The 64,842-nt window shown below is 39.1% G+C and overlaps 6 protein-coding genes across 6 annotated transcripts; 4 read left to right on the top strand and 2 right to left on the bottom strand.

The window, feature by feature from the left end:
* Positions 1-5,176: 5,176 nt before the first annotated feature.
* LOC140951707 (14-3-3 protein beta/alpha-B-like) lies at positions 5,177-19,776 on the bottom strand. Its single transcript, XM_073401021.1, has 4 exons — positions 19,614-19,776; positions 15,070-15,376; positions 8,836-9,194; positions 5,177-5,558 (listed from the first exon to the last, which is right to left on the bottom strand). The coding sequence occupies exons 1-4, from the start codon at positions 19,687-19,689 to the stop codon at positions 5,515-5,517; spliced, it is 786 nt and encodes a 261-aa protein (XP_073257122.1). The 5' UTR covers positions 19,690-19,776; the 3' UTR covers positions 5,177-5,514.
* Positions 19,777-21,676: 1,900 nt separating this feature from the next.
* LOC140952174 (large ribosomal subunit protein eL6-like) lies at positions 21,677-26,144 on the bottom strand. Its single transcript, XM_073401596.1, has 6 exons — positions 26,054-26,144; positions 25,444-25,650; positions 24,132-24,263; positions 23,482-23,530; positions 22,441-22,619; positions 21,677-21,876 (listed from the first exon to the last, which is right to left on the bottom strand). The coding sequence occupies exons 2-6, from the start codon at positions 25,648-25,650 to the stop codon at positions 21,724-21,726; spliced, it is 720 nt and encodes a 239-aa protein (XP_073257697.1). The 5' UTR covers positions 26,054-26,144; the 3' UTR covers positions 21,677-21,723.
* Positions 26,145-26,213: 69 nt separating this feature from the next.
* Positions 26,214-32,769, top strand: LOC140951866 (oxygen-dependent coproporphyrinogen-III oxidase, mitochondrial-like). Its single transcript, XM_073401231.1, has 5 exons — positions 26,214-26,639; positions 27,132-27,409; positions 28,663-28,774; positions 31,253-31,439; positions 32,149-32,769. Exons 1-5 carry the CDS (start codon positions 26,273-26,275, stop codon positions 32,339-32,341), a joined length of 1,137 nt encoding a protein of 378 aa, XP_073257332.1. The 5' UTR covers positions 26,214-26,272; the 3' UTR covers positions 32,342-32,769.
* A 9,321-nt stretch (positions 32,770-42,090) lies between these two features.
* On the top strand, positions 42,091-46,056 carry LOC140951869 (potassium voltage-gated channel subfamily A member 1-like). Its single transcript, XM_073401236.1, has 3 exons — positions 42,091-42,820; positions 43,180-44,869; positions 45,389-46,056. Exons 2-3 carry the CDS (start codon positions 43,780-43,782, stop codon positions 45,832-45,834), a joined length of 1,536 nt encoding a protein of 511 aa, XP_073257337.1. The 5' UTR covers positions 42,091-42,820; positions 43,180-43,779; the 3' UTR covers positions 45,835-46,056.
* Positions 46,057-53,266: 7,210 nt separating this feature from the next.
* LOC140951398 (adenosine receptor A1-like) lies at positions 53,267-54,511 on the top strand. The gene has a single exon (XM_073400638.1). It carries the CDS (start codon positions 53,323-53,325, stop codon positions 54,403-54,405), a length of 1,083 nt encoding a protein of 360 aa, XP_073256739.1. The 5' UTR covers positions 53,267-53,322; the 3' UTR covers positions 54,406-54,511.
* A 6,330-nt stretch (positions 54,512-60,841) lies between these two features.
* On the top strand, positions 60,842-62,243 carry LOC140952932 (histamine H2 receptor-like). The gene has a single exon (XM_073402386.1). The coding sequence runs from the start codon at positions 60,992-60,994 to the stop codon at positions 62,027-62,029; it is 1,038 nt and encodes a 345-aa protein (XP_073258487.1). The 5' UTR covers positions 60,842-60,991; the 3' UTR covers positions 62,030-62,243.
* The last annotated feature ends 2,599 nt before the right edge of the window (positions 62,244-64,842 follow it).

The raw sequence follows: 64,842 nt of genomic DNA, 5'->3' as shown, positions 1-64,842 counted from the left end.
TCGCGCCTATTAAATGTTGGCGCTTCATGAAATTAGTATCGGTAATAGCATGATTTGTAGTGATATTTGGCATAAATACCATGAGTGATATTTCGAAATTGTTATACGTAATTTCACAAGCCGTTAGGCGAGTGAAATTTGAGACAATTTTGAAATATCACGAGTGGTATTTATGCGAAATACCACGTACAAATCATGCTATTATTTGTTTATATTACTACCCACAAAAGGTTTGTAATTTTCACATGTAGGTATTTCAAATTAAGCCGAAATACCACTGCTCTAAGCCAATCAAATTGCAGAAATTTCTCATGTAGTAGTATAAACGCCATTATACTACTGCATGAGAAATTTCTGCAATTTGATTGGCTTAGAGCAGTGGTATTTCAGCTTAATTTGAAATACCTACATGAGAAAATGACAAACCTTTTGAGGGTAGTAGTATAAACAAATGATAGCTTGATTTGTACGTGATATTTGGCGTAAATAACACTTGTGATATTTCAAAATTGTCTCAAATTTCACTCGCCTAACGGCTCGTGAAATTACGTATAACAATTTCGAAATATCACTCGTGGTATTCATGCCAAATATCACTACAAATCATGCTATTACCTATACATATCAACAATTTAAGAAGCTTCAGTCGCGTTAATCTCTTGAAACGTTTATTTCCGCGCTGTTTCCATTATTTTGGATACGCTTCTGATATTCTATTATTTTAAGAGAAGTATCTAATATGTTTTATCGGGGCAAAGATCCGCCGTAATCAGTGAAACTGTGAAGAACCGTCGAACTGGCCTTTCGTACGTTTAGGGAAAGTACACGGGGGGGGGGGGGGTACTTGGGTTTATGTTTGCTGGGTATGTGCTGCTGACCTCGCAAAACGAAACTGCTTATAACGACTTTTAGACACTGGAGAAGTGTAAAAAAACAGCGCGATTTTTAATTACCCAAAATTTTGACCAGAGTCTTTGTTCTCTACCGTAACTCCCCCTGATGTAGAAAACCAAGACTCCCCCTTCAAAATCACTTGGAAACGACTCGAAACTGCTAAAAACGACTTCTAGACACTAGAGGATTGTGAAAACGAAGACCCTGTCAAGTGTCTAGAAGTCGTTATATTACAGCAGTCCAGCATCAGCATCATCATCGTCGCAGTCATCATCATTATTTCAAAAGTTGGCAAATTTCAAACGTTGCCTCAACATGACTGGTAACTGTACCAAGATAGTAAATAGACCATGGAGAATAGAATGAACATTTCAAAAGCATTTGGCAAAGTTCCTCATCGCCGACTTATAACAAAACTTGATTATTACGGAATTCGTGGCTCACCACTTTACTGGTTCGAATCGCTTCCAACACAGCGTACCCAATCAGTAGTAACTGAGGGGGCATCATCTTCTCCTGTAGTCACGACATCCGGCGTTCCCCAGAGAACGGTCTTAGGATCGTTATTGTTCTTAATGTATATAAATGACTTAACTGATGGTCTTAACTACCGACTTTTTTCTGATGATGCACTGTTATATGGAACAATCTGTTGTGATAAAGATACAGCCGATCTACAGGATTATCTATATAGATTAGCAGCTTGGCAGCGAAAGTGGAAACGGAATTTAATCCTTCAAAGTGCAAGATCATATGCTTTGCAGGCAAGAGAGATCCACCAAAGCAGGAATACGTATTCTGTGGAAAAATTTTAGAAGAAGTGGAATCTCACCCTTATCTCGGAGTAGCGCTTGATGATAAAATGAGGTGATCCCTACACATCTGAGGCAAATAATGCGGAACTGTCCAAAGTCAGTGAAAGAAACCACGTACACCGCACTTATGAGACCAAACCTCCAGTGTGCCTGTAGTGCATGGGACCCGCACAACCAGAAAGATAAAGCTGCTTTAGAAAGGGTGCAGTGAAAAGTAGCCCGCTTTGTCCCCCGGAGGGGGGGGGGGGAGGGGGAAATTTAGGAATTTCTGGGTGGGGATGTGCCGCTGGGACCTTGGAACCCTTAACCTATACCAGAGCTAGTTCAGCTGAATTTTGCTACCATATACTAAAGTAAACTCTCCAAATCCCCCCTATCCTAGAGTAGCTGTTTCCCTAGTCTAGATAAAATCTGCAACCATCTGGTCAGTTTCCTGAAAAATGATACCTTATTCTAGACCCAAACGCTCTGATTTATATACCCTATCCTAGAGTAAACTGCTTGAAAACCATACCCTTCACAGCGACACATACCTATACAGCCCATATATGGCAGTACCCCCCGGGGCTTTGTCACGGGAAATGACGATGGAACAGCGAGCGTGACGGTATAATGCTGCAAGATTTAAGGTGGGACACACTTGAAACAATGAGAAAACACGCAAGCTGTCAGTTATGTATAACATGTGCTATGGCTTTCTAGATGAGAAATGGGAGGACTGTTTGATTCCAAATAGAGAAAGGAGAACATGAGGAAGCCATGATTTTAAATTCATTGTACCGAAAGGATAGGTGGATATTTTTAGATTTTCTTTCTTTCCTAGGACAATAACTGAATGGTACAAACTCCCGAAAGAAACTGTTATCTCTATTCTTAAAAGGAAACTGTTCAAGGTTATCTTTTACTGACAGGTCAAGTTAATTTTTATTTGCAACTCTAGCTTTTATTATCATCTATATTTTTAGTGTTTTAGAGCTGGCGTGATGTCCCTCTTGGATGTTGCCGACAAAACCATATTTAGATCTAGAATTGCGTTCTTCTCCTTTGTCAAACACAATAGGGCCATTTATACGAGGAAAAATAAGACGCGTCTTACATAAGACGCAAACTGTACCATTTATACGAGCATGTCTTATCTAATAAGACGCGTCTTAGCTAAGCCGCGTCTTATTTTAGACGAAATGTGCCGTTTATACGGAAAGTTCGCGTCTTATTTAAGACGCGTCTTATTTTTCCTCGTATAAATGGCCCTAATGACACGATCCTCTGGTTCAAAACCATTACAAAGTAAATATATCCAAAAAAATAACACAAAGACCAACACACAGTAACCACTGTGTTTATTATCATTGTATATGGTATTTACAGTGATCTTTTCACTTGCTGTTTTTGACTGCATCTTCTTAAAACTACGATGAACTTAACTACTTTCAGACTGTTTACAATTCACTAAAACTTGGACAAGCATAAAGGACTGCCCGGAAATGACACCTCTCCAATACAGCCATTCTTAACCCCCTTGCACAGCTATTCCTTCTCAGATGGATACTGTTGGAAATGTACTAGTAGCATATGCTCAGCTAAGAGAGGCATTGTGCAGAAAGAGTTGAAATTCACTGCATTGGGAGGGACCAACTTTAGCTACCATAAATCCTCAATAAAGACTCCAGGGACGGCTCATTTATTTTAAACACGTTTGGGGGAGAACTTAATGCACAGGGAGGACTTATTTAATTTAGCAAATCGGGAGGGAGGGGGGGGGTCTATAATTGTTTTTAAAATAACTAGAAGACGGTGTCACATTTTCAAAAAGAACCAGAACAGTGACTGGACAAGCTCTAGAAAATGACATTGGAGGTCATAGAGCCCGATATCCAAAACAACATAGTTTGAACTTCCACCAAGTGGATAAACCATACCAGATCATCCAACTTGAAGTGTCAGTCTTGATTGATTATTACAGTCTAGCATTTATTAATTTGGTTTTGAAGAATAAAGGGGGAGGGAAGGTTGGCTTAACAACTTCCTTCCCCTGAAAAAAGGGGTCTTATCAGAGGGGGGCTTTTTTGAAAGAGTCGGAGGAGGGCTTAAGAGAGGAGTTACGTTACATGTTTTAAATAGAAAGCTGTATGTTGAGGTTTACTTTTATCGTTAGTTAAAATTTTGTTTTCCTTTGTTTTTGGACATGTTAACGAATGACAAGAGCTTGTAGCAAAGGAAAAGAAAATTAGAACCATAAGGATAAAATTGAACCATAACATCTGCCCCTCAGGTGATGTATGATGGAAATTGGACTGAATCTCCAGGAGAATCAAGTCAACTGACTGCCAGCAGTAGGCCAATATTTCATGCGAAGTAAATGAGACTGTTATATATCTAAAAACACATAGCCAAATGTCGGTTTACATCAGTGGTTCATTAGCAAATGTTTCTCATAAAAAATAATCAACTCTGAATGCTGAAAGGACAAAGCAAGAGAAGCTATTCAAGAAAATAGGAACCCACTTGAAAAAAAACACCTTGTGTGGAATAGTGTTTCAAATGAAATAAAATTTATAAAACAGGGTGTCTTTTTGGAGCAGAGGACTTAAAAATAGTGTCAAGGTTGGCCATGAGCAGTCTACATATCTGGTACCAACAATTTTTTTTTTACAAAAAAAAACTAACTTCATCGTGATGTCAGTTTAAAAATTACTCTATTCTAAATGTGAAACAAAATTAATCAGGGTCATAAAATAGGGTCTCTGTTTGTAAACAGAGTAGCAAAATGACCGATTTTTGTCTTAATTCGGGTTAGGGTTTGATGGCCTTGGTGGCTCACCTCTACCCAGGTTTGTGATTGGCTGAAAAAACAATAGGGATGGTAGCATAACAATGCTCCTATCCCTGAAAACAATAGGTAGAGCAGGTTAAAGGGACCAATGAAATAAGAGGTTTGGAAGGGTGCAAGTCAATAGCTTCCTTGGCTACCCCCTCCCCCCCCACCCCCCGGATTCAAATGAGTCACCATCTTCCTTTTAGTTGAAAATAGGGGGCAAGTACATTAAGTTATGGTCCATATAAGAAGGAAAGCAACAACACAAACGAACATGCCGAAATGCAACATGGTGCTGTAACTTCTCTTTTGTCTGTACTATGCATGACTGGTTCAAACAACAAAAATTATCAAAACTTTGTAAAGGAGCGTGTACATTACTCCTTAGTTTTCTAAACACCCCCCTTCAGACAAAATCTCAACTGAGTCTAAAAAGCACAAAATCCTATGTGAGGAACTCGTGAAATAATATTGTGAACTTTTCTTGGCTACTGTCTGCATCTCTTATGATTAGTCAAAATCTTTTTAAAACAAAGAAAAACCCGTTCAAAATGGCATTAAAAAAACATTTTATTTTAAAACTAACCTTCTGTAGGTTTTTGCATTCCCTGTTTAAAAACATTCACACGTAAGAATCCGTATTTTCCCCTCAAATAAACTAAAATTGCTTTCCACCTTACTGGGATCATTACTTAAAGGCAGCACTAGTCTTAATTTAGACATTATCGTGATGGGTCCCGTCTAAGTACAGTGGTTTTGACCGCTTTCTAAAAATGTAAACTATGACACCAGCAAGGAATTGTCTACACAGACATTATTCAACTGTCATTAGAAAAAGGCAAGAAGTTAGATTTTTTTCAGCAAAAAAAGAGTTTTTTGGCATGGCCTTACCAGGTTACTGGGTCCCTGCTGGGTAATAACTGCACAAGAACTTAACCAAAAAAGTTTAATCTCCTACACATAACGAATTTCTAACTTCTCTTGACTTCTCTATTTAGCATCTTCCAAATCTTCGACTTTGGTATCTCCTGCATCTGCAAGTATTGTCAAAGAAAATAAATGAAATATTACTGACACCAAAAAAAGGTTCTTGAAGTTAACCATTTAACTCCCAATATCTACCAGGGTTCGCAAATACGCCAAATTTGGCGTATTTTACGCCAAAATTGTTCAGATGACTCCACTGAGGTTACGGAGGGAGTCACTTCGACTCCAGAAATTTTCGGTAACAAACAGGGAGCCACTTCGACTCCGGAAATTTTCGGTAACAAACACAGTTTTGTCCTTACCTTTTTCGCAACAAATACAATTTATGTTAATTGTAAATGTTGTAAACCTTAATAAAATCATCGAAAGTAAAGTAAAACAGGAAGAGGGTAAATTACTCAATGACAGCCATCATGGATTTGAGCTTTCCAGGTCAGCGGACTGCCACAGCTACTTCGTGTATCCCTCACGATAGTGTATACATGCCAGGACCACGTGCTGGAAAGTCTGAAAATGGCTTTTTTCGTTGTGATACTTGACTCCAAATATTCCAAAATGACTCCAAAATTTGTGAAGCGGAAGTCACACTGACTCCACTCATCAATAAAATTTGCAAACCCTGATCTACCCACAATGTATCCAGACTGATCTCCAAACATTTCCTTTAAAAATTAATTGAGAGAATTTGATAAAAAATGAAAGCATTTTCCCTTAAGTGATCATTTTATTAATTCTTGAAATCTCTCCTTTTGATCCTTTACTGATACTGTTAAGGTTAGGTGGTTTATTTCTCATGACTATGGCAAGCGACTAGTATATGTCATGACTTCACGACACATTGTGTTGTGTAAATTAGACCCAGGACATCCACACAACAGATCTTCACCACTCGAAAAATGTTGTAGCAACTCGAAACATGTTTTAAAATTTGTGCGACAATGGTAACCACAAACAATAAAGAAAAGACATGTTATGAGCTTTTAGTGACAAATTTTGAGATGAGAATGGGAGGGTGTAAGAAGTCGCTTACACATATTTAGCTTTTCATGTTTGAACTGGAAATTACATGATCTGCATGTACAAAAATGGCAGACTCAGAAAAAGTCACTGTTTCCTGTCATAAATCAACCTCAGCCAGCAAGATGTCTTGGACTGAAGAAGAAAAGGAACACCTGAAATCACTGTGGAGTGGGGAAGACCTTTTATTTTATCTGCCAAAACACTATTTCAGAAAGGAAACAAGACACAGCCATGGCCGACACGAATCTGATGTCAGCCACTCTTGTGACATTGCTTGCGTTATTCCAGGCTGTCCTACGTGACAATCGTGCGTGTGTGGATGGTCGTAAGTCATGTCATAAACAAAGTCATCTGCGATAGTCATAATCAAAAATTGCACTGTCTAAATCAGCTTTTAGGGTGTTCTTAAGGACAGTATCCAAGTTACAAAGGGACACTAGGAAGTTTCACATCATAAACGTGCAGTGGAATTCAAAGAAATGTACCAAAAAGTGTGATGTACACGAACAGCTGTTGTTTTGCCCATAAAAACCATTGCTTTTTTGAAATGCTCATTGTTACCATTGTAGTGGTTGTTTTATAAGCTTCCTATTATTGACTATATGTATGTTATGAACTGGTTATTATCAGTATTATTGGGGACCTTAAGCAACCAGAATCTTGATGTCGCGAATGCCAAAAATGGCAACCAGAAGTTGATATTTTCTCTCTTTCAGTGATCTGACTTGACAATTTGTACGGTGGGATTTAAACCAAAAGAATTCAGATTCGATGCATGGGACAGAATCAGTGAGACATCAAACTCCCGGTTGCTATTAATGACGTCCAGGATATCAGCACTTTCATTGCTTAAGTGACGTACATTGATACACAAGTTATGGTCCCTAGACTTTATTTTTTGACCGAAAACGTTGCTGTAATAACCAACTAACTGAACTTGAAAAGCCAGCTTCAAGAGGCCTTGACTTTACACATGCTTAGGGATCGATGGGATAAAAGCAATGCCAGGTGGCATTTCAGGGGGTAAACAAGTGATAAAATTTGCCAATGAGTAATCACGGTCTAGTTTGTTTATTCTATTATAATGAGACGATGATTGATAATCATGCAAAATGTACAGTTTGAGTATTGATGAGATTTCTATCATTTTGTTTGCTGTGAGGACATCTATTGTCAAGGAACTGAGAAGAGTTGAAAACCTACACCAAAAGCTACACTAAAGCTACACCAACTGTTGAGAATTACGCTGTGTCTTTGTGTGTGATTCATAGACCACAGTCACTGACACTTCGATGTAGTGCACTGTTTTCTTTTATGCCTTTTCTAACACCAAGGGATAGGGAAAATTGAGGGGGACTTTCTCCAAGCAAACTTACTGTTTCCGTCGTAAGCTCCATTGCTGTATAGCTAAGCGACAACATTTCCGAAACTGAGTCGTCTATAATACTTTTTAGAGCCAAAATTACGATCTCACATGTTTTCGATGAGGGCATTTCTTCTTTGGCCAGTGCAAAGACAGTAAAGATCATGCTCTTACCAAAACATGCTGACAAAATTCAATGCCATAACCTCTTCCATGACTTTGAATGTTTATTGGCCATTTCCTGTTCAGGCTTAATACAATAGCTCTGTTTTCCCGGTCAAATATTCAAGATCGACAACACTCCAGTCAATGCTTCTTTGATATTTTGATTTTGTTTTGGGGAGAAGATTGTTCAGTCAGTTGGAAACCTCCCATGGGAAATTTCCAAATATTTGATTGAGGGGCATACATTCTGATCCAATCGGCATGATCTGTACGCTGGCATACGGACTACTCAAGAAGGCCGCCAGTCTGAGCAGGCAGTTTCTCGTTGCTTCTTAGTACCCCAATCTCCTCAAAGTTTCAGTGGCTTTGCCGGTCTTAGCTTATTTGCACGCCTCATCAAAACCATCATGCTGTGCAGGCTATGCACAAAATTGCAAAGGCGCTCACTGGTAGCCATGCTTTCCTCCAAGGCAATGCTCCCCTTTTAGGCCATAGGCCCTTCCACCTTCAGGCCCTTTCGCTCCAAATTAATCATCCAAAGAAGTAACAATGATCACTTTTAATTTGCCATGACCGTCTTTTAGATGAAAAGTTCTTCATTTTCTGTTGTTTAGAATAAACAAACTCGACAGGGATTTTTTGCACCGACAAGGTTTTTTTCACTTGTTTGCCCACTGAGAAAACCATGTCTGACATTGCATTTTAACACATCAGTACCTTAGGCAGGTGGATAGAGGGCAGGTATAGTGAAAACAGGGTCTATTGACATTGCATACCTTGGTCTGATGTCCACAGTGTCAAATTGTCCCTCAAAAGCTGCATAATCAAAGTGCTGTCCTTGTATGAGTCTTCACTCAAGGTGTCTAGCTCAGCAATGGCTGTGTCAAAGGCAGTTTTGGCTAGTTCGCAGGCTTTCGTCGGGTTATTGCAGAGCTCATAAAAGAATACAGAGTAGTTTAAGTACAAACCCAAGCGAATAGGACTTGTTGTAGGAAGATGATTAGCTTCTTCGACTGCAGCTTTGTAGGCATCTAGAGCATGATCAGATGCTGATTTTTGAGCTGGATCTTTTTCATTTTCCTCGGACTTTTCTTCTTTACCAATTTCAGCTAAATATCGATAGTAGTCACCCTTCCTGTTTGAAAAAAAAAACACAAGAATCGCCGAATGTCAATTTTAACTGGGCTGCCAAGGGGCAATTTTTTGTGAGGGGAGGGGGTGGCTGTACGCGCTCAGGCTCCCATAAAACCTTGTCGCCTACCACTGTGTGACACAGAATTTCCTGAGAGTGAAACATAAACTCATTTGAACATTGTAACCTTTTTGAAAGACTTTTGTAACAAGAAAAATGAGTACCATTTTTAAGTTGGGGCTGTATAGTAACTTTTAAATTCCACCATTATGAATAAAAATAAGCAAGTTAGCCATTCTAAGCAGGAAACAATTAGCACTATTTTCATGCAATTCTGGTTCTTAAAACTGACCAAGCAAATTACATTTCAGTTTTGTTTTTGTCTCATATTGCATTTAAAGCCTTTCCTGTAAGGAATGACTTTTCACACACAGAGCAAAAATCGCAATACGATAAAAAGAGAACCTTGAAACAAAGAAACACAAAACGGATTGAAATCCACAAATCACAAACCATGACCTTTTGAACCCGTTGAGTAAAGTTTTGTTTCCTAAGAGGTCCGTTAAGATAAGATGATTGACAGCAGCGAAAACGGAATCGTCGGTTGGCTTCTGAACTTCAGAATTCGCATGTTTGTGAAAAGTGCAGTAAATAGAGGATCCTAATTTGCGGTCTACAGTCTACATGAAAACGCAATTCTCAAATTCAATAAAGCTGAAATCGATAGTCCGTTCGGTTGAACAGTTCCTAGCTGGATAATCCCTCACTTATCAAAGGAAGTAGAAGAAGGATTCGCTTTGCATCTTACACGTTCGCTCTCATACTAAAGCTTACGCTTGTCAAAGTTATATGCATTTGTGCTTGCTACCTTCACAAGTTTACAATTTGAAGAGCAGAGGACATTGCTCTCGTTCGGTCTGTGTTTGGCAAGCTGTTTTAAAAAAACGAGGAATTCGAAATTCAAGGAAGAACTCAAACGCAGGATTAAATAAACGGACAACAAGTCGAGACATTCCATTCTGTTCGTTGATTCATTGATCGATGTTGTACTGGATATTGACAACTAGAATCGTATTGGTGAGCTAATAGAAAGCCTTACAGCTTACGACGTAGTGCTTGTACAAATCGAAAGCAACTTTAACTTCAAAAAGCGACCTATACGTTTGACACAATGATCGTGTTATACCGTGCAAAGTTGCAAGCAAGATCTTAACACGTTCCTTTGTCTCTACCGCGCAAAGGAAGACAATGGCTGCGATGTTAATGTGGCAAGTACCTAACACGCAGCTAACGTGTTTAAAGCTAGTTCTTTTGTTTTAGCGTGTGAGCGTGCCGTGTGCGTGCGTTCACCTCATTCCCTGAAATCCCGTGGGGGGTCACAGAATCACTATTCACAGTCCTTGGATATTAAAATGACTGAACGTGACGCACTATTGTGACTTTGTTTACTTCTGATCACATCTTCAAGCGAAGTCTCTATTATCAAGCGATTCATCTCAATGCACAATAATTGACCCTTATATTAGTTAAAACCCTATGGTTCATTTACTGAGTATATTACTGCTGTTTTTTTTTCCCCTCACATTGACTGTGTTCGTTCGTATTCAAAACACCATTAGGAAAATAAAGGTCATATACACCGAATGCAAATATGGCGGATCTCTCGGTCGGCCCGGGTCTAGTTGCGCGAAAGCAAGGCTACTGAGGCCTCGAGAGTTTTGTTTTGACTGCGCGTCTTAGCGATTCAGTCGATCAATATGGTTTCCTTCGAGCTGTTTCGTGCTTAAGAGCCATCAAAGAGGAGATTTAACTCCAGCAGAGAAGAAAATTGGTTATCTTCGCTTTGCCAAGGTTTTTTACGAAGAAAGAAATGGATTCAAGCAATTTGGCGCGGCGAATGGAGGCACTTTTCTATCACGGAGTTAAAAGAACGAAAGTGTGCTCGCTTCACTTCAGAAGAGAAGACTCACGAAACTATTGGAATGGAAGAATAACTGAAAGATTCATGGTTCTGTTTTAAGTTTGCTTTGTCCGTTCTCTTACCAAGGAAAAGTAAATATCCTCGAGAACTAGTGAATCCGCCGTCGCGACTTACCAATCTTTAGGCGCTCTCACGGACACAACGACAGACAACAAGGCCGAATGTTTTCAGTCTTCACGATCCTGTGTTCAAGAGTTTGAGCAGTGCCATAAAAGAAGCAATTTTTGGAAAATCACTGTTAGTTTATCTCTAAACCATTCGATAAGTTGCTAAAGTAGATCACGCGCAAGGTCAAATACAAAGCTCGAATACTTGCGCGCTCTTTCTCTGCCAGAACCTTTTTCCTTCTTCTTACTTTCTTACTTGGTAACGGTTCCTCTGTTAGTTTTTTCAGTGCACTTTGGTCAAGGACTGTTCTTGAAATATGTCGCTTTCTTCTGGTTCTTACCTAGTTTCACAGGCCACGCTTGTAAGATTAACAGCGATTGTTATTTGTTGTTGTTATACATTTTAATGCAGCTGGGTTTCAGCGTGAAATCTAAAAGATCTTACAGTCCACAGCGGATGCTCCCGTTCTCGAAAATGTTAACCTTTTGTTGGATAAATAACAGACCATGCAAACATCTTGGAACAGCACCATCTCTTGTGAAAATTATTTCATTCAAATACTTTCGTGAGTCCTCTCATCTAAAGCAAGTGAAGCGAGCACACTTTCACTGTAAGGTGCTTCCCATCGCTGCGCCGAATCGCATGAATCCTTAACTTTCTTTGTGAAAAGATCTCGGGAAAGTAAAGGCTATTCCAGCTAGAGTAAAACCTTCTTTTTGGTGACCCTCAGGCATGCAACAACTCGAATCAAACACTATCGATCGACTCAATCGCTAAGACGCGCAGTCAAAACAAAACTCTTGAGGCCTCACTAGCCTCGCTTTCGCGCAACTAGACCCGGGCCGGCCGAGAGGTCCGCCATATTTGCATTCGGTGTATAAGTCATGTGTATTATGTTTCGAGATAAATGGATTATACGCTTTTTTAAGTTTCCATTTTGCGGCGACTTCAGTTTACATCTCCATAAAATGGTAGAAGAAATATCAAGAAACATCATGACAGCTGAAAATTTTCAAAGGCATGTTTATGGAACTCGCTAATGCTGACATCAATATAGCGTGCTTGCTGAATGGGCGAAAACACAGAATTGTGATCACAAGATCATGTACAAATTTAATGATAAAAGTTTAGCAAGATACAGATACAAACAAAAGCAAACTCCCTGAAACCTCGACATGGGCTACACTTGTATGCTCTACTCAGTCACCAAACCTTGTCAGTAATAGCTCCTATTTCCCCCAAGTCAAGCCTTGAACTTGTGTGCGAAATTCTCAGAGTTCCTATTTTTGTCTGTGTCTTCTTTATCCTCAGTATCCGAAATTTAGACCTCCAAATTAAATAGAAGGAAATATTTAAAGGAAAAGCCAGTCTTCTAACATGGGAAAGTTGTCACGTCCCTTGCTCATGGTTGGCGTAACATCAGGATTCATCTCACATTCATCCGCAACTGAGTTGTTCGCTTCACTGACTACGACAGCTTACAAAAGTCTTCAGCCATAGTGTCGTCAACTGGTGAAATACTTTGCTCATAAATTGTGCTTCTTAAAGCTGCTTGCTCAAGTACTACATCGATCGATAATTCTCTCTTTGAGTTCACAAAGCGGCCCCGGCGTTCCAGACCTGACGCTCACAGTCATCTTTTGGTGTGAACCTACCGTGAACGGCGTGTCGGTTTGTATGCAACGTGAGCATTTCTCTGAGTTTCCCAGCGCCAACATCATCTAACTGACTTAAACTCGAACAATAAAAAAATTATAATTAAAAACTATGATCGAATCGCTTCGAACAACGTAAATAGCCTTCATCAGGTTCGCAACGCCTTGTGGGTTTTTCAGGGGGAGCGGAGACGAGGTACAAAAAGTATCCGTGCAAGGCTCGGTGCAAGGAAAAATCATATGAAACCATTTTTGAGAACATCGTTTCTTGGTACCAGACCCTCGTGTCTTCCCTCCCCCGGGAGGCCGTTTTTCGCCACAGATGACCGAAAACCGAATTTATGACTGGGCTTGCCGGGCAGCCCAGTAATTAGTCAAAAGAGCATTTAGTTCCTTTATAGAGGAAGGAGACAATGAAAAAGTGCAGTATGCTAGCTTCAAAAACACATCTTCATCTAATGGTTGCCTTTGCTTAACATGCTTTATTGTTTCTAAGTTAATAATTGATAGTGTTCATTGTGACAACATAAATCTGGTGGGGGGAAGGGGGGGGGATTACTCCTTTACATTAATTAACCTAAACACGCTTATGGATATTGTTCTGATATAGGAGAGCCGGAAGGCACACCTCCACCCCTTCCACGAAGAAAATGGAACATATTTTATAAACTGGGCTGGCCAACTGGGTTGGCCACAGGCAGCCCAGTTAAAAATTCTAACATTGAAGTACAAAGAACTGTTTCAGTATTTTTTCATTAGAACCAATAAACCTAAACACCTGCGATGAGTGTCACTAAAGGGCTCGAAATTGTGACTCCTATAGTTGCAATTATGAATTTTTTCTTTTACATTTGCAATTTGCTCAAAAATAAAATTTTAGCCGCTAAGGGCTAAAATTTGATTTAGGGCTGAAACCATTGTGACACACATGTCAGATGATACGACCGCTGAAAAAAATAATATCATAATAAAGTTAAATATATGTTAGCCTGCATAGCAAGCGTTTCCGCGCAAGTTTGTCGAGAAAGTTAGAACAAGAGCAAAAAAAGAAGGAATGAGGGGAGAGGGGGAGGGAGTGAAGGAAAGGCTTGCCCACAAACCCCATGATTTTGAAAAACTGCGTTCGCCCACAAAGGCAGCTTTTGATTGGTGCGGTGCTGGTAGTGTTGATTAAATAGCAATCAATACATCAATCAAACCAGGTATGTTTTGTTTACGTACGCCACAGATCTGGTCTGATCTGATTTGTGGTCGCAGATTACAAATGCTTTAGTCTGATATTTATTTGAATCATGTTTGTGCGAAGGTTTATCAGATCTAAGTCCCTTGAATCAAAAGTACAATTGGAGATCGAGCAGTGGAGACCAGTGAAGGCCAATTTATTTCAAATGACGGGGTGCGTATCTGAGTGGAAAAAATGGACTGTTGGTTGGAGATAACATCAATGTAAATCAGAACATCGAGTACTAGACACTAGCTAGAGCACCCATGGACAAGTGATTGAAAATTGAGCGGCATGTACTGTAGTGAACTTTTCGACACTGGCTGGCCTAAAGAGAGCAGCTGCTCTGCAAAACTCATAGCCGGCAGATTAAATAATTGTTCCGGACAAATCATTTCTTTGTGACGTTTTAACAAGGTTTCAGATGAGATAAAGCCACATAACGTTAAAATTTTAACTCAACTATAAAGAATAAGAAATTCCGCAGCAATCACTTAGAGTTTCAACCTTCTTTTATAGTAAAGCTTCTTTTTATTACAGTTTTGCAATCGCGTGGAGCGTGTTTTAGGGAACAAAGTAATTTTTTCAAATCTGGTAATCTATTCGTTATCTATCTTGACGAGCTGTCAATTTACAAATGAACCGAACCGTGAAATATCAAGGGGCGTTTTCCAGAATCGTGGGGTTTGCGGGCAAGCGTTTCCTCTTCTCCCCTCCCCCTCCCCCTCCCATTTTTTTTTTCTCCCGCTTTAACAACTCGACTGTAAATGCTTACTACGCAGGCTAAATATATGTGTAATACATGTGTTATAATATTGTTTTACAATAAAGATCAAATTGTTAAAGTATAAGAGATTTTAAGATGGAAGGTCTTGCAGAATATGCAATCTTCAGTATTTACAGAATACTTACATTTTCAGAAAGAAAACTTTTGCTTCAGCTGCTTTTTTTGGATCTGCTGTGCCAGACGATTCTTTGGCAATGAGATAATCTTCAAGGAGACCGAGGATTTCTTTGCAAATGTCCCTCAATTCTTGTTCAATTTCTTCCTTGTAACCCCTGTTTACTTCTTTTAATTTACCTTGACAGGCATCTACGATGCGCCATGATGCTCGCCGAGCACCAATTTTATTCTTGTAGGCCACAGACAAAAGGTTACGTTCTTCAACAGTAAGTTCCACGCCAGTCTTCACCAGCCTCTTCATATGTTCTGCCATATCTATAGAAAGTAGGCAAAAATACAAAAATTATATTTTTCTTAAAAACAATGCTGTGGTACCTTAGCACATGCAGAATCTCTGTAAGATTTCAAAACAAGTTGTATATTCTTGAGGAAAACACAAGACTAGAGAGTTTGTCCCCTGAGAGGACATAATTATGTGCTTACTGGTGCAATGAATTATAATGAATAGTCCGTACTTGGTTCATAAGCTACAATAATTGTAGCTTATGAACCAAGCTAAAAAAGCTACAATTATTGTAGTTCTGTTGCAAGGACAATAATGGACAGTTCACAGACACCATGTTGATTGTGAAAGTGGCTATTTTTCAATCGAGTAATGTTCATTTTTACTGAAATCCTAAAGTTCAATTCATCACTTTAGAGAACATAATTCTCTAAACATGGCACGTTAATCACAAAGAGCAACTTAAGAAAGAAATCAAGAAAACCCCGACCCATTTCAGATTCTGTCGGTCTTATTTCACGCTTCAGGGAGTAGGGCTTACCTATGGACTACAGAAGATGGCATAATGCATTACTGGCACCAGTAATTAACCACAAAAAGAAAAGAAAAAAAAGAATCTGCTGAATAAAGGGGGATGCCAGGTACCGAACCTGTACTTCTGCTCTGGATGTTAAACGTTAATGCCATGTTTTATAGAGACGTTTACTTTCAAACGGGCAAATTTAAAATATCTGATACAGTGGAACCCCGCCTAACAGCCACCTTGGTAATACAGCCACTTGAAGGCTGTGCTCTAAGGAAAATTTCAGGGAGCCCTTCGGGCTCAAAAGCATTTGAGCTATAGGCGCCAGACCTCAAAGTTATTCGCCTGAGGACATCTGATGAAGAAGTATTTTGTACGCACACAAATCTTACTGGCCTGCTTATCACCAAACTTGGTAATTTTAGCTTTTGGGTGCGACAAAAACCCGCACGTTGTCTTATGAAACCTATCAAAGTTTTCGTGCCGTTCAGATTTAAAACCAAAAATGTTAGCAATGCCGCCGAATTGTTCAGGTTTTAATGAGGGAAAAACAAAAATTGCAGCAGGTTTACGTAAACTTCATTAAGATGTTTGGGTCAAACATAGGAAAACTGTGCTTTTTTACCAGTAATATTAAACTTGAAAATAAATTTTCGAAAGGTGAATCAATGTGGCATGAAATATAAAGTGACAGAGTTTACGCGGCAGATAGAACTCAAGTTCCCGTGAAAAATTCCGCGAAACAGTGAAACCGCCGCAGCCCCAAACCTATCGTTTTAATAAAAAATAAGTCATCTTTAATTTTCTTTTCTATATTATCAGTGAATCTTTTAGGATAATTGAGCTTTTTGTGGATACGGTCGAAGTGTAAACCAGCTCTTCTCTTCTCTTTTTTTGGCCGCTAAATTTAGCCTATATATGTAAAATGCCAAGACAACGTGGAACTGCCCTGTTAAGTTTCAGTTTTCAATCAGAACAATCATATCTTTTCTTTTGATATTTCGTTATCTTATGTAAAGGGAAGAAAACAATCATAAGTTATGTTTTAGCCAAGCAGACACAACAGCCAAAAACCGTAAAAATATTAAATTTGCATACTGGTCAATACAGCAACTTCCGTTTTATGCAAAAATAAATTACTCCTCGTTGCCAGGCACGTTCTATGCCTGTCAGAAAAGTATTAACAGTTTCTCCTAAAAACTGTACCTAATAAACCATTCTATCTGAAAGAAAAAATTTTAAAGCTATTTTAAGAAGCGGTACAATAAATTGATCCATGCCGCTTTTCACGTTCACAGTGATGTATTATGTTACGTGTGAAATCACGCAGAACGACCTTTGAACATCGACGCGCGCCTGTTTCTTTTGTTCAATATTCTTAAAAACATTTTCTGTAGGGTTTAGTAAACTCTGACTCAACAAGCCAACAATGGTATGTTAAATTTTTCTGCCCACTTAACTGAACACTGCACTAGAAGCAAGAGTGCCCGGCCAGGCGACCGGGAATTTTTTTTCAGTCGCCCGAAGCTAATTGTTAGTCGCCTCAGGCGACCGGGCGCCGTTAGAGCACAGCCTTGCACTTCGTCATCACAGCCACTTTTTTTGACCTGGCAAAACAGCCATACATTTATAAAAACCCTCATTAATACGGTTAGCCATTAACATATTGGCCAATGGCCACATTTAAAAATCTCAAACAGTAGAATCTTTTACAATTTCACCCCAATAATAGAGCCACACATCAGAAATGTTGAAAATTAAAATGCCTGTGACATATCAATTTCATTGACCTAAAACACTGAGCTTGTTTTTGTACTGCTTTTAGACTATAGTCACTTACTATGTATTTGCGGAAGTCAAATAGCCGATTTTTTACAGTGTTTTACGAACTAAAGGAAAGTTTCAAGTAGTTTTTATGATTACGGTAGAGAGATATCTACATCATAGTAACTGATTTATTGTTATAGTTACAACAAAAGTTTACATAGCAGAACCAGGCATAAAATCATAATATCCATGTATCAATTCTAGTTTTGATTCATATGATTTTAGTCTCCATGCTGTTCCAAATTCTTTACAAACCACACACCAAATCTTGTTAACAACTCCGTCGTCATTGTGTTCTTTCCCCAACTCGATTTCAAGCTCCTCCCACTTCCGAACCGTTTTTAATGAAGCCGTTTGCGGAACACCTGAGGCTTTTGCCTTTTTAGGCAGTGGCTCACTACTTTCTCCATTATTATTGCTTGTAGCAGCACCAAAAAACTTTGTAATGTCTGAAATTTTTCACCATTTTTGTGATTTCCTGCGAATTACGCGAAAGCAAGGAACACCTGGGGATTCTGAAAGCTAGTTCCTAGTCCCACGCAATATTTGATGTAAACAACATGGCAGCCAGCCGAACGTTTTTTCTACTCTTTGCTGCCTTTTTAAAAACCCATTTACCAACAGAGATCAGGTTGAGACATTTTGCTATTTTGAAATTAATTTTTCTACACAGTATACGAGGCAGTTGGCTAGAAAATGCAAGTGATTTTTTTCCACACTCGATAATCGCAAATTTGGCTCACATCTAGCGAGTTAGCTTGTGGGAATTTCGAACCCTGGTCAATGGCACATCCTACAAATATTGCACAGCTTCTTCGCCTTTTCACTTTCTTCCTCACTTACTATGAGGAAACCTCTTTTTTGGCATTTTCCAGATAGCAATACCTCCCAGATAAAAGCAGAACTTACCGTATTTCTTCACCTATAAGCCGAGCGATTTTTTCAGTTTTCGACCCAAAATTCCAGGAGATTTTTCACGAAGAACGGGGTTCGGCTTGTAGCCGAGGGTTTTAGATTTTAAAAATATACAGAACCAAACAGCAGCGAACAAACAAGCTGTTTGTTTACAGGAAGTAGCATACCAAATGCTATGGCGTCAATATTGTCAGAAAGAAAAAAACTGGCAATAAAGGAGACAATTAAGCGGCACATCACAAGATCAATGATCCCATCTCAGTCTCTTATTTTTTCTTCACTCAGGCTTCCACCCTTGTACGTCCTGGTTTCACCGCTAACCTCTCACAAATGCTCTCAATCTACAGTGACTCAAAAGAAAACTTAATAGATTGCTTGCAGTTCTCATTTCCAAAACGCTCTAGTGGAGCATGCCCCCAGATCCTGCGAGATACCCTCAATTAACTTGGCAGTCATTGCTTCAAAACCCCTTACTTTATGTCCTAGCTATTAGTTCACTCCACAACATGATGATTTTTTCATGTAAGAATATTTCTCAACAACTAACTGAATTATGCGGAAGATCCGAACTAAACCGAGCAAGTCATGGAGTTTGAGCTATTTTGAAAAGGGGCAATGTCATGCAGCTAGCTATTAAGTGGAAACCGGCAGGAAAAAAGGGGGCGTTTTATTGACTCGAATCCAGCGAGCTTAAGCTTACAGTTATGCCGTGATGCGATCAATCGCAGTCACCCAACCTTGTGACGTACTGTACAAAGGCTTCTAAAAGCTGTCACTGAATTTCTGACAAAACACGAGGGCTTTTGCTTACACCCTCTCGTGTTTGCAAAATAAATAACTAAGGCGAAATACTATGTCTAAGATTTCATTTATGTGTGAAGGGCGCAAAGACATTCAGAGCGTCGTGCTGTTTAAAATGGCGTTGCTTCTCGAAATAACTTCTTGCTGTATCTCAATTTTTAACACCGACACGGCCCGATTATAACTATGAACATTTCACCTACCTTCATATCGCTCAGCTTGTTCAGTAAGTTTCGCCATAAACACCTCGCTCTCCCTATCTAGGACTTCGTCTGCCATTTTGGTACCTGAAGAAACAACGTTACGACAAAAATCTACAGCTCGTAAGCGCCGGCCGCTCTTCGAAGAAAGGGCGTCGACTTGGCTGATCACCAGACCCCGAGCAACCCCGAGCTCAGTTTTGTTAATTACCAGTCTCTTCCACCAAACTCGCTATCGCCAAAGCCGAAGTTTTCACAATTGCTCTTGCAAATGGAAAAACTTAAACAGTTTTCCTTGATAAGTATCCTTCTGGTAACAGTGCGAACAAGGAGACAGCGACAAGGCGTACGATATTTGAAACCTAAACGCAGAGGTGCACTCGAACGCGTAAACAATTAAACCGGCTCGACTGGTTCTTTCTTGTAGTGGGAATATTAAATACGGTGCCCGAACAAGCATTGTATTCAATTTTTCTTGGGACGGCTGTAATACCCAGGAGAAACGAAAAACAAAAGATGTGCAAAATTTGTAGCCTGCGTAGCAGGCGCTTCGAAGTAGTGGGCGAAGAGAGAACGGGCGCGCGCGAGGGAGACACGCGAGGGGTGTCTCCTTCTCGCGCGCCCGTTTTCTGTTGTGCTCACTACTTTTAAAGGATACAACGACTTACTGCCACTTGCTCTGGTTGATCAAGTGACACAACGAAGTTGTAGATCTGCTACGAGATTGAAACATGGACTCATTGTTTGGGTAACCGGTTAATTGCTTTAACCGCGGCAGGGTTAGCTCAGTTGGTAGAGCGCTTGACAGCAGAGCGGGAGGTCGCGGGTTCGATTCCCGGGGCCGGACCAATACTCTGAGAAATAAAGGTACTTCCTTTGCCCTGCAGGCGGCTGGACCTTCGCGTGGCTCGGATGACCACGTAAAATGGCGGTCCCGTCTCCATTAGGAGACGTAAAATATGTTGTTCCCAATTAGCACTTTCGTGCTTAATACACTGACACTCAAATAAAGTACCTTTTTTTGGGAGGGGGGGGGGGGGGGGGGTCAGAATATATGCAAAACACAGAGGGGCCGTACCTTGGAAGGGCTTGGAATGCAATGGGAAGATCTTATGAATCAGTCTTGGAGTGTGTCGACATTAAGTCCTTCACTTAAACCGTTGAAGAGTTACGCTTTTATGGATTTTAACTTTAATGTTTTAGCCCTGCAGACAATCAATTATAGAAGTAAGAGTTTCAAATACTTTTAACCTTGTCATGTGCCATAATTTCTATGTTTAACAAGAATTTTAGATGTGAGGTTTTTGATGTTTCAACTTTGTCAAGTACACATTATTGAATATTCTTATTGTTTTTTTTTTCAATTATTTGTTCATTTTCTTTACTACACGACCCTACAAGCTGTAAGCTTTGACTTTCATCGTGTATAAATAAAGGTTGTGTGTATGCATGTATCTGTCCCGGTTGTTTATAAAGGGTGGGATAGCGGTATCCACAAGGTAAGTTTCTGCTGAGCGGATAACGTAATTGTGCGTAGCAAAAACACGGCTCTACACGGTGAGCAGTCTCTTATTTTTGTTTTTAGCCACAGTAAATCAAGAGCACGCGTAATGGGAGAGCGGCGAAGCATAATTTTACTTTCTTTTCAACTTGCCGAGCGTGGCTCTGGGAAAGAAAAAAGACCACTCGCGGTCTAACAGGGCTCAATGCAACTTCGCGTTCAGTTTGTTCTATGGTTCGTTGCTATGATTTACTCACTTATAACTTAAGAGAGAATGAATGTCACCCCGCTATAAGTATTCCACAGCCTCGCAAGGAATTTTAGAAAAGAAGTCTTTGTTATAGCGGTCATTAGCAGAGGTAGCCTCCCCGCAGACGTCCTTTGGGGTTCGTTTGTCACGCATTCATATGCGTGACAAACGAACCTCAAAGGACGTCTGCGGGGAGGCTATAGCAGAGGTGCACTTCTGGATACTCAAATACATATCGCAAATGTTATTGAATCTATGGGAAAAGTCCAAGGAAGAGCTTCACGGGGAGAAAAAAATGACGGGAGACATAAAACATTACCATGTATTGAAAGGCTTTATTTTTGTAATTTACACCAACAAGCTCAGAATTTCATCAAGTGAGGGTACTGCCCCTTTCTTAGTGAAAACAAAGTCTTCATGTACTTCTTGAGGTGTGGCACCTTGGAGATCTCAGGAAGTATTTGCTCATCCACTGTCTTTTGGTCTTCTACACGCTCCTCACTTGGTTTCCTCTCCTGAAACAGAACCAGTTATGTGGCTATATATGAAGGCTTTAATATGCAATTTAGTCTAAGTTCTACATTGTTGTCAGTCCCAGTCACAGGTGAGCTACATGATAAGCATGCACATGTGAGCTAGTCAACTGCAGGAGGGGAGTGTTTTTGTCTCGATCGCCACACTATTTTAAGACCCGCCACAATTTTTTCTATCCAGGGTGATCATTTTATTAATTCTCATATGTTATCTCTTGAGAGTGTATGGATAATGTTAGGAGATAATTGATGCTGGTCACTATTGGGACCTAAAGGGTTAAATAACACAACAAATACAAAAGATGACATTTATGATCTTTAACAAGATTACAGTTGGGGTTTTTGAAACTTGTTCGCCTTTGAAGTTTTTCTCAGTTGATTGCAACTTTTATCACAAGGCTAAGGACACATATTTGTTTGTCATGAAGCTATGATTTTGGTATTTTACAACATGTATTTTATTTTCTTATGATAAATTCTGTAGTGAATAAGGGTAAGTAATTGGTAATACTAAACAAAATGGACTGGACTGACAAGTTAAAGTACCTCCTGAACATCTTCAAACATGTCCTCTGAGCGTTTCTTCTTCCTGGCCTCGCGTTTGAAGAAATCGTCAGTCAGGCGTTCAGGAAGCTTGAAGTTACCCAAATCTATTTTAGTGTTCGTAGCAATTACATAAGCTTGGGAAATTCGCCTAAGAGGGACACCGTTCACCTTGTAGGGTCCTAAAAGATCAATGCACAGTTCATTAAAATGGAATACAAATGGATTAAATGTCAAACTTCACTTTACATAATAAATAGAATATTACATGGCCGGTTGGAGATACGAAATTTCTCTTCTCGCGTTGAAAAAATATTTCACTCATTCGCTGCGCTCACTCGTGAAATATTTTTCAACACTCAAAGATAAATTTCGTATCTCCGTGCAGCCATGTAATACCCTCTATATACCCTAAGCCTAATGCTGACTAGAAATACATATGTTCTGTTGTCTTGTTTTACTAACATCGGCTTTGCATGCAAGTTCAACTTAGGACCAAAGTACAGAGCTAAAAGAAACCAGTCTTTCATCCGGGGTTAGCATCAAGCTATATGTGGGTTTGCCTTGGTGTACCATGAATTGCATGGCAGATTTCAGGAAAAGCATATCCTGTAGCAAACATTTCCAATAGAGTTACATGTCCCAGCTTTCTCAACGAACTCACACGGAAATGCTTGCAATGCAGGCTAGAGAAAGCAAGGATTTGATGGTAAAAGCCCAACTGAAACACTCTTCCAGTTCTAACAAACATATCCCTCGACCAATGTTCGTCTACCATGATTTTATGCAACTCAGCCAAAAAGCTACTCTAGGATAGTGGGGGGGGGGGGGGGGGGATTGGGGAGTTTAGTCCAGCATAGTGTAGCAAAATTCAGCTGCACTAGCTCTGGTAGAGGTTAAGGGTTCCAGGGTTCCAGCGGCACATCCCCACCCAAAAATTCTTAAATCAAAGGTACCTGCCCCCCACCGGGCTAACTGCTAGTTTGGCAAAGGGAGAAAATGCTTATTAGAGAAACAAAACAGTGTAAAACATGCTAATGTTACCTGTAACAAGAAGAAGGCCAGAAGCAAGTTGTTTGAGAAAGACAACCCTCTGCAAAAGAAATAATTACAATTTTTCTCATTTTTGAATGACCCTGCTAAAGTGCTATGACCCAACCCTGCTACATTGTATGAAAGAGAGTGATCATCAGAAATAATCAGATTGACCCAACCGATCAATTGAAAAATATCTTTATAAGCATTGCATACATTTTTCTCCTGTGTGTAAGTCAAAGTAATAGCAACTTTCGAGTTTTTTTTACCATGGACCACCTTTATATTACGCCCAACTGTCATGCTGTGTTTTAGAAAAGGACAGAAGCAAATGAAATGTATCAGAAGAGGGGAGTCCATTGAAGCAACATGCAATTTGTTAACTTGCTAAAGTGTTCCCCATTAGTGGGTCTCTTATTGCATGATTGAAGATTAGACTTTTAAACAAAGTTTATGATGAAGACAATGTGCGTATTTTTATTATTCCGCGATAATCACTCTAGGGATTTTCAATAATACAAACACCTAAGTAAATGACACTGACCCTCAAAATAATATTTTCCAGATTGCACATCATTCACAAACAAGAATGTCACAATAATTAACGACTCAACAGCTCCTTGATGATGTGAATGGTGTGGCCTTGCTTATATACTAACCTTGCCTCTGTGACGACCAGCCAATAGCACAAGAATGGTCCCAGGGGTGATAGAAGACCTCAATTTAGTGAGCTTGGCCTTTCGGCGGTTCTTCAGGGGTTGTTTTACATCTTCTGTTGGGTAATAGCGAGACTACAGAAGAAATAAACAATACACACTGAAAAAATGGTTTTCCCCAGGTAAGCAACCTCTGCCTATTAAATGGGAGGTTGTTTACCAGGAAAAATTCTCAACAATTCAAAGCCACAAGTTAGGAACAATGGTTATCTAACCCTTCCTGTATTTACATGCAAAGATACAATGAAAATGGTAATGTGTCACATGACAGTGCTCAACATGACATGACAGTTAAGTACACTCTGTTAGATGTTCTTGTGTATTTATCATAAGAATTCATTTGAAAATTTCAAAACAAATGTCAAATTGGGGATTTTCCCTATTCCGATCACATGTTAGTCTGGATTCAGGAGTTTCAAGCAAAATTGGGAGAATCCCAACAAGATTGTGATGGTTGGTCTCACTTTACACCGGCGCTTTATGAGCTGCACTGGCTGCCAGTTTCTTTGCGTATTGACTATAAGATTTTACTTTTGACTTTCAAATGTATTTATGACCTAGCGCCAACTTATCTTAGCGATCTTATTAGTATAAAATCGAATTCATTATATAATCTTAGGTCTACTGGTAAGCTCTTATTGGACCATCCCAAGGTAAAAGATGCTTACAACATTGGGAGCAAGATCATTCTCAGCAGCAGCTCCGAAACTCTGGAATGAGCTACCTGTGGAGCTTTGTCAAGCAACATCACCTAACAGTTTTAAATCTTGACTTAAAACCTATCTTTTTAAGAAGTATTTTTATAGTTTGTAACTTAGTTTATTTTATTCTCACGGTAATGTATTTTCGTTTTCTTTTAAACATATGATTGTAAAGTGCTATTGATCAGCACATGTAAATACGCGCTATATAAATTGGTAAATTATTATTATTATTATTATTATTATTATTATTATTATTATTATTATTATTATTATTATGGGAGATGCTGGGTCATAATAATGGCATGTCAAGGTTATTTTGAACATTTTTGATACATTGAATTTGTTAACTTTGATTGCTCTGTGCCCCTCTTAAGGAGGGGGAATTTAAGCACTTTCTCTGGGTCCTTCACAAAGTCCCCTCCCTTGCCTGGGGTCACCCCCCAGGGGGATGGCCAATGAGTATCAAGACATCACATACAACTGGTGAGATATCTGTCTATACTATCTGTTAAATCATTAAAAAAGGTGCATTGATAACTTCAATAGCATACCTCTCTCTTAACAGGGACAACTCTTGTACCACCATTTTTATCTCCTCCAACCTCTTTGACTCGAGTTTTCGCTTCCTCGGTCACTTCCTTCTTTACTCCAGTCTTTTTCCTCTTGTAGAGAGCCCTCTTTTTGTATATGGCCGATCTGCTGTACCTTCCGATACCCGGTGCAAGATCCTTGTTTCGTGGCGTGTGGACTTTTGCCATCTATATTAAATGACACACGTGAAATTTCATTTGTGAGAGATTCACGTACAGCACCATGCATGTGTGCTATAATTTATTATAAACACTGTAAACTACAACAATTTTAGCTATAGGAAATTTTGAGACGACAGTTGTTGCCGATAAATAAGTCGCAACTACTAACAGTGTATTATAATCTTTTTAGGATAGTACTCTATTTTCAAAACATAAGCAGAAAAGCTTACTACAAGTTCGAGAAAGAAACGAATATCAGGGGATTCTTTATTACATTTTTACGAAAATATAAATATACAAGAAGTTACAGGTATCCTTCAATGATAAGCACAGAAAGGAAGGGGTGATGATGTCGTAAGCGAAGCCAGATAAAGGTTGATTCCGAACAGGGAATTTTTAATTCCCTTACCTTTGCAAATGCCACGGACGAAGAGATCGCTCACATCCGGGAGATCGTGATTCAAGTATCGTGAGACAACAGTTCTCAGCGGCATTTGTAAGCTTTAAGGACTAACTGTCATATATGTTGAACGAACTGTACCAAATTTTTGTTACTGACTCATCGGCGATATTGTTCCCGGCAGAGGTTAAATATTGACGACAGTTTATTTTCCTTGCACATTCTGCAATGGCTTTTAGAATCAGTTTTCTTCGTGTTTTTTGTGCGAAGAGTAGTAGCAAAACCCGTGCTCTTCTTCTTGGTTTTGGAGCGTCTACCATAGGAATTGGTGCCGCGATTTCCACAATTTCACTCCTCTCTGCGCGCGAAAAGCCAAAACTTGTGGACACGTCAACGTTCATGGCTGAACCCCTAACGGCACCAGACATCTTGGAGAGTAGCATGGACGACTTTAAGAGCCGCATGGAAGTCATGATCCTCGGTGTACAAGCCGAAATTTGCAAGAAACTTGCTGCGATTGATGGACAGGAATTCCGTGTGGATCGATGGCTGAGAAAGGAAGGTGGTGGCGGGATAAGCTGTGTTTTGCAAGATGGTAAGAGTCTTCATTTTATGGATAAATTTCTTCGTTGCACTGTGGCTTATTTATATATTTTAATACATTTTCCCCCTGTCCTTGTTTGCTATTAGTTAGACATTTTGCATGAGGGCCCCATGGTTGGGGTCGAGGGGGGGTGAGGGGGAGGGGGGTGGGGGTTGGATAGGCTTCCATGTTAAAAAAATGGGTACAAAAAATGGGTATTTTAGTTAAGGTAAAGGGGTGTATGGTGGAGTGGCGCAAGTGTAACTTATCTGGTTTGAAAATAAAGCAAGTGAGAACACTCTAGGGTGGGATGGCCAATTTTGTCATTTGAGTGCATGTATTAACTTCCTTCTGGAACAAAACTCGTTCCAGAATGACAGTTATTCCACTGTCATGAAAGTAGCCCTTAATTTGAAACATTAAGGGGCTCTACAGCTATGGGAGTCAACCATAGCCAGTTCCCTACATATAATGATGGGAACCCTGGTCTGTATTTTTTTACAGGGAAAGTTTTTGAGAAAGCTGGAGTGAACGTTTCTGTTGTTTATGGTCACTTATCTCCACAAGCTGTCCAACAAATGAAAAGCAGAGGCAACGATTTAAAAGGAAACAAGTTTCCATTTTTTGCAGCTGGAATAAGCTCAGTCATTCATCCTCGCAATCCTTTTGTACCAACCCTCCACTTTAACTATCGTTACTTTGAGGTCCAGGAAGAAAATGGAAAGAGACACAGTTGGTTTGGTGGAGGAACTGACCTTACTCCTTATTATCTTAATGAAGAGGTAACAAGATCACCTTGATGTTACTAAATTGTGGGTGAAGTTGTCATACTAGTTGAAGAGACAAATTTTTAAGGCTTGAATATTTTTGTGATCTGGCAGAAATGATGACAAACATGCTTCTCAGAACTGAGTATTCAATTTGTTCTTCAGCTTCCATAGCCACATTTTCACAGGTCTAGTTAACTAATTCTCTGTAGAGAAGAGAGATCTTTCAAACCACACATGTACTAGGATGAGCATGATTCAGTTAAGGAGGACAGAGACAAAAAGCAAAAAGCCATTTTAAGGGGTATAGAATGGTAAATTCAAGACTTTACGAGGCTGTGAGACCCTGGTTTCAAAATTTGAGACTTTGAGATGCAAAATTACCTGAAAATGAGACTTCAAGACCCATCAAAAATGCTTCCGAGATTTTGAGATAGGGCCAAAATTTTACAAGACCCATGTTATTCGAGGAACCATTTTATACCCGTTCTTTAGCCGGAATCAGTTGTAATGTTGTTGCTCCTTTACGCAACTTCTTTTCGTTCCATCAAATCCTAAGATCCTAAAAGCTTTGCCTAAATAAAACCTAGTAATTGCCCAACAAATGAAAAAGAAAAAATGAGGTGAGAAGAGTAAAGAACAGAGGACGAGAGAAAGTGGAAAGTAAAAGTCACTTGAGACTGCTACATGTATGTGTATGTCACTCTTAAACATGTCTCGAACTTTTTCTTTCTGCACCTGCCCAAACTTCAGAAGCGGATATTTTGCATCTGGAACAGACAGCTGCGAAGTGCCAACTTGTAAATGGCTTTGTGGAAAGATTTAGCTTTTTATAGCCAGACAGTGACCAGAAAATGGCTCAACTGGCTTCAAACTGCATTTTCAGCAAAATTCTCAGGATTGAATGGGTTAACATTTAACCTTGATTGCAATGAAAAGAAACTTTAGAATAATTTTTATAAAGTTTATTTGGGATAAAATGCAATGTTATGCTACAGACATCTTCATTGTACAATATACACTTGAGTTAATAACTGAATTTCTTCCAAACGGCCTTGAGTGGAAAGCACCGGGGTATTAAATTTTGTGTTGTAAATTTGATGATTTTTCTGTGCTTCTTTACTGTGGAATCTTTTTGATCTGGCAAAAGTCATGAAAATTTACTGTATGTACCATTAAAATAACTTCAATGAGGTATTTAGTGCTGTTGGTACTTTGGCATTCCATCACCCTGCTGGTTTTGTTAACCAAAAATGACTTATTTTCAGGATGCAAAGCATTTTCATAAGACTTTGAAAGAGTTCTGTGATAAACACGACAAGTCATATTATTGCAAGTTCAAGAAATGGTGTGATGACTACTTTTTTGTAAAACACAGAGGTAAGTTCTAAGCAATAACAACCATGATAATGACATTAAGCGACATGGCCAAGAAGTAAGAGCACTCGAATTGTAATCTGGAGGCCCTGACAGAGTTCGTACAGGTTATGGAAAACCTAGCCTGCACCACAGACAAATCTAAACTCTGGTTAGGTCTGTCTGTAAAACAGTGCCAAAATCCTTGTTCTTGTCCCTCACCTGTGTACCAGGATTTGATTACATGCCATGATTGGCCTGTTAATAAAGAAGTGATCGCCCATTTGCCACTCAGGATGGAAGGAAATTCGAAACACACTTCCAGTAATTCAGTGAATCTGTTGGGGGCCCAGAACAGGGATCTTGGCACTGCTTCACAGACTTTACTATAAAATGGAGGTAAAACCTAGAAAGTCATGAAATTTAAGATTTTCATTTTCCATGCCTTGAAAGTCGTGGAATTTAATAATTGTCAGTCATGGAAAGTCATGGAAAATTTAAGTTATGTTTGGTAGATTTTAGTCACTGCACTTGTCAAAGCAAGGACAAAGTAAAACAGAGGCAAGTAGTTGAGTAGACCAAACGTCATGCATTTTGGCAGAAGCCAGAACTTGTGTCTGTTGAACTGAGTTAGGTTAACAAATCACCAGAAAAAAAGAAAAGTTTTAACTTTTTCGAAAGTGACAGCTTAACCTCGGGTCATGGAAAACTGCAAAAATTCATGGGCAAAAATCATGCAAAGTCATGAAGTTTGAAGAGCTCAAAAGGATAAAAACTCCCCCTGAGTTCAATCCCCACCTTTACTAGCATCCCTCGCAACCGTTTTAGTCTTGTCACGCAATACTCCCCCCTAACAAACAAGACAAAAATGGTTGCATGGGAGACTAAGCCCTAACCGCTAGCTGGGTTTTTTCTCGGTAGCCAACTGGTTTGCCTCGTCTCCTTTCAAGACGACCAAAGTTCCGCTAAGACATCTGATAAATAGTTTATAGGGTAGCTCCAGATTAACCACAGAGACTTCTAAAGCATAGAGAAAACCATTTGGGACACTTCTGACATACAGTCGAACCCCCTGTTTATGGACATCTGCTTAATATGGACACCTAATTATTACAGACAGTTCGCTTTGGCTCTGGGGAAAGAAAGCCCTTACTTTTTTTCCAAATTCAACGCGCTTTATATGGACACCCTGTTAATACGGACACTTTCTATGGCCCCCTCAGTGTCCGTATTAAGGGGGTTATTATCATAATTACACATGGGAAAATCAATGGCAGAGCTACAGTAAATCTTAAAATAAGTATATTAGATAGTCGTACTAATAGTTCCAGGCTAAAAAAAGCGAAATGACAAAAAGAAAAAAAAAACAAAACAAATAAAAATAAAAGAACAAAGGAAGAAAAAAAAACATATATATATATATATATATATATATAAATTACTATTTATGATAAGAGGAATGCTTTCAGCTTACAGCAAAAGGAAGCGGTACTTGTTGCATTTCGAATTTCAAAACTAAGAGAGTTAAAAAATTTAGGACCTTGGAAACTGATGGAGAACTTTCTTATATTAGTCCTGCATTGTGGTAAATAAAAATGCTCCGAACTTCTAGTGCCATAAGAATGCACCTGGCGTGTCACCAGAAACATGTTATTGAAGCTATAAGGAAGTAAGCCAGATCTGTATTGATACATAAATTTTCCTATTTGAAGAGAAGTGATGGTGTCTCAAAAACAATATTTGTGAAATTATGGAGTTGTTTAGTACATCCATAAAGAACAAGATCAAAAATGTTTACTTGCTAAAAGTTTTGATGGGGGGGATATAAGCACCTTTATGCTCCAAAGACTCCATATAAATCCTTCTAACATAGGCCTGGGTCTATTTCTTGAAAGACACGGAAACTTTTCGGACCAGAAGACAAATTTTAAAATCAAAACCTGTTGAATAGTAGCCCCTTTCCTAGCCCACAAACCCATCAAAATTGCTTCACTTAGTGATAGTTTCATTGTATTATTTTCAAAGTTATTGAAACTTTGATCTTGAATGCAAACACGACAAACACAAAACAGCTTTCTGGGCCTGAAAAGTTATCAGAATTTTCAAGAAACAGGCCCCTGGCCAATTTAAGAAGGATTTGTGTGGAGTTATAAGACCATAACGGTGCTTATATGTCCCCACCAATCTGCACTAACAGGCTGAGTTTTTGCAAGGGGGCTTTTTCATCTTGTTTTTTCCGAATATGCCAACCAATCCCAATTTTTGTGACGTCACACTTCTTTTCTCTATTGCTTTTAACAGTAGGTTATAATAGCTAAAAAGGGCTCAATTAAGGTTACTGGGAAACTGCCCACCTACCCCTCCCCTAAGCCAACATCATCACTTACTTCTCACTTAGGGCATAATGTTGGCTTAGGGGAGGGGTAGGTGGGCAGTTTCCCAGAAGCCTCAATTGATCCTTAGAAAGATTGCCAGGACAATTTCTCTTCTTATTTACTGTAGGTGAACGTCGTGGTGTTGGTGGCATATTTTTTGACGATCTTGACACGCCTTCACATGAAGCCGCATTTCAGTTTGTCAAGGCGGGTGCCAATGCTGTACTACCCTCTTATGTTCCTATTGTAGAAAAACACAAAGATGATCCTTATACGGACAAAGAACGACTCTGGCAATTACTCAGGAGAGGCCGGTGAGTCCGTAGGTGTGGTGTTAGCAACAGAAATTCCATACTGATGACGCATCACTACTCAGACCTGGGTAGTGCTTCTGATTGGTCGTGCCGCGTGGGAAATTTGCTTTAGCCAATCAGAAGCACTGCCCAGATCTGGGTAGTGACGCGTCATCAGTATGGAATTTCTGCGCTCGTTTCTCAGACGTCATTTGGCGGGGAAATCAGTTGTGACGTGGCAAAATGTCGGCCGTCTTCTCAGGCCAAAGCCCGCGAGCAAGTCGGGTTTTCGCGCGCTTGACGGTCACTTGTCTCTCGCCTCTGCTTCATGACATCTTACAACGGACATCATAGACACAACGTCGGATATAGAGAACGCGAAAATGGCTGGAAGATTTTAAGGACTTGGCTACAACGAAATACTGACAGTAAAAGGCTACGGCCTGTACAGGGAATCACAAATAGCCACTTGAAGGTTTTTCACTGCTTTTTGGAGAATATCTACAAGAAAAAAAATTATCCGTTCATATTTTAAAACTACTGATGAACTGGCAGATGTTTTCAAGAGTTTTTCAGAGGTAAGAATGTTATGATGTTGGAAATCTGTTGAATGAATAATTTGAATTCGTCTCGGAGGATGTTATCCACCCCAGCCTTCAGCTTCTGTGTAGTTCATTGTTCATAGCATTATTGCCTTCATATCCAATATTATTGCATTTTCTTCTCGCAGATACGTGGAATTTAACCTTGTGTATGACCGAGGTACGAAATTTGGACTCTATACCCCTGGGGCTCGCATAGAAAGCATCTTGATGTCCCTGCCGTTGGAGGCCCGTTGGGAATACATGCATGCACCCGAGAGCGGGAGCAAAGAAGAGGAAATTCTGGAGGTTCTACGAAATCCAAAAGACTGGGTCGAGTAAGGCGGAGTCTTCGGTTGTTCAACGTGTTTTCGACAAATAGAAAAGAATAAGTCGCGAAGCGAAGAGAGACAATGCAGCAAAAGCTGTTTAAAAAACTGTGTGTAAAAAATACGTACATGCCCACGTCCTCATGGCGTTCGTAAGACCTTAGACTACTTGCAAAGTAAAACTATTTAAAGACCCACACTGCTGTTAAGCATTATTTGTAAAATAGAGCATACTTAATTTAAAACGCAATGGAAAATGATATATAAGTTATATTTTTGTAAAGAAGAAGTTCTACAAACAGAAAGAGTGATTTGGTCAATAATCATAGACCTAAATCCTGTTCGGTTTTCCCTAGACCCGCACGATGGCACAAAACGTATCCGTGGCACAAAACCTATCCGATATGTAACGCTCCACTTTCGAGATCGGTGCGGCGCGCGCAACTTTTTTCCGTACAGATACCGCGCCGAAATCACCCAGTTGTTATGTGTGAACAGAAACCCTATCTGGTATGGTTTTCGTCCCGACGCGAGAGCTCTCCAGTATAGTTGTGTAGACATTCCCTTAAACGGACTCAAGATGGCATTGAACTTAACAAGTGGACTAAATTTAATTACGATCTGGTCGATTATGCATCAGGAAGAAATAAAGGGACCAACAGGAGCCTATTAGTAATTTAGTAATTACCCTGGGCTCCTGGCCCGGGGGGGGGGGGGTACTCCCTATGATGGCCTATACGGGGAGGCTCCGCCCGAAAGGGTTATCTTTTCAGGCTTTAGGGTAGGGATTTTACTAGTTGAAGTATATCAAGGGGTAGGGAAATCTGTCATTTGGGTCCTGTGAAAGCGCCCAAAAGGGCTAACAGATGAATTCTATGGCTTTATAAAGTCGAGAAAACGTTCTATTTTTGTGATTAATTCCTATTTAAAAGACAGTGCATTAACAGGAGTTAAAAGGGATGCAAAGTTCTAAACAAGGTATGTGAAAGAGGTAACATTTGTCAATAGAAGGTATACGAAAGGGGTACCTTTTTCGTGAAAAATAGCATATAAAAGGTAAGGGGTTGGACCTCAGGGCGGAGCCTCCCCGTATAAACATTGTTGAGTACCCCCCCCCCCCCGGGGGTGGGGCTATTGGTCCCAAACAATTCTCCCTACTTTGAAGTGTATGTCTGCGGTGTAGATTGTTTACCAAGCCAGAAGCCGATCGGCTCCTGACCAAGCAAAGTGAAACTAGGGCCGCTGTTTGTAAAGCATGTAGTATAATTTGAAGTGAAATTTGAAATAAATGAGCATAAATATTTGTTTAAATGCGGTTTTTCTTTTGTTTTCCGATGGCATGAACTCATGCAGTGAAATAGACCTTTTTGGTCACTAGGTGGCGAGAGTTGGATAAGCTTGGATAAGCTCTGTGGGCGAGAGGGTGCAGGCGAGTGTAACATTGATGTTTTTTAACAGTGTGCGTAGCATTCGTTGCGTTGCATAAATGTGTATAGGTATTTCTTTATACACAACCCTTAGCAATACCTGTACGGATGAAAATATCGGTTTTTGCGTGATGATCACTTCAAAGCTACAGTAATTTAAAAAACGGGCAACAAAAAACGTGCAAAGTGTTTTGCAACATTACCGCAAAACAAGTTGAAAAGCGATGTTACGAGTTTACCGACTCACATCAAACCTGTTTTGCAACAAATCAGCTTGTTGCAATTTGATTGAAAACTGTCCTCTGATTGGATGAGATTACCCGTGAGTCGCGCCATACATACATACATACATACATACATACATACTTTATTTGAACAGCTCCCTGTCTAGGGCTCTTCCGCCGTCAATACTAACAACTAATTACATGAATATATCCTAATATGCTAAACACTAAAAGTTACAAATTTAACAAATATTTACAGACTTTAGCCTTAAACTTTTTAAGATCGGAAGTTTGCTTAATCTCGTTTGGGAGGTTGTTATACAACTTTGCACCCCGAAAAGCAAATGATCGTTGCCCTGTTTTTAATCTACAAATTGGAAGGTCTAACTCTCCACTGCCTCTAGTGTTTCTGCCGTGAATCCTCTGAATAAATTTTCCAGTAAGATAGTTGGGTATCGGGTCATGAATACACTTGAGTTGTAGTTCCATTAACAGAGGATTTTAAAGTAGAGCGAGGACCAGGGTGCGGGTGAATGTCGCCACACAGTAAGACAAAGTCCTCTCCAACGACGTGTTGGACGTCAGGTAGCGAGATGGTCGTTACGCCATGCTTTGACCATTTAACAATTGGAAGTTTTACACGTTGGTGACCAAGCGAAAATCGTCGGGCGACGATGTAGGAGCAAGTTGTAAGGCCAAGATGGTGAAAGTGCCCGAGCGGTAAAATAGAAGTCACGAAAAAGATGTAAGTTAAGAGACGTACGGCAGCGTGGCCGGCCGCCATAATGGTGTTGATATACATGGTAATCAAGTCACTTGTTGCAAAACAAGTTTGCGTTGGGCCTGTTAAATGCTCAACATTTACAGATTTTGTCACAAAAAGAAAAAACCTCTCCCTACTTTTTACAACAACTTTTCGCAACCTGCATCAACCTGATTTGTCGTAAGACAGGTTTGATTCGTGGTTGGTAAAAATGCGCAACATCGTTCTTCAACTTGTTTTCCAGCATACTTTAGGTGGACCATAATCTACAATTCAGTTTCACCATTTTCATTTGAGAGTGAGCTCCCCCCCCCCCCGCCCCTGGGGGGGATTCCGATGCTTCTGTTTGTATTTCTGTACGGGGAGCAAGTCGCCTCCCAAAGGATTTAGTAAGCGTTCATCATAGTGTTCATAGTCCGTTTTGATGTTAGCCTATTTTATCCATGCAGTCTATCTTACAAAAACTTGCAACCTCGCGTGGGTTGGAACTATCATTTACAAGGCAGCGTCGTTCCATAAAAGCAATGAATGAAATTGTTGGGTTTCCGTTTCAAATTTAAATTCCTGTGTTTTTTGATTATCTGATCGGATAAAAAGTGACGATTTATTTAAAATTCATTTGGTGTAAGTCATTATTTTCCAAGGTCCATTGTAAATTTTCAGTTTCGATTGGATTACTTTGCCTTAAGATCTGGCAAAGTGATCCAATCGAAACTGAAAATTGACAATGATGAGCCTTGGAAAATAATGACTTACACCAAATGAATTTTAAATAAATCGTAACTTTTTATCCGATCAGAAGCTTTGAAAGACTCGCCATGGTTTTCCTCTATTCACGTGTAAATTGACAAAATTTGACTGAAGAAAAAAGAATAAATTGATTTTAATAGACTGCCAACTGAGAAATCTCAGCTGAAAACTATTCCTCTCGGTGTTTTCCAAGGCTTAAATTTTATCAAAAGAGGCTGTAGACAAAATAGGACCAGTAAATCCCATTAATATGTACTTAATTCGGTGGCCACGTAAGGAAACCTGCATTTTGTTCTAGCAATTTTGCCTCGTATAATACTTGACAAGGGAAAAGGAATTTCGTTACGTCTTTCATCTTTTAAAGAAGACAGTCACGTATTTACAGTGGGAACCCTTATATTTCAAAGAAATCCTCTAGTTTTGGCAGACCAGAAAGTGAATCTGGATCAAAGGCAAATTAAAATCTTTTGATTTCATATTCATATTCAGCCAAAATCTCTTATCGCTTAAAAGCGAAGCTTTAAGAGTAAAGCTCACTGCGGAGTGGAGGAGTTTTTGCTCTTAAAACACGAACGATTATAAACGCGTTAAAACGTTTGAGGGTAAACAAGGACAACGAACAATTAAACGGCAATTGGATGCTTTTTTAAATGAAGAGCTTTTTGAGCGTTTGAAAGCAAAAATATGTAGCTAAAAAAACAGCTGTAGTTTTGATTGTTTATATTTCACTCTAAAACGAATTTGCCCATGAAGGGCACGTTTAATTTGTTAGTTTAAAGCAAACACTGAAACATAATACCAGCCGAAACAGTTACATGCTAGTCGAAACGTGAACAAATTTCTCCTGGGAGCGTTTTTCTCGGTATTGTTTTATCATAAGAAGGGAAAGTCGCTTTCATTTAAGCTTGAATCACGCTGAAATATTAATGAGGCGAATGGGCTATTTTTTTCGTTATCAGCTTCGACCTACATTGTATACTGCGGTGGCTATTGCGGACTCCTTCTGTTAATAGTTGGCAAGTATTCCATTACCAGCTGCCGTGGAAAGAAGAGTTGCTTTAAATTTTAATTTGATATTCAAAAAGGTCGACTGTCGCTGTTTATTCTCGCTTCAGACTTATTTTTACCAACCGTGCGATCTGATTCACCCTGGAGAAATCAGAATGCGTGGAGACTTCACCAACAGGTAGAAATAGCCATTTTGCTTACTTTTAGAGGCTATGACTTAAACTCTTATTCTGAAACATTTTCCGTCTTTAAACGAATGTTGGAAAGTCACAATTTTAAGAAACCCCAAAGCTATGCATTTCAAAATATCATCAAACGAGCAGTTCTACACGGGTAATACTAACAACACCTTCAGTAATTTTTTTTTTTATGGTGAGACTTGCGACTTTTTCCGCGGAGCAGCGATTCTGTACATTTCCATCGACAGATACATGATTTAGCCACTGGGATTTACTTACAACTACAAAACAAAAATTTTCGAAAAGGGTATTTTCGCGACATTGCTGTCAGACGTTTTACATCATTAAGTGTTGTAAAGTGCAGTAGACTTGTATTCAGTTGAATAACTCCAAAAATCGAAGACTCGGGATTCCAGAAAATTCTGTACTGGCGGAAATATACCAAGAAAAAAAAAACAGATGTGTGAAATGACTTTTCTAATAATTTATGCAGTGTTACTTTTCAGGTTAAAATTGCCGCAAATATGTATACTGTTTCGTAACATTTATCCTTGAAGCTAAAAGAGAATTTCTTTAAAATTTCATGTTGCAAGGAATAATTGTAAATGAATAAGACAAACTTTTCAGGTGAAACTCAATAAAAAAAAACTTCTACACTTCCTCTTTTCCTGGCTTTTGCGGATATTAAAAGTTAAAATTTTGTCTTGAAAGAAGGCGATACACTTTTGTTTCGTTAATTTGTTGCTCCGATTGCAAAAAACTTGCACAAGGTTACGATAAACTATATTAATCGAAATCTACTTTTTTCAAACCACGCGGAACACCTTAACAGTCGGAGCAAACATTCAATACATCAAAAAGTCGACGCATTTTAAAGAAAACTGGGGATGTGATTTATATTTCATTTATTTGAAGGAGAATTTGCTCTCTTTGAGCAATTTTCACCTAGCAACGTTCTTCGTTTTTGTTTTGAGTGTTGATTGTTTAATTTATTTTCGGTGAAACCAAATTATTGGTTGGCTAAAGTTAGAAAGCATTCAAATAAGCAGAATCAAAGCAGCAGTTAATAATGTGGCCAGTGACCTTTTTGATTATTTCGTAAGCATCAAAACCCAAGAACGTTTATATGCAATTTAAGGAACTACGCAAATGGGCCGAGAGAGCCTGTTTTAAGCAGTCTAAGCAAGAACTTATAAAAAGAAGACATGATTTTCAGTGATTCCTTAAAGCGTTGAAATTGTAGCAAGCTAGATTTTCAGACATTTATAAAACAGTAACATAAAATAATAATGACTTTGGAAGTGACGTTTTCCTATTTTCAAAAATTTGGAAATTAAAATTTAAAACGCCGGGCTATGAGTTTACTGCTTTATAATGGAGAAGCAGAAATTTACGATAAATGCATCATGCAAAATTCGAAATCGCCGACGACAAAACAATTGTCTTTGAGTTTTAATGAAAAGTTTTCTTGTATCTATTTTGTTTTGGAAGGGTACCTACTATATCCTAAGGTTACTTGAAATCATTGTTGTCTTTAGATTAAAAATGAAAAGAGGGTGATTCAATCCATTATATATAGCTCTTTCTTCTTAGAGTCTCTTCATATGATCCTGCACAGTAATTTTCTAGTGGGGCTAATTTAACTCCTTACAGTGAAGTTATTTTTTGGGGAGTTATTTTAACTCCAAAACTCGAGTTTAAAGAACTCTTTTTCAGGCGTAAAAGTGACCCCAGATATTGAGGAGTTAAAACAACCCCCAAAAAGGAGTTATCCTGTACCTAAAATTTTTACTCCACTTTCTGAGTTAAATTAACTCCAAAAAGAGTAAAAACAACCCATGTAAGGAGTAAAAGTAACCCCATTTCGGAGTTATTTTAACTCCAGACTGGGAGTAAAAACAACTCTTTATGACCCCAAATCCGGAGTTAAATTAGGAGTTAAAATAACCCCAAAAAAGGGGTTATCCTGTACCTCAAATTTTTACTCCATTTTTGGAGTTATAATAACTCCCTAAAAATTACGGTGTACGATCAACCGGATCCTGGTTGTTGTCTTCTTTTCATAACAGAAATTTCAGCCCAGTAAATAGAATAAAATAAGGAACCTTGAAGGGGCTGAGTGTCGAGGAAATTGCTGATTTGGACCATTTATGTGCTGAAGTCCTGTGAAGTCATTACTCAGTGTCTTAAGATATCAAACATTTTTCATCAGGGAGCACAGGCCATAATTATAATATTCCTGGTGATTTTTGTAGGCATAATATTAAAACTTGAAAAAGTTGACACATGTTTTCAAGTTTCAATCTATGTTTATCCTTGCTATCCGTTGCAACAGCCTCATTCTATCCGGTAGCCTTGTCGTTTCTCAGAGGTTATGTTCGAGAAAGGTCGGAAAAAGTGCACGCGACAATACCGAGAGTTATTGCGGGTGGTTTTAAGTTCACTGTTGTTCAAAGAAATTTAAAATAATGGCTCGAGAGGCCATGGAGATATATTTTCGAGTGCACAGGAACGCAGCAAAAGTAGGTTCGACAGCTACAGTGTCAGGAACAGTGTATTGATCAAATCCCATATTACCCTCCGGGATTGTCGCGTGCACATTTTTTCCGACAATCTATCTCAAAATAGCTGTATATATGAGTACTTGTACGGGTGACTGATTTGGAACGGTGTACCTTAACGTCTCTAATGTGTATTTGTTCAGTTCCAACAGATCACGATTCTTTGATTGCAAACACATTCTTATTTGAACATGTTTTACTCCAGCAACTCGGGGCCAGTTTCTCGAAAATCCCAATAATTATAGTGGGGCCGAAAAGCTGTTGTTGTTTACATTCAGGATAGTTTTGCAGATAACATGATAAAACTATCAGTTAACAAAACAAAATGGACTACAGCTAGGACCCGCGCTCTTATTCTTTAGGTTCTGATTTGAATATTTGATTTCGGACCCGAAAAGTTACCTGAACTTTCGAGGGCCCGCAAGGTCAAGGAAAGGTAACCGAATACCCTGGTCCATCATAGTCCCCGATTTTTTCCGTGTGACGAGCGATCACTGAGCTCTAAACGATGCCATATTGCTTGATCACATTCTGGGGGGTACGCTATTGCCCGTGGGGTGGCAGAAAACTATTTTCCCTCCCCCACCCCTTCAAGTATCACCTTTCATCCACCTCCCCACGGTATGGTACGGAACGGCACGCTTCTTAGTTTTAGACCAGCACAAGAAAGCAAGAGAGCGGGACCTGGAACTCGGTGATGGACTTTGATGATCACACGGATAAATAGGGGACTGTTATCAGTGCATAGGGGTCAATTTAAGAAAACTTTTACAAGTGTAATTTAGAAGTGTAGCCATTGTTTCCAGAGTCTAAATCATTGGCTACACTTGTAAATAACACCTCTAAAAGTTTTATTAAACTGACTCCAGAAATCCCGAAAATAGCGCTTATCAGACTAGGTCTCGATAGTGCGCGCAGGCCAGGGCCGGCCCGGGCTGGGTTGTTCAAAGTAGGGTTAAGATAACCCGGGTTAAGTGCGAAGAGATTTGAATTCATGCAGATATGAAAGCTTGAAAAGCAAATTCAGTTTAATTCTTTTTATATACAACATGACGATTGGATGATCTTAAAAGAATAGAAAAAATTATCCTAGAACAATCTTTGGAATAAATGAAAAGGAAACTTGGATTAATGATTTAACCTCAGGTTAGCGCTAATCGGCCTTCGAACAACTGACCTGTCTATTATCGGTTTGATAGGAATACGTGATTGGTTGAAAATCCGCTCGCTTTTCAGCGTCTAGATCAGGTGTTGGAATCGTACACATTTTCCCGCTCTTTTTGTCTGCAGCGGTGTCTACCCGTACAGTGAAAACCCGTGACTAAGAACCTACACTTTCCCAAGTTAGCCTAAACAGGTCCCTACCTGAGTGGTAATTAACTTTGGCTATGTATGTTCTTAACTAGGTTCTTACTTTCTGAAGAAAAAAATGCATTGAAACTAAGAGTATTTAGTGGCATAATCAGCTTATTCCGTAGATAAAATCTGCATACCATTACATTGCAGTTGGAGTGATAAGACATCTATATTCCCAAAGAGGTTTTAGAAAATAAGAACCTGTTTCAAATTTTAGGTTAAAAAAGGTCGTTGTATAGAGGGGGCCTAACTGGCCAATTAATTTTAGGCTAACGGGTTCTTAAAAACCAGTTTCTTCGTCGCGAGTTTTTACGTTATGTAGGCTTAATTTAAGCTCTGCTCGGGTGAAGTAACCGGTTGCACCTTCACTACCTTTACCCCATTCTAGTAGCAGTTCGCAAAATATATGGAAAGAAACAGTGAGGTTTTTAAATCATTTCAGTGAATCGAAACGGTTGTTTAATTGGCGTGCTTGAAGAGATTATTGTAAGGACACTTATGTCTTCCTATTGCACTTAGGCGGTTTCTAAGTACCATTATTATTTATAATCGTTTCTTTTATGTCGCCTTTTTTTCGCTGGTCAAGATTTGAGGGTATGTAAATTTTGACTCAAAACATCCATACCAAAAAAAAACAACTTTTCCTGGTCCATTCTACATTTTTTGGTAACATTTTTCGTCCCTGAGGAATAAAGTAGTGTTTTTATTTTGACTTATCTTTTCTGGAGAAATTTCTTCCAAAAACCCCGTTTTCTGAGACAAAATTTAGACGACATGCAAGAACTTGTTTTATTGATTTAAATGAGGTGATCCAGAGAAGAAATTTAAAAGAGTGACCATTATAATGAAACCAACTTCAGAATAAGTTTTTTGTACTTCTTCTATTCTCATACTTGAAGTGGCTATGTCGCGCTATTTGCTGTCTTTTAAAAAGCTAAAACTTGTACTCGCATTAATTGAATTGAATTGAATTGTTATTTAAGGCTATATTTAGGCATAGAAACTGTTTCCTGTCGTCTGTTGCAACGGATGACAAGGATGGTCGTGGATTGAAACTCAATTTTTCAAGTTTTAATGCTCTACCTGCAAATGTCACCATGCAGAACATTATTATGGTTCTTTATAGCTCTTAAGGAGCATCAGTTTTTTGGGTGAAGGCTCTATTTGCTCAGAATTAAAAAGACAGCAATATTCTCGTGACAAAGCTCTATTAAGTTAAATGTACGTTATCATTCTCCCTTGAGTTTATTGAACGGTTGCAACAAAGGTATAGAGCGGGTTGAATATTTTTTTCCAAGTCCACGGACTAGGAAGCTTCTGGCAGGGGTACACTATGCAAAAAGCTTCACTTGAGGGTCAAAAGAGTTAAAGTTTTTAACACTTTAAATCTGTCTGGTTGAGTAGAAAGGTTTTGTTTTTTCGGCTATACTTAGCTATTTTCCGAGGGAGGAATAAGTTTAGACTGCAATTAACACCTTTCGGGCCGCATTTATCTGTTATTATAACCAACCATTCAGTTAAGCTTAGAATTAACTAGAATTAATATCGAAAGTGTCATTGCAATCCGATTTATTGAAAAAATTATTTGAAACCTTTCATCAGAAGGAGTATCGTTGCGCCTGAAGTTTTGCGGTGCTGTTGACAGTAAGCCACAACTCCCCAAAGCTGGCGCCAAAATTGGCAAAGCCATTAAATATTTGTCTTTAATCATTACGTTTGCTAAACACCTGTCCCAATCAATAAAAAAAGTCAAAAGATGTTAGCACGGATTTGCTGGAGAGATCCAAATTATGCCAGATCATTAGTTTAGAGGCTGAAGTTCGAAATAGTCTGAAGTTTTTGTCTGCAGTTTGTAAAAGCTGGAAGTTCTTACGTGTCATAGTTCTGGGGAAATTAAGGTTTGCGGCGGAGTGTCTCGAGCAGTAGAAAAGAGGATTGAAAATCTTGCAAGGAATCCTACATGCGTCATAGTGGGTAATCAATTCAAAACAACTCGATTCCGAACAAAAATAAGATGTTTAAAAATGAATATTATTGTACAGAGAGTCTTTTTAATTTGTTTACCTCTTAGCCTTTTATGGCAAAGACTCGACTTTTGAATTATCTGCTTCTACGCACAATTGTTCACATTTACTAGTAAGGCCAGTTTAATCACAGCTAAGGCAAATGGAGTCGACAACCCACAATATGCAGGGACTAAGTAGTCAACAAGCTTGTCACGAAAGTAAGTGTTTAAAAACAAATAATAGTTTTCTTTTTCTCGAATGATTTAAACGCGCTTTATAAAACTAATTTGACGTATTTTCCTTAAGGGCGGTTTCGGTTGATGGCAATATAGGTGTAATTGCGCTGTTGACAAAAATCATCTGGAACCCTGAAGGTGTGACAAAAAGAAAGGCAATAACTAACCTATAGCCACGTACTGAGAGTGCCAGAAAACCATCTGCAATAAGACATCTTTATAAGAAAGAACAAATATGTTCGGACCAATCTGGTTCAATTTAATTGTAGTGTGACACGATGTGAAAGCCGTACTAAATTAGATGGACTGTGAACCAACTAATGCTGATTTTAATTTTCTAGATTCGTCTTGAAGAATTAAAGAACCGTTCAAAGGCTTAGAAGCAGGATTCCCAAAGGCTTCTGATCCACGCAACCAACGTGGCATGAATTGATAGTTAAAACAAGAATTTAACTATAGGCTGACTCGTTGCTCAATGGTCCTCCATCGAACGGCTTTGGCCCTAAAAGGTGAAAACTTCGCACAAAATTTTGCCCTCGTGATTTTAAGTTTTCGCTCACAAATTCTGGTAGCATGTGAAAACCATCTGAAAAATCAAGCATAAAAAGGGAATTGTCGATTTTCAAAATTATAAAAGCTTCTTGCTGCGAGCGTTAATAATTTAGAAGTTTTCCTTGTCGCTGCAATCAAAGAAAGACTTAAAGAGACTCATTTTGGGATTATATAGCATTTGGATGTGGGTGGAAATGTGATCAGTTTTAATGCAAAGAAACAGTGGCGTTTGAAATAACTATGGGTTAATTGTTACCACGCATTTGGAGTCAAAAACGTACGCGGAGAAGAAGGTTTGACATTCGGCATATCGAGTAAGAAAAACAACGATTGTAAAAGGAGAGTTTGACGATAATTTCTGGCCTCAGAGCCTGTGAAGTCTTATATTTATGGCAATGGCCGTAGCAGCTGCAGTGACTCTCAGTTATCGGCGTTCTCGCACCTCGTCGCGTGATTGGTCGATTGCCAACTCAGTGCCGGTCGCCGTGGACAAGTTATCAACGCCGATCACCATCAACATTGGCGGCAAAAAATACGAAACGTATGAGAATACGCTGAACCAGTTTCCCAACACCCTACTTGGAAATCCTGAAAAACGCAAACGATACTTTGATGAGAAGAAGAACGAGTACTTTTTCGATCGTCATCGCGGTGCCTTCACTGCTATTCTGTATTATTACCAATCTGGGGGATTGATAGAGCGGCCTCTTCACGTGCCCATGAATATTTTCGTCGAGGAACTGAATTTCTTTCAGTTAACCGATGAAATACAAAAGCAAAACGAAGAAGCTGCTCTCGCCGAAGAAGAAGAAAATGGCGAGGATGAGGAGGAGGAAGGGGAGGCTGAGGAACTTCCTAAGAATAAAACCCTGCGGAAGATTTGGCTGTTGTTTGAGTTCCCGAGTTCGTCTCTTTCTGCAAAGTGCCTTGCTATTTTCTCGTTAGCGATTATCTTGCTTTCCATCTTAATATTCTGCATTGAGACGTTGCCGGTCTTGAAGGATTTCTCCCACGTGTTTTTCATACTAAACGCAGTCTGCAGCTCGTGGTTCACTTTCGAATACGTGATTCGTTTAATAGCTTCTCCGAACAAGATTAAATTCCTCAAAGGGGTTCTAAACATCCTGGACCTTCTTTCAATTCTCCCGTTTTACGTCACACTCAGCGTGGCCAAGAAATCTGCGCAGAGCATCGGTATTCTCCGTGTCATGAGGGTGATACGTGTCTGTCGGATCTTCAAACTGACACGTCACTCCAAAGGCTTGCATATTTTGGGTAACACGCTGTACGCGAGTATTAATGAGCTCATCATGTTGATGTTGTTCTTAGTCATTGGCGTCGTGCTTTTCGCGAGCGGTGCGTATTACGCCGAGGAGGCATCGAATCCGAAGTTTAAAAGCATACCGGCAGCGTTCTGGTGGGCTGTCGTTACTATGACAACCGTTGGGTATGGTGACGTTTATCCAATCACTACCGTTGGTAAGTTGAGTAAGTTGTTAGAGAGTGGAGGAACGTTCCAGGGAACCCATCAGCTAAGGCTTATTTCCGTCAAGAGCCCCTAGAAGCCCATTCCTGGACTCCTGCTCCCTTGAAAATCGGGCGTCCTGCGTTTGTTAGTATGAAGGATAAAAAAGTGTTGCCACAGCCCTCTTTTCCGGCATCCATTTCCGGCATCCACTTCTGATTATATCACTGAAAACCTACCTTTCTCCACCACCGCACACCATATAACCCACTTCAAAAAGGTGCCATCGAGGGTTATCCCTTCTAATGTCTAATGCAAATAAGAATTCTTCACCGTTGAGAAAAATTGATTTCAGCCCTGGCTAATGAAAACTGAAGCTGAATAAAATTATTGGTAACCAAGCTGTTCCGATATTTTCCTGCATGATCATGAACCATGCAAAGATAACTTTCTTTTAGAAGTAACAGTATTCTGGAGAGCGTGAATCTTTGTTTTATTTTGTTACCGACTTACAAACTGCACTATATTTTCAGGTAAATTAGTGGGAACCCTGTGCGCCATATCTGGCGTGCTCGCCATTGCTCTCCCTGTGCCCGTCATCGTCTCCAACTTTGAATATTACTACAAACTGGAATTAAGTAAAAGGCAGGATGCTAAAAATGCAAGTGCAGTCACGTATCAGAATCTCGAAAACCTTGTGCTTAAATCACCCATGATGGAAAGAAAAGTGGCTAAGGAGGTGAACGAAATCGGTTCGCCTCTGAACGTGCATCAGGGAAAGCTGGATGTACCTCATGGTCTTCACTCGACCTCTTTGACGGGGCATCGAAATGCAAACGGGGCCATGAAAATTGGGCATGACACTATAATAGAAGCGGATGAATTAAGCTTCTCTAGTGGCGGAGGTTCTAAGCCAACGACTCCAAAATCTCGAAGGAAACATCACCCTGGCCATCCCCCATCTGAAACTATCTTGTAGAGGAAGCGCATGCGCAGAAGCCTTGTGTTACAACGCATGTGTGAACCGCAAGCAAATCCTCACAGGTTCGTTTTCGTTAAAATTCAGCTGGACAGCAAGGACAAACAAGCCTAATTCGCCCCAGTATCATGGTCTGTAAGTTCTACCAGATCCGTTATGTCCTCTTAAGCACCGTTCCCTGGCATGTTGATCATTGAAGTCGTAATTAGGACACTCGCAATACTGACCCGTTTGTACAATACAATGGGGCATGTCCCAGTTGCCTCAAGCCTCTGTTTCAAAGCGAGGCTAAGTGTGAAGCCATTGATGTGAAAATGATTTTTTTATTCCTATGCAAATAAAACTCGTTTTCACAACAAAGGTTTCGCACTTAGCCTCGTTTTGAAAGTGAGAGCTTTCGGAACTCAGAACTGGGCTATTCAATGCAATGCAGTGCAGTGCAATGCAATAAAATGAAAATGTATTGCAATACAGTCCAATCCATTGCAATACAATACAATGTATTGCATTGCACTACAATAAAATGCAATTCAAATTGAGAACTTGAAGGACCAACCTGGGCACAGCGCAGTATGAATCGATGAAAATGCAGGAAGGTTGCAAAAAAGAACGGTTCATTCATTTTAATTCGCACTCTGATTACCATCATGACTTGTTCAGGGCGGGGACTTCGGCGCAGTAAAGTCTGCTACAGTCCAAGGAAAAAGTCATTGGCAAATAAAGGTGAATTGTTTTTACCATGTCCTTTTGGCCTAGCTGTCTAGCTGAAATTTTGATACCGCGAAAGGAACCTAAAAAAACCACAGAGTTACGGAAAAAAAAACCTTTATTGACGAGTCAACTGTTTATGGAAACAACTGTCAGTGAACACGAACAACGAGTCAAGCAAGGCAGCGTAGAGGGCAACAAGCAAAAGGGAGTGTGGAATTAATAAATGTTGTTCTCAGCTTTAACGCTTCATGACGTTTACGACTGGCCAAAAATGAGAGCTTCATGAACGTGATTACAGAGTATTTTTTTTTGGACTTTTTTAGCTTGTTGTTTTAATGAATGGAGCATGCGGCAAAAGGGGAACACAATGCTTACAGGTCGGGAAAACAGTCTTGTCTATAGATGAGCGGTCGGGACTGAAAAATTACAGTGACGTGCGTTTTGCAATTGGTGTATACAAGAAACTGGAAAAAAAAGCTGAATACTTTGGGTACAGGAAAATTGAATTTAAACGGTAAAAACTAGTAAAACTAGTATGGTAAACTAAGCAGCGAATGATATATGATTGAACATGCCGGTGCTTGCTTTAGCACAGACCGGTGAGTTCGCTTAATTTTTGTTTTTGCAAGAAGACCAAAGAAGGGTTGAACAAGAAGAACGCTTAGCGTATGGCTTATTGAACAATTTTTTTAAAAATCAGTAACAAAGGTCAATGGTAACCGTGAAAAAACTGGCGTGGAATGAAGAAAAAACTTAGGGCCAAGTACTAGTAGTTTAGCCAGTGTTTAACAAAACTTTTAATACAGCGAAAAAATTAACAGACCGCCAACACACTTTCAATTGCAGCAACATTTCGTTACCTCGTTGGATGAGACAAAAAATTGTTGCCTTGTGGTAGAGGTAATTTTTTTAATACAAATTTTTGAGAGATTTGGATCTTATTGGAAACTTTGTTACAGTTAGGAAAGGTTACAAGCCGCATTAAAATAGTGGTCGTCAGTGGATTGGAAGCTATTGGACAAAGCATCTGTCCGTCTCAGTAGAGTCACACGAGGAACCAATCTGAATTCGAAACAAACACGAAAGCTGCTTGCAAATGCGGGAAAATAGTGCCAACAGGTCACGATTGTTTTCATTTTAAGCCAATCACAAAGTGTAGCTGCTCGAAACTGAAGCATCGTCCGCAGCTTGTCAGTTTAGTCATGTAACTTAGTCGACCGACAAAACAGATCGTCTTCGACTACGGTTTGAGAATTGGCCCCCGACCTCGGCTATTTGCGACTCGTAAACTAAATTTAGCAAATGAGCTGCATATGTATTTGCAAGTTACAATTGCAAGTTAAGGAACTCGGAGATATTCAAGGACTGGATTTTTTAAAAAAAACCGACGCAAAAATATATCCCCACTATGATGCTTCTTACAAACAAAAGATACTGCTCTACAATGAAACTGTTTAGTAACTGCACTAGAACTACTGATTACAAATTAAGGACGGCTAGAACGTGCATGTTTAAATAACTTGTTAGAAGCCAAAGAAATATCCGGTAATAAAATCAAATTACTGCAAATGCTATTTTAGTGTCTAAATTCAGTGTGCTTCATGTTCGTAGCTCGCTAAGTAAAGTAAATTTCGCCCCACCACTGTTCTTATTGACTCGGTTATCCAAGATCTGTTGTGGACGATTGAAGTAAATACTCCAACTTAAGTAAGCGTTACATAGCTGGGGTCTGTTTCTAGAAAGTCCCGATAACTTTTCGGGCCCGAAAAGCTTTATGTTGGCCGTGTTTGCATTCAAGATCAAAGTTTGGACTAGTTTTGAAAATGATACTATAAAACTTTGAAGCAAAATTGACTAGTTTGTGGGCTAGCAACTGTGCTACTATTCAGCAAGTTTTGATTTTATAATTTGCCTTCTGGTCCATTACGTGACCTTTCGAGAAACGGGCCCTCTGCTTCTCTCAAACTCTGGATCGGTTCCAGATATAGACAAAGATGAATCCGGCCATAATTTGCTCAGAGAGTTACACCTGACCTTATCAGGGTGTAATAGTCAAGGTTTCTTAGTAAGAATCAACCCTGTTTGGGAAAGAAATGGTAATTTTTATACCACTGAGTCAAAGCGGCGCGAAGAATACCCTGGATATGGAATTTAAGCCAGTCAGAAACAGAGAAATATTATATTCATTTTGTTTCTTATTTTACTAGATTCACCCTTCATTGACAGGGTATAAACCAGGTAACCGCAAGAGTAAGGATCATCTACTGTGCAGGCCCCGTGAATGACCCCTCCCCCGTAAGAAACAAACCACTTTATTGGAGTTTACTTCTCTTACTCTTTTCTAGCCCGTGCCAGGCTCTCAGATAGTATAGTGGGGACGTATTAAACGAGCAAAGCGAAAATAAGAAAAGAGGCGGTGGCGCCCTGTCCCTCCCCAACCCCCGCTCGTTTTTTGTATTTTTTTTTTCACTGAACGACTTTTCACCACCATCTCGGAGCCTGGAACAGGCTAACTCTTTTCGAGCAGCCGTGGGTTTTTTAAGCCTCCTTCGAACAGATAATTGACGGATTAGGGAATAACAATTAGAGTTATCCCTCAGAAGTAAATTATCGTCACGGGAGGTCTTTATCGTGTCTTGATTACCATTCATTTACTTTAACAGAGTATTGGTGATGAAGGTATGCTACTCAAAACCCCTCTTTCCGAGAGGGGGAAAGACTCCAATATAAAAGTGACGGGGATGATGCAGAGACTTAAGCGATACCCGTGTTTTTAAAACTGGCATATTGGTGTTTTGTCCTATGAAGGAACGTACAAAGATCTGCATTTCACAACCCTAAACGGGATGTGGCAAGCCTCCCCGCCCTTTCATAGAGGAATTCCTTCCCCGGAAACTTATCCTGACCAGAACTGGCCAACCTAGGTTATAAATATATAAATAAATAAAGAGAAGCGTCACTCTAGTCAGTCTGTAGCATAAATTCATTCTAGCCAATTCCGTTTACAAAACAGTCACTGTTCGCTTGATGGTCTAACACGATACCTGCATGTACATCCCATGTCAAGTGGAGCCCAAGTTTTTGGACCATAATTTGTCGTTTGCTCATGTTTATCTTTCGTGGCGGTTTGTTGGATCATTCGTTCACGAAATGTTAGGGCCGTCTAACCCGCTCTGTCATTTGAACAACATGCACTCAAGTGTGGTGCGTCTCAATTCTCTCTGATGACATGTTTTATATTTATCAGTTGAGATTTTGTTTTCTGCCCATTCTCTCAACAAATGTTAAGAGAGAGTTTGGCGGAGCCTTTTTTCAAACAGAACTTATATCCAGCTTGCAAAGCGGTTCATACCATCATCTCGATCTGGTCGGGATTGCCCCGATTTTGCTTGAAAATCCCGAATCCCGATATGCAGTCGGGGTAGGAACAAGCACGATTTTGACAACTTTTCAGACATTTTCTTCCGACTCTAACAATATTCATACAAGAACATCATATAGAGTACACTTAACTGAAACTCACCGGAAAACTAAAGAAACCCCAGGAAGTGTAAAACAAAATCGAGTACTTGTCTGCAAAGCCACGCAAAACGACGAAAGGGAGCGGTATTCCCCAGGGCGGATAAAGGTTGGGCGGTGAAACGAGCGCGTCCGAGCAAGAAGGTGTGATGCAGTGGACTGGGACTCTGCTTAGAAATGTCGCTTGTTTTCGACTTCGGTCGGGCTTGGATGTGGTTTAGTTTTCCTTTTTTGTAATTCAGTAACGACACAGCAGTTCAATAAGTACACAACAGATCAATAACCACACCAGTAGTTCAATGACTACACATCAGTTCATTGAGCGTAAACTACATGCAGCTGCGGGAAGAATAGCCACAAATACGTTAGTTATTTTTTAATAAGAATGCATAGCATTAAGTAAGTGGTAAATACTCATTTAGCTTTGGTACGAGAACTAAATAGATAAATAGCTATGTTACACTGTTTTTAAGTTCTAGTGAGCGCACTAATATAGACGGGAACATGGACTGAAAGACAGCAGATCGTGTTTCATAACTAGACGACGTGTATTTTATAAATGCGTGCAGCTCGTGCAAGGTGAAATTATGCTAATTTCAATCACCATCATCCTTCTTTTTAATTTTGAAAAAAACATCTCATACGTCTTTCTGTTTCTTCGAAACTTCAAAATTAGTTTCCCCTCAGTTTTTACTGTTTAACTTTTTTTGTTTTAGAGAGAAAAACGGAGAAAAAAACCTTACAACTAAGTTCAATAAATTTGTTTACACGCGGTTGCCGGATTTGCAACGCATTGCGCGAATCGCCATGGCGCGTTGCACCCGAGAAGCAAAGTTTGAAGAAGTATAACGCCACTATATCAATATATATCAATCTAATTTTTTGTTATGTTATACAAAATTTATCCCCCTTTAATATATGTAAAAATTGAGGTTAAGAAGTGTTAAGCTTTTGCAAACGAAACGGCGAAAGACGATTAGGTGATATTTTGTGGAAGGAGGAGGTATTCAACACTTTCAAATTAAACTCAAATTTTGGCATTATACGACCAACACGTTTGACTTATAGACGTACAGACACAAACATATGAAACTGTTTATTGATATTGTTATGAAACGGATTTATCTATTTAACATTGTAGCCTGAAATTACAGAAAGAAAATAGGATTTCCGGTTTGCAAAAAGGAAAATTTCGCCGGCCATGAAGCGCACCGGAAGCGCGGAAAGAGCGCTCGTGCCACTCCTACTCCGCATCACACATTAAATGAAGAGCGGAGCGCTCGTTTCACCGCCCAACCTTTATCCGCCCTGGTATTCCCCGTCTTTAGGATTAGTCAACAGAGAGGAGAAGTGTGACGTCACGTTACTATGGTAGCAAAATTTCTGATTCATAACAATAGGGATAGTAAGCAAGGACGACGGCGACGGCAACGAGAACGACAAAAAGCAAGAGGTTTGTACTAGCGAAACAACAATGTTTTCAAGTGCATCACGGCTACGACCGTATGAAACTTCCTAATTTCACGCGACCTCTTCGTTGAGTAGGTGAACACAACACAAATATTTTCTTTTTTTTTTCTAAACTTAGATACGGTCCTTTTGGATTCAACCCCAGGAAATTTCGCCAAAAATGACAAACAGTCAGTGTGAATTCACGTTTAAGTGAATTTTCGGTTTATTGTTATGCAGAAATTTTGCGGCTACCAAATTTTGTTATAAAGGGCAACTATTCAGTAAGATCGTATGATATTTTAAAAGAGTTATGTTGGCCAACGCTGCGTGATAAGTGGAAAATACAAATGAATATGATGATGTATAAAGTTTATGACGCGGCTGTACCTTAGTGCTTCACTGAGCTTTTTCGATTGACCTCTGAGGTGCATAACTACAACATCAGAGGTATTAAGTTCGACACGCAATTGCCCAAAACTAAAACGGACTCATTAAAAAAGAATTTTTGCTTATAGTGGGGCAATTGCATGGAATGAACTTCCGAATCATGTCAGAGACTTAAAGACATTAAATACGTTCAAAGTGTACTTGAGAGACGACAATGATAATTTATTGCCTTAGGTTTTTTTATTATCATTATTTTTAAATAAACACTTAATATTCTGTCAAACGATAGTTTTAAACATTCTGATATAGTATTAGGTCATAGAATTGTTCACACGGCTGATTTGAAAACCAGTTTAGTATATTGAAATTACTGCCGTGTATAAATTTCATCTATTCATTCATTCATTCATTTATACCATGGCAACGTGACGTAACGACGTCTCCCCCCATTAACACTAAAAGCAAGGACAAAAAAGGATGCTTTCACCCAAATTTTTTTACGGTTATTTTCCTCTCAGAACACTGGAGAAAAGGCGTTTCAAAGTATCAAGTTTTCAAACTTTTCTAACTTAAAGGTTGCATGCCCCCATACGTCCACGTCGGGAACAGAAATCAGAAGAGAGTCCAGGTTTTAATCATCGTAGTATATAATACATTTATATGCAAAAGGCTCCTTCTGCGATGCTAACTACTTGTAAAATATCTACTTCCCACCACAAGATAGTACTAACATTTGCAACTTTTATTCTCATGATATAACTTTATTTGCCAGATTTTGAAAAAACATGTTAACTTTGAAATATTTATCAGTACACGCACTAGCCTGTTCCAATTCAGTGGACTATCTCGGAGCACAAAACAATCTTAAAAATCAAAGATGGCTATCTAAAATGTAGTCCGATCGAAGTTGGCACGGGATTAAATCATAAATGCATGCCAATTAGCGCTGAAAGGTTTGTTATCAGAGAGGTTGTCTTAGTAATTGTCTTAGTATTGTCTTAGTGTGAGGAAGAAAATGATAAAACTGTTTTAGTTAAAAGTAATTCACAACGACACAGCTGCAACTGAATTGATCGATCTTAGAGAGGTCAGAATAGGAAAAACTGTTTTGGGTTAATTAATGAAGGTGCGAGAGCATGATTACCAAGCACACTCAAACACTCAAAACAGCTGCTAATAAGGTTTCTGTTTAGTCGATGGAAAAGAATACAATGCAAACAAGTATGTTAATCTACTCTTGTTATAATCCAATGGGGGAGTGAAATTCACTCTATTTCGTGAGAAATCATTTGCATCTCTCTAGGACGATCGAGGGAAGGAAAACAGTTCTCGTTGCTCGCCTTGAGGGATTGTTATTAACATTGCCTTGTCCAGTTTACCATTAGACTGTTCTGTTAAAGGTGATATTAGAGAGTTAAAATGCCACAACCTTTCATGTTTTACGATGGTTATATCCTTAAAGTAAGTTTGCCTCTCGCGATTGTCTTCATCGTTTTCAGCCTATACACTGTCATCGGAAACTCGTTAGTTTGCATCGTTTACTTCAGAGATCCATTTAAAAATCTTCGCAATTTATCTTTCTTCTACGTCGTGAATCTCGCATTGGCTGATATTCTTGTTGGAATGATCGTAGAGCCACTGAATGTATCCGCTTACTGGACAAACAGCAAACACTCACTGTTCGCATTTTACGTATTAGCTGTACTGTCATGCGTCAGCTCAATATTAAACATCTCTGCCATGATGTTCGATAGATACGTAGCTGTGAAAACAGCGTTCCGCTACCGTGTTTTAGTGACGGTGAGGCGCGTTCGTTTTTCCGTGCTTTTCATCTGGCTTTACGCTTTCCACTTTTCGCTTCTACCGATTGTGGGTTGGCGTGACGCAAACTTTCAAATTTATTTGTACGCTTTCGGTGTTCTGCTGCCCTCTGGTGTTATGCTGCTGTCATACTACGGATTGATAAGAATTTTAAAGAAAAAAGGATCCGGTTTAAATGATGGCCGTGCTCCGTCAACTATCCAAATGAAAAGAATGGTGCAAAAAGAACGAAGAATTTCTACTACAGTGCTTATTATGCTAGCTGTCTTCCTGCTTGCTTGGTTTCCATTTGTGGTAATAGACTTTGTTCTTGTATTTTGCCCGAGATGCCGATCACAGCGCCTTCTCTTGGCCCGGGACATTACTTTATCCTTGGGATTTTTTTCCTCGGGAATTAATCCTTTGTTATATGCGTGGCGGGTGCGCCGATTTAAGCAAGGGCTTTTAAGGATTGTGAAGGTGGAAATGAAGTCCAAAATTCATGGGATGCCAAAAAAACGTTCAAAGGTAGAACCTATTGACTCTAAATTCTCACCCGTACCTTTGGAACTGGAAGTGTTACCACCTTATGTCTTGGAAAAAGACATCGTTCAAAGTGTCGTGGACAACTGGGAATCTAAAAAGGAGACAAAAGCGTTCACTAAGAGTGAAACAGACTCAGAAACATACGCACCAAGCTAGCCTTCTTCCTCTGTTGCTTGGATATGTGTTCTTTTGTCACTGAGACAAAAACATTTTGTATCGTTGTCCTCAAAGGCCTAATCTAGTTGGCCCTAAAATGTTGTAAAATGGCTTTCTAGGACGACTTAGGGAATCTACCCTCTCGTTTTTAAAATACTGCATGAGTAATTTCGTTAAGGGAAAAGAAGACAAAAAAAAAAGGAAAAAAAATACATTTATAGCCGCAGGCTATCATAACTAAAGAAAAAAAAAAACAAACGTAAATTCAAAGTGATATGGATAAAGTGTCTAAATAAATACAAATTAAGATATAAATAAATAAAATATAAAAGCTTCAAGTAGAGAAAATAATAGAGATATTGGACTTTTCTGTGAATACATCATGAATAATTGAACTACAATAATGATATGATTAAAACCCTGTTTCTGTCGAACTCAACGAATTCATCAGGTTCTTGGAAGTTACTAATATACAAACGCCTGACTACGTTTGCATAGATTTTTAGCGATGACTTCACCCCTGTGTGTCTCTGTATCGTAAAGAAGCCAAATAGAAAGATATAGTCGGGTGAAAATGAAGGGCTCGTACTCGGTTAGATTTTCAAAAAAGTCCTTCGTCCGATTAATATGGCGCGGGACCTCTCACTCGCGACCCGTCTTCGCTCGCTTGGCCGCTTCGCGGCCTAAAAAGCTCGCTTCGCTCGCTAAGAACTCGTAAGGTCGACTTGTAGCAAGTCTAGTACTCGGTGTAGAAACCTGTGAAACTCACAAGTGACGTAAAGCAATTAATACAAAGGAACCACTGAGAAGTCAACACAATAGAGCCAAGGAAAATAATTGATAGAAAACAAAGAGAAACTTCACAGGTTTTTACTCTGAGGATGACCCAAATGAAGGTCCCAGGAAGTTAGTAGCATTTACGGTAAATGGAAAATACAGTCAAAGCTCTCGTAAGCGACCACCCCGGAAATTCGACAAAGTGGTCGTAACTAGAGCTGGTCGCTTACGAGAGCTTCAGAAACTCATTAATAATTCATGAAGAAAAACAAGTGAAATTTAAAATTTTTTATGAGTGTCTTCATATTTGATAAAGACAAGGCTAAATTTTACATCCAATTTTTTAGACCATTAGCGCAGTGTGCAGTTTCATTTAAGTGTTGATTTGAATGAATAGGACTTTGAGTGGTCGCTTAGTCGTCGCTTACGAGAGCTTAAAAACAAAGGAAAAGTCCAGTTTGGTAACCCCAAAAATGGTTGCGCTAGCTTGCGGGAGCAGTCGCTTACAAGAGCTTTTCATTACAAAGTTTATTAGTTACACTTCAAACGGGTTGTCACCATGGTGGTCGTAACTAGAGTTGGTCGCTTACGAGCGTGGTCGCAAGGAGAGCTTCGACTTTATATTGGCTTTTATACGGCTAAAGCTGGACTTATCTCTCTTGATCACCTTTAACACAAACTGAAGTTCTTAGTTATAAATTTTACAATAGATTTCCATTGCTGAAATATCTTTTTACGATCTTAGGTCTTGAGGATGTAGCAAATGAAAGTAAATCGGATCCACCAGAGCGAGGCACGATGAGTTACGACATAAATGATATAGATTCTTTTATGCCTAAAAAATGCAGGACTTCTACCTTTCAGAAATCTTTTTTCATTAGAACCACTAGAATCTGGAACCTGCTTATTACTAGACTTGACCTTGATAATGTTACTTTGGAGAACTTTAAATCTGTTCTTTACGGTTATTACTCGCAGGCTCTAGCAATAAACTATGACCCGGACTCTCCAAGGAGCTTTAAAAGTATTTGCCTGAAATGTAACACAGCTAGGTTTTTAGACCAGGAAATTAGCTGCTGCATGTGATTTAAATCGCTAATTTTATATCTTTTTATTTTTTGGGTCCGTAGTAATTGGCTTTAGTTGTTGCGGTGTCCCTGACCTAATATTTTGTTTGCATATCTATACATGTGTGTGTGTGTGTGTGTTTTTTTTTTGTATTCTTCAGGGCAAAGCTAATAAAATAAAATGAAATAAAGTAGATTTAACCAGGGCTAAAAGCGAAGCTCTCCATAATATTTATAGTTTGTTCAAACAAAATATAAAATCGTGTAATGTTAAGCGGCGAAGGCATCCAACGCCGGAAAACGGTGAAAAACAACAATAAGTCTAATTAGCAAAAGTAACTTTGCACGGGCAGCACACTTTTTTTGTATATTTCTTTGCCGTTGTTTTGCACGACTACAACGTGAAACTTCCAAAAACTGCTTAGTTTAATACACGTTTTATGGAGAAAACGTCCGTCCATTGGTGGCCGCTAGCATTTCTCATTTTGTCACCGCCGCTACAAAATTTTCATGTTGTTCTTCCAACAAAAAAATGTCTCCTTTGTTTTTTATCTCTCGCTCTAAATCCATGTCGCCCTCTTTCTCGTTGAGCCTCGCCGGCCTGCCGCCCACTTTCTCTTTTCGCTTTCCGTTTTCGCATTTATTGACTCTTTTGTTGTCTCTGCTTTACAAGACGCCGGTGGCTATGAGATTTCCCGTCAAAATATCCTCGAGTTGCATTCAGGTTGCCGTACCTGTTGATTGAGTTATTTTACATCGGTATGCCTGTGGTGCGGACGGATGGTCTCTCGGGTGGGCGGGCGGTTAAGGGTCACGTGATTACCAAATTTTCTCGGATGGGTAAATTACTTCATTTTCTTACTATGGTGCTCCGCTGGCGCGCTTCGCGCGCGCGAGCTCCGCTATAAAAGTCTTAACAAGCAATCCCGACAATCTCAAAGTTGAAAATGCTTGTACGGTTAACCATACAGAGGCATTCCGATATTTCCAGCCGCCTTTTGGGAAGCGCAAATAATATGTATGTTTTTTTAAGACCAGCGCTTCAAAGTTACCACCCCTAACTAAAGTTTTGGCCATTTTACGGATAACACTTAAACATTGAATAGTTAAACGAGTGTCTTGCCTCAGCCGTTTGAGTACATGACTTGCTTTCCTAGTCCCTAGGCCTCATTATTGCGCGCGGCCGATGCCTTTCGGGTCGTGCGGTCCGAGCAAGTTTTTGCATGTCTCCTGCGTGTCGGCTTCGTCGCGGAAATGCATTGTCCGAGAAGGCCTGGGAAGTATTTCCCACATTTTTTTCAGGAATTTTCTGGCTGAAATTGTCGCTCTCCATATTATCCAACCACCCCATGAATTCCGGACAAAAACAAATCAGAGGACTGCGCGTGCAACCGAAAGACGTTACAACTTTTGCAGCCAATCAACTTCATTTTGCTGCGAAACGACTGGAAACCGTGCAGCAGAAAAAGTCCTGGGACTAGGTTGTTCGCCTTGCAGTTAAAGTCTAGACCAGCGATAATTCTGAAATGGCGGAACTCTTTAACGTATGAAAATAATAAAGCGATCACTAAAAACATTGTGCACCACCAGGAAAAGAATTTTCAAGTTCTTTTAAAAGCTAGAGTCAGTCTTTGCCCAAATTAAGTAAAGAATTTCACAGCTAGGGCTACTTTACATTTTTCATTTCTTCTTGTTCGACTGGAAAATCTGCAAGGAGGTCCTTACATACCGATTAGATCTAGAATTACACATTAAGAGATCAATTACAAAAATAACCTCTATTACCCCCTGTTCCTTTGGTAATTTTGGCAGCCATTTAGACTTTTTTGCGCTGGTAGTTGTTGCGTGGTCTGAAATTAAGAATCTACGGGGATCTGGGACAGCATCGGACAGTAAAAAAAATTTGATCCAAGCTTCTCATTTTCGAGCCCAAGTTAGATCTAGGTAATTTCCAAGGATTAATCGTTTCCAGACCTTGCGCCAACTGGCCACCGTGAAACAGAACACACATGAAGATTTAACTAAGTTTCCAGTAAAATAATACAGTTTTATACAAAAATTGAGTAAAATTGAGAGAAAGTCGAAAAAAATAAAGAATGCCTTAAAAAGAGGTTATACAAGTAAATAAATGTATAGACACCAGGGGCACTGACAGAAAAATATCTTCGTTCCAATCTCGGCAAGCCTGAATTTTTTCAGGCTGTCTTTTCACAACTAGTTTACAACTGCGTAAGTTGAGTATTTAACTATAATGATCTTCTATGTATTCATCCCGCAATTCAAATACAAGTGTTCAAAAATTCATCATTTCAGAAAAAAAATATCTGTTGAGGAGAAGTATAGTAGTGAGTATAATTATCTTCATTAAAGATCATTTACCTATTTTTCGACTTAGTTCAGATGAAGACTCCAATCGAAATTGCAAAACTTATCGGCGCCATGTTCCGCACTGGGTCTTCTTCGTGTTGGTTGCTACCAATAATAAATCGAAAGGCGATTTTCGAAGTATCGTCAGCCTCGTTTTCAGCATAGTTTGTCTCAGCCTCTTGTTGCTTTATAAACTGTCATTTGATGTGTTCTTTCGCTGATTAGATCATATGTAATCGCGGTCGGAGGATTCATGATCCTTTTAGAACAAAGTCAATGTATCCACTCTCTTTTACGGTCTAATCTTCATCTCTAATCAGTCTTAAAGATATCACAGGTTGGAATAGGCAATGAAAATATAATTCTATGGACACAAGGAAAGTGAGTGTCTTCTACGACAGGATCTTTCACCCACTGCTGGCTTTTTGCCATTACTCAAGTATGGACAGGTCTTGCATGTCGTTTGTTGCTGTTGTCAATTTTTCATTGGTAACAGGCCTAAAGAAACTGCAAGTCTCTTGTTGCAGTTCCTTGAGGTTAGGTGTTAATTGCCTTCATTATAAATGAATTATTTGTCAGCTTGGCATCACTGTGTGTGTCGTCTGACAATACGCAATTCTAACTAATTTGCAAAAGTAAAACGAGAATCAGGGAAAATTGATTCTATGCAGCTTCTGTGTGTGTTCATTTTTTTACAGTTATTATTATTATTGATTATTATTAAAGCAGCGTTTCCTGAAATAAACGGCATTTCCCCTGAAAAAATTCAGCATCAGAGAAGGAAAAAAAAGCCGATCAGTGGAGAGGTCGAACACATACCCTGATGTAAGTAAAGCGGAAATTAAGAAAAAATGAGGTTCAAATTAAAAGAGAAAAAAATAATACCCTCGGCCGGTCAATACTTGTACCTATTAGAGAGCAATTGTAGACTGTACACTTATTGTTTTCAAGAAATGAGACCTTATATTAAAATATTATTCTGATTACTAATTCACCTTGCAAAACCAAGTTGAGGAGCTTTGCGCGAGTTTTCATTTCATAGTTCAAGTAAATTAACAGTCTAGTGACAAAAATAAACTGGACCTTCTTCTGTAACTGAATATACTATTTTAATATAATTCATTGCAGTCTCAGTAAAATTCTCAAACAGTTACACTGACTACAATATTTCCTGAATGATCTGGTCGCAATTAAGAAAAACGTACTTTTCTTATTTGGCATTGTTCAAAATAAAGAAAGAGCCTTCGCGTCATTTTTTTGTCAGAAGTTTAATTGTGATTTCACATGTTTCCTTTCTTCCACTCCAAGGGCCAATATCCGCTTTAGGCATAAAACGCCGTTTGAGGCTTGTAAACGCTTTTTTCCCTTCATTTTCCTAAGTTCAATGAACTTCGCCTGCCCAAAAAATGAACGAGCAACATAATGAAATTTGCAGGCTTCTATCATTACAATTATAGTTTGCATGCCGGTTTTTAAATCCAAAACACAAATTTTAGATATTTCTTTGTTTGCATCTTAAATCAAATGAATATGATTTGATTGGTTCGGGGCATTTTATATCGGCTACCGATTCGAAGTTGTTTGTTTTGTCCGTGGCAAAGTAAACGAATATTCTTATTTAAAAAAGAACGGCGTTAAATATATGACTTCGCATGACATTCAGAATGGCAGAATCTGAACAAAGAAAAATTCACGATTTGCCTCTTAACCTTATTAAAATCAGGTTATACCAGGCCCACTGTGTGTTAAGTTTCTTTTTCTTTCAAAAGAACAAAAAATGCACGTTTGGAAATTGAGGATATGCAACTGAATTTTATCCGGTGAACAAAGCGGGCGCTTTTGCGAAAAAAAAGAATAACTAAGAAAAAAAAGAAAAAAAACTAAACGATATGTCTGTTTCCAATTTTAAACAGTGGTTTTCGGTTATTTGTGGTTTGAAATAACATTTTTCACTTTGTTTTCTAGGTCAATTCTGATCAAGAGATCAACACCTCGAAATTAAGAAGGAAATTAATTATCAGTTGAAAGATATACGACTTAAGTCCAGAAGGGAATTCGGATGTTTTGAATTCGCTTTCTTTCCGTAGTGGCTGCGAGTGGTTGAAAGGCTACGTTAAAACACCTGTCTAAACACGCTGAAATAATGACCCAGTCTAATGCGCCTTAATTACTCGTCTTTTGAAGAATGGGAGACTTATGAATCTCATCTCCACAGTGCTAAGAAGCTCCTGCTAACACAATACTTCAGGCGTTGAGCTACTAACACGATCAAAATAGAGGATTGTTTGAACTGCGGTAGTATATTAAACTGAGACGCCACTACACTGGTCTTTATCGTTTAGTACTCTCTGTATAACTGTTTTCCAGTTGCAGAGATGACACTTTACATGTTTTTTGAAGGATATCTTCTGACTCCAAATACAGCGTTAGCAATCACGTTCATCATTTTCGGGATCTATACCGTTGTCGGTAACATGCTAGTGTGTATAGTATACATTCTAGATCCAGGGAAAAAACTACGGCGAGTCAGTAACTCCTATTTCGTTATCAATCTGGCCTTGGCGGACATTTTGGTTGGAGTGACGGTGGAACCTATAAACGCCGCGAGCTTTTGGACAAGTAATACTGAAGTCTTGTTTAGCTATTACATTTTTGCTGTTCTTTCCTGCGTCTGTTCCATCATGAATATTTCAGCCCTGATGGTGGATCGTTTTCTCGCTGTGTGCAGGCCATTTAAGTACAGATCTTTTGTCAAACCTAGCCGAGTTCGCACGACACTTTTAATTATTTGGCTCTACTCCATTCATTTCTCCATCTTACCTCTCGTTGGCTGGCGGAGCGCAAGTTTTCAGATATACCTCTACGGTTTAGGTGTTTTGTCTCCTGCAGGGATTATGCTGCTATCGTACTATGGATTGTTACGAGCTTTAAGAGAAAAAATCTTAAATTTGAAGGGCTCGGCGGATCGCAAAGAAGCCACGGATGTCAAGAAAATGGTTGCGCGGGAACGCAGAATTTCTATGACCGTGTTTATAATGTTGTTGGTTTTTCTTGTTGCTTGGTGTCCCTTTGTTGTCGTCGACGTTGTGCTGGTGTTCTGCGAGAATTGTCGCTCCGACAAACTGCTCCTTGCTCGGGACATAACGTTAACTGTTGGTTTCTTCTCGTCGGGGATAAATCCAGCTCTTTACGCTTGGCGTGTCCCCAACTTTAGACAAGGAACTGTGTTGTTGTTTCAGCGTGCTTCTAAAATGTCCAAAATAGTTCGTGTTGCTCCGGTAGAAAACGATGGAAAAAATGTGGCTGGTGAACTCTCGCAAACTAATTTGAATAGAACCGAAGTGTATGTAGTGGGAGAAATTACCGGCAAAGAAAGCGAAAATTCACGGACTAGATTGAGTTTATACGATTGATTTTTCAGAAATGTGGAGAGTCCTATTGTAAGATTCAGTTGTCTTGTAAATAAATTGTAAATAAATCATCATAAGTGTTTTCTTTCAGGACTGTGAACTCAACTACAAAACATAAGTATAATTCAATTCCAATGCGGATAAAAAGCTTCTTTAATATAGTGTACAGACCATTGTTATCCCACTTTATGATAATCAAGGTTCAAGCAGGGTAGTGACAAAAAAATATTTAAGAATAAAGCTGGGAGAGTTTGTTGTTTAGATAAAAGATAATGATTAAAGCATTATTCGTAAGAGGAAATAAACGAGGAGATCATGCAAATCTGTTTGTCGAATAAAAAATAACAGAAATACTCAGTTTTGAAATGTCCCCCTTTGCAGCATTATATTTGAAATCAGGAAATGTAGCCAATTTAAGTTTGCAGTGGATTCCAAGACGCTAATTAAAAAAAGAAATGATTTGAGTCGGAAGAGAGTAAATATTTGAGTTAACTTTTTCTCGATTACTTGAAACCTCATCATTCAAAAGTCAGTCTCCATACAGTTGAAGAATGTTTTTTTAAAATATAGACCAAAGTTATAAAAAAACACAATTTCGGCAATTTTACTTGCCGACTTTTCATTCAATGGGTCGCGGATATCTTTGTAAAATTTTACAGAATTGATTTTTTGTTTTTCCTAAGGACAAACAAAGCAGAAATTCAAAAACAAAAGTCCATCCATACATGTTAAAATATTAATAAAGTATCATTAAGAAAAACCAATTTAATCTGAACTCAATGAAGCTTCAGCCGCTGTAAATTTTTTCGTTTCTTTTCGCAAGACTGGTGATAAGTGTTCATTTGGGGCTAAAAAATCTATGTTCAATCGAATATTATCGAATCCCATTTAATTACTAACCATAAAATAAATTTATCCCTGTGGCAAGCAAAGTATACTAATATTTTTCAGTTTACGTTGCGTGAGTAGGTTCCCAGGCGTTAATATCAAAATTGACATTACACGTTAAACATATCACATTGATTGCAATCCGCGACCAGAAGTGAAGGAACTGAGATAGTTCCTGAATATTTTAAAAGAATTTTGATCTCCACCCGGAATCCTTTCACCAGGCACAACAAGTAGAAATTCCAGAAAAATTACTAACTTTTTGTAAGACTCTGAAAAAATAATAATCATCGAACAAATGTACTACAGTTGAAAAGGTTTCCTTTGAATGGTCACACCATAGCTTCTACTGATCATCGTTAAAGGATTCAAAAGTGATAGTCCCTTGTGTGGTACAAAACATTCAAACTAAGTACCATCGAAAAAAGTTGTTCCTGTGGATTTCTTTTGAATGGTCACTCACACCGCCATAAGATTTCAATTAGAGTTACATAACTAGTGCGTTATGAAATGACACCCGAGACAAGTTATGAATCTGAATCTGAATCTAATCTTACAAACAACGCTAGCTAAAGGCCGCATGTTTTAGAGGAATCTTTAACTACATGAGAAGGGAGAGAATGGCAAAAATTAACAAAGAAAGAAAGGCAAACCCAGAGATATAAAAAAGGGGTGAAGAAACGGGAAATTTCACAGGAATCAGTGCAAATTTTGTTTTCTGAAACTAATTGGCTCGCTTTCTTTGTAGTGATCATTTGCTTAAAATATTAACTAAAATCAGAAAGTTAGTCAGGGGTTAGTATAGCATTAGTACAGCGCAATCTCTTTTGTTAAATTAGCCTAGTGCTTTCAAAAATGTTAAATTTTGCCGGACTCAAAGCAGTCGTAAAATAAACTTTTTAAGTGAAAATCATTTTAAAATTTGCTTAACTTGATGTTATGCACTATTTCTGATAGCCAAAGAAAATCTCAAATGTCTGCTATTTATGTATTTATGGCCTTCTCTAAACTCGTGAACCTCTAGTCTGGCACTGTTAACTTTAAAATGTTACGAAAAGTCTGGTGTTCATGATTATTTAGGTGCTCGACTAGAAGACCTCTGACAAAGACTGAGGTATGGAGATCTAATAATTACGGAATTAGTCTTAATATAGAAAAAAAATAACTACTTGAGAAACTTTGCTTTAATATAATGTCGAGCTTGGCTTCAAGCGATCGACGATTCCTCAATGTTATGAACAGAGTATAGTCAGTATGTATTAACAGAGATAGGTTGGCTCCCATGAACCCACGTAAAATTACTGGGTTGACTGGGTTTAGTAAAACGTACATTCACTGGAAGTGCAACTGAGCCATTAGCTAAAAGACCTAGTACTAAACAGGGGTGTGGTCAGTGTTCTTCTGAAAGTCTTACTGGGAGTTTCAGCAGTCGGTCATGTAAGTAACCCTTAATTTCCGTAGGTGTTGCATTTCGCGTTTTTTTTTTTTACCGCTTTTGTTGCCGGAACTTTTCGGAATAAAACTTGCGGCAAACCTAACACTCTGTCGGATATGTTTGTAATTTTTACAGAATTAATTTAATTTACCTTTTCTTAAAACAAACAAAGCAGAAACTAAAAAACGAGAGTTCAGTACAGTTAGTGTCCTTCCGTTGTTCAACTTTGAAGATTCATATTTTCGTCACAGTCCGTCTGATAATGATATTGCACTTAGTGTGAAGTAACTCTTCTGCTCGGTTAGAAGAGCTTATAGGCTATATTATTATCAGCACTTTGAGGAGATTAAGATTAATCCCATTTTTTAGTGTCATTTCCTAGCCATTATCTAAATTTCACCCTCTGGAAAGCAAGGTGCACTAGCCTGCGAGTTTTCACCCCCGCTGTGTATGTAGTTTTTTTTTTCACGCTTCCTATCAGAATTGACATCAT

The sequence above is a fragment of the Porites lutea genome, chromosome 11 (genome assembly GCF_958299795.1).
Source record: "Porites lutea chromosome 11, jaPorLute2.1, whole genome shotgun sequence".
Classification (NCBI taxonomy): Eukaryota; Metazoa; Cnidaria; class Anthozoa; order Scleractinia; family Poritidae; genus Porites; species Porites lutea.
Note: the sequence above shows the minus strand (reverse complement) of the source record. Positions and strands in the feature narration are given on the sequence as shown.

Excerpts from the sequence above, each read along its gene's own strand:
- LOC140951866 (XM_073401231.1), top strand. The coding sequence starts at position 26,273 with ATGGCTTTTAGAATCAGTTTTCTTCGTGTTTTTTGTGCGAAGAGTAGT. Across the intron at positions 28,775-31,252 it reads CTTTTTTGTAAAACACAGAG|GTGAACGTCGTGGTGTTGGT; the intron begins GTAAGTTCTAAG and ends TATTTACTGTAG. Across the intron at positions 31,440-32,148 it reads CAATTACTCAGGAGAGGCCG|ATACGTGGAATTTAACCTTG; the intron begins GTGAGTCCGTAG and ends TTCTTCTCGCAG.
- LOC140952932 (XM_073402386.1), top strand. The coding sequence starts at position 60,992 with ATGACACTTTACATGTTTTTTGAAGGATATCTTCTGACTCCAAATACA.
- LOC140951398 (XM_073400638.1), top strand. The coding sequence starts at position 53,323 with ATGCCACAACCTTTCATGTTTTACGATGGTTATATCCTTAAAGTAAGT.
- LOC140951869 (XM_073401236.1), top strand. The coding sequence starts at position 43,780 with ATGGCAATGGCCGTAGCAGCTGCAGTGACTCTCAGTTATCGGCGTTCT. Across the intron at positions 44,870-45,388 it reads TTATCCAATCACTACCGTTG|GTAAATTAGTGGGAACCCTG; the intron begins GTAAGTTGAGTA and ends CTATATTTTCAG.
- LOC140952174 (XM_073401596.1), bottom strand. The coding sequence starts at position 25,650 with ATGGCAAAAGTCCACACGCCACGAAACAAGGATCTTGCACCGGGTATC. Across the intron at positions 23,531-24,131 it reads CTGGTCGTCACAGAGGCAAG|AGGGTTGTCTTTCTCAAACA; the intron begins GTTAGTATATAA and ends TTTCTTTTGCAG. Across the intron at positions 22,620-23,481 it reads TGGCCTTCTTCTTGTTACAG|GACCCTACAAGGTGAACGGT; the intron begins GTAACATTAGCA and ends TTGATCTTTTAG.
- LOC140951707 (XM_073401021.1), bottom strand. The coding sequence starts at position 19,689 with ATGGCAGACGAAGTCCTAGATAGGGAGAGCGAGGTGTTTATGGCGAAA. Across the intron at positions 15,377-19,613 it reads ACAAGCTGAGCGATATGAAG|ATATGGCAGAACATATGAAG; the intron begins GTAGGTGAAATG and ends TACTTTCTATAG. Across the intron at positions 9,195-15,069 it reads AAAGTTTTCTTTCTGAAAAT|GAAGGGTGACTACTATCGAT; the intron begins GTAAGTATTCTG and ends TTTTTCAAACAG.